Here is a 72,089-nt window from a genome sequence, read left to right as displayed (position 1 = left end):
AGAATGATGTGCTAGACAAGACCCAAACTATGAACATAGCATATGATCCTGTTAGTTTATTGCTACTGTTTTCTGCATGTCAATGTATCTGTTCCTATGACCATGAGATCATGCAACTCCCGGACACCAGAGGAATACCTTGTGTGCATCAAACATCAGAACGTAACTGGGTGACTATGAAGATGCTCTATAGGTATCTCCGAAGGTGTCTGTTGGGTTGGCATGGATCAAGACTGGGATTTGTCACTCCGTGTGACGGAGAGGTATCTCGGGGCCCACTCGGTAATACAACATCACAATAAGCCTTGCAAGCAATGTTACTAAGGAGTTATTCACGGGGTCTTATATTACGGAACGAGTAAAGAAACTTCTCGATAACGAGATTAAACTAGGTATAGAGATATCGACGATCGAATATCGGGCAAGTAACATACCGAAGGACAAAGGGAACAGCATACAGGATTATCTGAATCCTTGACTTAGAGGTTCAACCGATAAATATCTTCATGGAATATGTAGGAGCCAATATGGGCATCCAAATACCGCTATCGGTTATTGACCGGAGAGTGTCTCGGGTCATGTTTGCATAGTTATCGAACCCGCACGATCTGCACACTTAAGGTTCGGTGACGTTTCGATATTATTGAGTTACGTGTGTTGGTGACCGAAAGTTGGAGTCCTGGATGAGATCCGGAACATCACGAGGAGCTCTGGAATGGTCCGGAGGTAAAGATTGATATATAGGAAAGTTACATTTGGCTTCTGGAAAGTTTTCCGGCATTACCAGTAAAGTACCGGAAGTGACGAATGGGTTCCGGGGTTTTACCGGGAGGGGCCACCCACCCGGGAGAAAACCTAATAGGCCTAAAGGTGGTGCACTAGCCCTTAGTGGGCTTGTGCGGCCAGCCCAAGAGGGCCTATTTCGGCCAAGGAGCAAAACAAAAAGGGAAAAGGGGAAGGAGGAGCCCAAGTGGAATCCTACTTGGAGTAGGATTGGAGGTGGACTCCTCCACCTCCTCTCTACTTCGGCCGAACCTTTAGGGTTGAGGCTGCCTCCTCCCCTCCCTCCCTCCTATATATACTAGAGGATTTTGAGGGCAGCCCAAACCCTAATAAGCCACGTGCTGCCCTCTCTCTCTAGGTCGTTTTCTCCTCTAGATTAGTTCAGTAGAGCTTGGCAAAGCCCTGCTGGACTAGTTCACCACCACCACCACCATGTCGTCGTGCTTGAGAACTCATCTACCTCTTTGTCCCTCTTATTGGATCAAGAAGGCGGTGATCGTCATCGATCTGTACGTGTGCTGAACGTGGAGGTGCCGTCCGTTGGGCACTCGATCAGGATGGGTCGTGATGGGATCGCGAGCGGATCATGATGATATTGCGAGACGGGCTGCGATTTGGATCACGAAGATGTTCCACTACATCAACCACGTTATATACACTTCCGCTTAGCAATCTACAAGGGTATGTGGATCCAATCTCTCCTCTCGTAGATGGTCATCACCATGGATAGATCTTATGTGCGCGTAGGAAAAATTTTGTTTCCCATGCAACGTTCCCCAAAAGTGGCATCATGAGCTAGATCTATGCGTAGATGACATCTCGAGTATAAGACAAAGGAGTTTGTGGGCGTTGATATTCAGATTGCTTCCCTCCTTAGTATTTTCTTGATTCCGTGGTATTGTTGGATGAAGCGGCCCGGACCAACATTACTCGTACGCTTAAGAGAGACCGATTTCACCGACTAACATGCAACTTGTTGCATAAAGATGACTGGCGGGTGTCTGTTTCTCCTACTCTAGTTGTATCGCATTTGACAGAGGTGGTCCTTGGAGAATGTTAAATAGCAACTTGTATATCACCGTTGTGGTTTTGCGTAAGTAAGATGTGATCATGCTAGATACACGTAAAACATGCAACAACAAATAGAGGACGTCTAACTTATTTTTGAAGGGTATGTATGTGATATGATATGGCCAAAGACATGATATTATATATTTGATGTATGAGATGATCATGTTGTAATAGTTAAATATCTACTTGCATGTCGATGTTACGGCAACCGGCAGCAGCCATAGGGTTGTCTTTAATTTATTTTGGCGCTTGGTGATGCTTGCTTTATCGCTAGTTCGGTATCTTTAGTAGTAACAACATAGTTGGCGCGACAACCTTGATGGCAACACAATGATGGAGATCATGGTGTTGTGCCGGTGACGATGGAGATCATGCCGGTGCTTTGGAAAATGGAGATCAAAAGCACAAGATCATGGCCATATCATGTCACTTATGATTTGCGTGTGATGTTAATCCTTTTATGCACCTTATTTTGCTTAGGTCGACAGTAGCATTATAAGGTGATCCCTCACTAAAATTTCAAGATAAAATTGTGTTCTCCCCGAGTGTGCGCCGTTGCGAAAGTTCGTCGTTTCGAGACACCACGTGATGATCGGGTGTGATAGACTCTACGTTCACATACAACGGGTGCAAGACAGTTTTGCACACGCGGAACGCTCGGGTTAAACTTGAAGAGCCTAGCATGTACACACATGTCCTGGGAACACAAGAGACCGAAAGGTCAGACATGAGTCTTATAGTAGATATGATCAACATAGAGATGTTCGCCATTAAAGCCAACTCAACTCACGTGATGATCGGACTTGAGTTAGTGAATTTGGATCATGTGTCACTCGAATGATTAGAGGGATGTAAATTTGAGTGGGAGTTCTTAAGTACTCCCTCCTTTCCGGTTTATAGGGCTCATCTGAGAATTTTCAGATTTCCATTATATTAGGCTTATTTTGAGTCTAACTGAGTTAAAATGCTTTGAGTCCCACACCATATTTAATACATAGAGTTTAGAGAAAGAAGATGAGTGGCTATGCATACATGGTTTTCTACATCCACTATCCAAGTCCAATGAGAAGGAGGATGCTACATTTATTGCCTTGGAAATTGAATATGTGAGAAATATTTAATTGGGTAGTTAAAACTAGTGTCATCCACTCACAATTCACCTTGGTTGATGAGATTTCAGATTTAAGCCGTATAAACCGGAAAGGAGGGAGTAATATGATTAATTGAACTTATTATCTAGTCAATATGTCTTTGCAAATTATGTTGTAGCTTGCGCTGTAGCTCCATTGTTTTAAATATCTTCCTAAATAAAACTTAGTTGAAAGATGATAGTAGGAATTATGCGGTCTGGGTTTGTAAACTAAGGATTGTCCTCATTGCTGCACAGAAGGCTTATGTCCTTAATGCACCTCTCGGTGTGCTACCCCCAAAGCATCGGTTGTGGATGTTGCGAACATCTGACAGACACGTTATGATGACTACATGATAGTTCAGTGCGTCATGCTTTGCGGCTTAGAATTGAGGCTCCAAAACATTTTGAAATGTCACAGAACATATGAGATGTTCCAAGAGCTGAAATTGGGATTTCAGGCTCGTGCCCGCGTCGAGAGGTATGAGACCTACGACAAGTTCTTTGCCTACAAAGACGAACGAGAATAGCTCAATCGGTGAGCATGTGCTCAGATTGTCTAGGTACTACAATCGCTTGAATCAAGTGGGAGTTAATCTTCCAGATGAGATAGTGATGGTTCTCCAAAGTCACGGCCACCAAGCTACTGAAGCTTTGTGATGAACTATAGCATATCAGGGATGAACAAGATGATCCCTGAGCTATTCGCGGTGTTTGACACCGCGAAAGTAGAAATCAATTAGGAGCATCAAGGGTTGATGGTTAGTAAAACCACTAGTTTCGAGAAGGGCAAGGGCGAGAAGGGATACTTCATGAATGCCAAACCAGTTGCCGCTCTAGTCAACAAACCCAAGGTTGAACCCAAACCCGAGACTAAGTGCTTCTATTATGAGGGGCACGGTCACTGAAGAGGAACTACCCTCGATACTTGGTAGATAAGAAGGTTGGCAATGTCGACAGAAGTATATTGGATATACGATTTATTGATGTGTACCTTACTAGTACTCCTAGTAGCACTGGGGTATTAGATACCGGTTCAGTTGCTAAGTGTTAGTAACTCGAAATTAGAGCTACGGAATAAAAGGATACTAGCAAGGGTGAGGTGACAATGTGTGTTGGAAGTACTTCCAAGGTTGATGTGATCAAATATCACACACCCCCTCTACCATCGGGATTAGTGTTGCACCTAAATAATTGTTATTTGGTGTTTGTGTTGAGCATAGACATGATTATATCATGTTTATTGCTATATGATTATTCATTTAAAGAAAATAATGGTTACTATGTTTACTTGAATAATACCTTCAATGGTCATACACTTAATATGAATGGTTTGTTGAATCTCGATCGTAGTGATACGCATGTTCATAATATTGATGCCAAAAGATAAAAAGTAGTAATGATAGTACCACTTACTTGTGGAACAGCCGCTTGAGTCATATTGGTATAAAACGCATGAAGAAGCTTCATGCTGATGGATCTTTGGACTCACTCATTTTTGAATCGTTTGAGATATGCGAACCACGCCTATTGGTGTAAACGCATAAAGAAACTACATGCAAATGGATCGTTTAGACTCACTTGATTCTGAATCACTTGAGACATGCAAATCATGCCACATGGGCAAGATGACTGAAGGCCTCGTTTTCAGTGAGATGGAGCGAGCAAGTGACTTGTTGGAAATAATACATTTTGATGTATGCAGTCCAATGAGTGCTGAGACACGTAGTGGATATCATTATGTTCTTACTTCCCTGATGATTTGAGTAGATACATGTGTGTTTGCTTGATGAATCACAAAGTCTGAAATATTGAGAAGTTCAAAGAATTTCAGAGTGAAGTTGAAGAACGTCCTGACAAGAGGATAATATATCTACAACGTGATCATGGAGGGAAAAATACATCTGAGTTGCGAGTTTGGTATACATTTAATACAATGTGAAAAATTGTTTCACAACTCATGCTACCTCGAACACCGTAGTGTGATGGTGTGTCCGAACGTCATAGTCGCGCTGTGACAGCCCGGGACCGAAGCCCCAGAAGATTCTGCTTTATTTCCGTTTCCGTCGTGTGATTAGTTTTATTGGTTGCATCATCATGTAGTTTGCATCATGGCATCATGCATGGCATCGTGTCAACTGTGTTAATTGTCGGTGTTGCTTGTTGCTTCTTGTTGTTAGTGTTAGTGCCTTGTGAGTGGTGTTGTTTTGTTGGAGTGATGAGAGTGGGTGCAACAGAGCCACTTCAAAACCCTGTTGCACCGTGGACCTAAAACCCTTCTCTCCTCTCTATTCTATTTTTTCGTGGTTGCGTAAAAGAATTCAGTTTTAACCCCCTTTTAAAAATTCGTCTTCTTTTAAAATCCTTTTATTTAATGTGGAGGCAATCCCTTGGGTTCCCTTTATTTTTTTTCCTTTTGTTTATTTACAAAATTAGAGTCCCATTTTATTTATAAAAAAAAGGGTTTTGTTTTATTCTTTAAAAAGGTTTTATTTTATTCGTTAAAAGAGTCCCAATCTATTTTATAGTTGGGGTTTGTTTTAAAGGAGTAAAAAATATTTCTTTTATTGTTGTTTAAACCCTTTTCTTTTGTTTGAGTTTTCCTGCTTTAAAAAACCAAGCTTGAGAGGAGGACCCCAGGCCCAAGGCCCAGCCGGCCAAGGCCCAAGGCCTCCCCTCCCGTGCCCTAGCACCCTCTGCCCGATCCCCTCGTCCTCCCTGCCGCAGCCTTCCCCTCGCGCAGCCGCAGCCCCCTCGATCTACTTCTCTCCCTCTCGTTTCTTCCTCCTCCCAGCGCCTCCTTCTTCCTCGTGACCCCGCGCTACAAGCCCCGCCTCCTCGCTGCTCGCCGCGCCGCCACGTCGCCAGCCCCGCGCGCCAGCAGGAGACCAGCGATGTGCCACCTCCCTCTCCTCGCCGGTGCCCGTTCCCGCGCGGCCGGCCGCCATGGCCTCTCCCCATCGCCCGTGCCCCGCGTCCCCCGGTCGCCGCCTCCAGCCCCAGGAACCCGAGGGCCCCGCCGGCGCCGCCATGCCATGGCCCGCCTCGCCGTTCGCCCCGCCACCGACTTAGCCCCTGCTGCTGCTCGCCGGTGCCCGACCTCCTCCGTCCCTGTACTCGCCATGGTTGCCCGTTCCCTGCCGAGCCGCCCCTCCAAGCCCAGCCTCCTACTCTGCTGCACCGCTGGCCTTGCCGTTGTGCCTATCTGCCTCGTTGTGCCGTTGTTGTCCCGATTTGCTGCTGCTGCGTGATGTGTAGTTGCCGCATGCTCCTGCTAGCTAGCTTGTGCTGCTGTTGCCCGATGCTTGCTTGCCTCATGTTGTTGCTGCCATGTTGTCCTTGTTACCGATGCGTGCCTGTGCAGCCGTGTCGTGTCGCTGCTGCTTTGCTAGATGCTACCATCTAGCTGCTGTTGTTGCCGTGGCCGATTGATGTTGCCTACCTGGCTACTGCGTGCCATGGCTTGCTTAGTTGCTGTTGTTGGCTGCCGATAGTTGCTTAGGTGATGTTTGCCATGTTGTAGATGTTAGTTGTTGTGTTGCAGATTGTTGCTTGCTGTTGCTACCCGCTAGCTGTTGGTGCCATGCCATTGCGTAATGATGTTGTCGAGCTTGATGTGCTGTGGCCGAAGCTAGTTGTTGTAGTTGTTGTCGGCCGCTGCCTGCTAGATGCTGTTGTGTCACTTGCCGTCGCCGCGTAGACCATCCCCGCCGTCGTGGAATCAACAAGTTCACGAGTACCACGACGTCCTCGACGACCCCGACCATCTTCGGAAACGAGTTCGACTACCGACACCGAAGACCCATGAACCGACGACAAGAGTACGACTACCGTCGACGAGACCCGAGTACCACGACGACCACGACTTCCACGACGTCCGCGACGAACCGAATTGAACCGCTCCGATATGCATGCTTCGAAGGTATACCGATGGGACGTTGTCGTGTACCGAATGCAAATGTTGTATGAGATGTATCATATGTTTGCGCCGTATGTTTGCCCGTTGCACGTTGTCTCTCTTTCGTCGCGCCCTCGACACGTGGGAACCCGGTAGCGGGATCACCCCATCTTTATTCAGCGTTCCCGCACACACTTCCTATACGTTGGCACGATATCTCGATGAGTTATCGGGATAGGAACGTTGCCGTGGCATCGTTCCCGTTTTGCCGCCATGGTTCCTTTTCGCTCGCCGTGGCGACACCCGCTTCTTCTCTTCTTGCCCGTGTTGTTGTGAACTTGCATGCATGACGCATTCATGGCATGATATATTGTGTTGCATGTTTCTTGTGACGTAGCAACGATCTATGCTCCACGTGTTAACCGACTAGGATGACTTGTAGGATCACCGCTTCACCCCTTCGACTACATCCGTTCGACTACATCCGTTCGACTACTTCTCGGAGTTCTTCTTCTTCCAAGCAGGATCTCAGGCAAGATGACCATTTCCCCAGATACCATTACTATCATTGCCATGCTAGTTTTACCGCTTCTATCGTTTATGTCTCGCTGCCTACCACATATTAAATATCAGCCTCTCAACAATGGCATGATAACCTTCAACCTGTTCGACCTAGCAAACCACTGATTGGCTATGTTACTGCTTGCTTAACCCTGTTGTTAGAGTTGCTAGTTGCAGGTGTAGTTGCTTCCATGTGAAAACATGGGTTCCTTGTTATATCACAAAATTTTAAATGCTACTTAATTTAATGCACCTATATACTTGGTAAAAGGTGGAAGGCTCGGCCTTTCTAGCCTGGTGTTTTGTTCCACCTTTGCCCCCTTAGTTTTCGGCTACCGGTGTTATGTTCCATAAATGAGCGCTCCTAACACGATCGGGGTTGTTATGGGGACCCCCTTGATAATTCGTTTTAGTTTAAAGCTGGTCTGGCAAGGCCCAACTTTGGTACTACATTTGCTTAATAACCTGATAAAATTGCATAGGGACTTTTCGGACCCCGAGGATAATTAATCAACCCCCGGGCCAGTGCTCCTCATGAGTGTTGGCCCCACCTGAGCGATGTCCGGCGCCCCTCTGGGCACCCAGAGGTTTAGCGATCCCGAGGTCTAGCTCATCCGTCGTGTTGTGAGAACGAGGTATGCGGCTCCTATTGGGATCGTCGACACGTCGGGCGGCCTTGCTGGATTAGTTTTACCTTTGACGAGATATCTTGTGCATCGGGATTCTGGTGATGCTTTGGGTAATCTCAGAGTTGAGGTTTTCCACTAGGGAATTCGACGAGATCGCGAGCTTCATGATTGAGGATTTCTATGCGGCTTGTGGTAATTTGTGATGGACTAGTTGGATCACCCCTACAAGGTTAAATCTTTTTCGAAAAGCCGTGCCCGCGGTTATGTGGCAACGTGGAAGCTTTGTTTAACACTAGTTCTAGATAACTTGAAGTTAACTTAATTAAAATATGCCAACTGTGTGCGTAACCGTGACTGTCTCTTTCGTGAGTTCCTTCGCCGATCGAGGACACGATGGGGTTATGTCTGACGTAGGTAGGTGTTCAGGATCATTCATTTGATCATCATTAGTTCACGTCCGCTATGCGTAGATCTTCCCTCTCTTATTTCTTGTACTCGTAAGTTAGCCACCATATATATATGCTTAGCCGCTGCTACGACCTCACCACTTAACCATGCCTCACCTATTAAGCTTTGCTAGTCTTGATACCTTTGGAAATGAGATTGCTGAGTCCCCCGTGGCTCACAGATTACTACAACACCAGTTGCGGGTACATGTAAAGGTTACTCGACACGAGCGCGTTGACTGTTCTTTTGGAGTTGCTTCTTCTTCTTCTTCATCGATCTAGGATGGGTTCCAAGCCGGCAGCCTGGGATAGCAAGGATGGATGTCGTTCTTCTTTTCTCGTTTGTTTTCGTCCGTAGCCGGACCCTGCTCTTACTCTTCATAATCATGTATTGTACTGATGTGACTCTGATGTAGCTTGCGGCGAGTGTAAGCCGATTCTATATATATATATATATATCTTCTTTTCAGTACATGTACTTGTAACGATATCCATTCTTGCGACACGACGAGATACGCTTCTATCCCTGACGAAGCCCTCGTGCCAAATTGAGGATAGAGTCGCATCTTGGGCATGACAAGTTGGTATCAGAGCAGTACCGACCTTGGAGCCCCCTTGATTGATCGAACTTGGCCGAGTCGAGTCTAGTGAAAAACTACTTTGAGTCTAGTTATATATCGGAGAGTAGGATTCTTTTTTCTCCTCTTCTATGCTCTGGTGAGGAATCTTGACGTAATATTTTAATTCTACTCCTCTTCTCACTCAAAAAAAATTTAGGATCACGCGGATATTCTTGGGATCTATATGATGCCGATGTGACGGAGTTCTGTCTTGGTGCCTCCTATCTGCTCTAAGTCTCAGGGGAGTTGAGCTCCAGGGGATTCTTGAGCACATCGTTATCATTCAGGTTTCTTAGTATCTCAGAACGAAGGATGTTCGTAATTGCTTCAATACTAGTAGTGGCGAGATAACCCACATGTCCCCAGTACTGATGCAAATTGTTCGAGAGTACTGCCATACTTTGTATCGTCGTGATCACGAGGGTCTGTAGTAGATGAAGGTCCGAGATTCTGGTTATGTGTTGACGGATGTGATACAGGTGACGGGTTAGTATAGGAGTTGTGTGATTAGTACTCCTTGTATCCGTGTACCAGATTGCATGACCAGATATTTCGGTAATTCTTAGGTGGGAATTCAAGTAGTTGCTTATAGGACAATCTTCCAACAAATGCGTGATGTTAGGTTGGGGTTCGACATCTAGTGGATTCCTGTCCACGAAAATATCGGACGAAATCTTTCTCATGAGTTTGTTCTGGCTTGTTTCATAAGCCTCGCCCTTTGTTTTGTTGGAATATGGTAATTCAAGTTGCTTCGATGTCAAGTGGTGATTTCAGATCTTTCCAAGAGGTGTTCTCATATTTTTATGTGAGAATGCAAATTCTTTGCTCAATCAATTGTCTTATCAATTCTTGTCAACCGGAGTCGTCATGTTAATTCCTTTTTAACCGGTGTGCTTCGCTTCAGTGAATTCAATCCTCTCTAATTTTTGCAGATCATTCTCTCAATCTTTTCCGGAGTTGATCTCATCTGTCTCAAGTTGTCTTTGTTTTTCCCTCCCTCCCGCCCTTTTCTTCAGTGATTCAATTTTCGTCCAAGTGTCTTCTTTTAAGTGTTGTTGTCGCTATCTCTTCTTCCTTTTGTAGTCGGTGATTCATTGTGAAGATTCTCACGAGCTTCGTGTTCTTCTTTATTCAATCTTGTTATCTTTTCCGGTGAATTTAATTCAGTTGTTTGTGTTCAACACATCCTTTTCATCCTTGTTAATTCTTTCCCATGTTGGAGTTTCTTGTAAGCCTATCCTCTTGTTCATTTCTCTCTAGGCTATCCGGAGTGCTGAAGTTATCTCAGAAATTTTTGTTTTCAATTCTTTCATTTATTTCGGGGTGATAATCTCATCTAGTTTTCATTTGTACCGGTGCATTCAATCTTTTCTAACGGTGGTTTCTTTGAGTGGGCCCATAACCCACAGGTTCTTTCCCAGGATCTTTCCTGGCTCTTTTAATCTTTTCCGGAGATCTATAAATCTTGTCAACTATGACGTAAGTATGATTTTCATCAGTCATATCCCTTCTTCAAGATCTAGTTGAATTAACTCTCATATTTGGCTCAACCTTTCACTCTTCTTTATTCCGGAGTGTCTCAGTTATCCTTGGTGCTGTTTCTCGTCATCATTCTCAGCTTGCAAATTCGAAGGAGTGTTTCTCTCAGTCTTGCTCCATTCTTGTGAAGATTGTCATTTCAGCTTCGTGGCATTATCTTATTTGCTCCAATCATGAGTAATCCCTTTCGTGCTATCCGGTGCTTCTCTGAGTTGTTTTTATTTCTCGTCCTCCGAAGGCCATCATTTTAGAAGATTCTTCGTTCTCAGCTTTCAGCTTTCATCCTCAAATCTTCCTAATTGTTGCCTCTTCGTTCGTCTCTCGATTATCCGGTGCCTTGTTCAAATTTTCTCTCAGGTGGCTCATGATCTCTTCATACTCAGATGTTTCCATGCATTCTTGGAATTCCCATTTAGTTGTGAATTCTTACCGGTGCTTCCTTCAATTTTGCTTCAAGTGGTGTTTTTCCTCTTTGTCTCTCCAAGATTCATTTCTAGAAGAATAAGTTGTATGCTAGATCCGTTGCTTGTCATCAATTTAAATTGATGAAGGATGAGCATAACATAATTCTTATTATTGTCCTTCCTTCTTCCAAGAGATTTCAATTCTTCTTCCGGAGTGGCTCATGATATCAATTCCTTTTCTCTAGTGTTCTTATCTTTATTTTCCGGAGTTCCAAGTTCTTTTAAGTATCTCTTCTGAAGCTTCATCTATATTTTGGCAGGTCATAATCTTATTCTTTTCTACCTTGTTATCTTTGTATCATTCGTTTGCATACGGAGGTCCTTCATGGTGGTTCATCAAGATTTCAATTCATTCTCAAGTGTTCTTCAAGATTCTTGTTGGAGAACCTCAAGTATCCTTTCTCTGGCATTTCCAAGTGCAATTGTTCTTCCTTTATCCTTTGAGGTGGTATTATAGCATTCTTGTTAGTGTAGGAGTTTCGAAGAGATTTCCTTTCAGGAATGAGATAATTAAATCCATAAATTCTATAATCGTGAGATATTTCTACCCATGATTTCTTCATTGAGCTATCTTGGTTTGGATTTCACCTAAAGCTTTTCCTATGGATTATGCTATCATGGTGCTTGTCATTAATCCAACTTCTCAATGTACCCTCTTGGTGTAAGAATTGTTCATATCTTGTTTCTCCCAATCAATCCTTGTTTCTTTTAGTGGTTGGTTGTCACCTCATAAATGTGAGATGATTTCCTTAAGCCTACTACTATCTTGTTCTTTTCGTTGTTGTTTTTCCAACAACTTCGTCCAATTCTTCTTGCAAGGATGCTTGCCAAGTTCATTGGAGTTAGTAGTTGTCATTCTCTCTTCATTCTCTTCTTCCGCTTGAGCTAGTTCCTATTCTATTGTTCCGGAGGCATTGTGATGTTGCTCATTTGGGTCAATCTTGTTGTTCTATCAAGATAATGGTGTTCCCTTGCTCAATTTAGTTGTTTGTTATGAATATTGTCTAATTCTTCCTTCTTATCGAATTTTTCGTCCCATTTTCATACCGAAGTGCTGCCGAAATTTTTCGTGAATTCTTGCTTCCTTCTCATATCAGTCCTCATCTCTTTGCAACTTTCAAGGATCATTGGTGTCACTCGTTTGTCAAAGAAGCGACTAAGTTTTACCTATTGTTCTTTCTCATCCTATCCCCCTTTCATTCTTGGATCTCGGGGCGAGATCTTCTTGTAGTGTAGGAGAGTTGTGACAGCCCGGTGCCGACGTTCCAGAAGATCCCCTTTCCTTTCCATTCTCGTCGTGTGGCTTATTTTATTTGTCGTGTCATCATCGCATCATGCGCATCATCTGCATTGCATCGGCATCTCCGTTGCCGCCAGTTTTCAAAACTTGCATCCGTTATTAGTTGCCGCTTCTCTTCGCGTTCGTCGTTGTTCGTTCCGAGCCTGACCGCACACGCACGCGCCCGCGGCACCGTCGAAACCCTGTTTTAAAAGTGTGCGTTAAACTTTCTCTGATCGAGGTGAAACTTGGCATGCGGTCGTGATTAGTTATAGCCAGGCCGCCTGTCGAATTTCGTTGCAATCGGAGACCGTCTGGTACCCGAACGGTCGAGCGTAGCGGCACCGTAATCGGGCTACCGTCGGACGTCTGTCGGTGTTTTAAAATTCGTGCCGCACCGCCCGTTCTCCCTCTCGTCTCCGGATATCCCCTCTACACGGCCGCGTACCCATACCCGCGTTCGGAATTGTCCAAATCCGACCTTACGGTTGGATCCGGAACGCGATTTCGGCTAACCTAGCCCCCCATTTGTCTATAAATAGTCCCCATGTGCATTTTTAGGCAGCCCCCCTTCCACCTTGGGATCCGCGCCCGAAACCCTAGCCCCCCACTCTCTCTCTCTCCTCCCACCACCCACCAGCCGTCGCAGGCCCGCCGAGCCCAGATCGGGCCCGGGCAGGCCCATCCGCGCCGCCGCCTTGCCCAAGCGTTCTCTGGCCGAGCTCCTCCTGCTGCCGCAACCAGGAGCCATCTCCGCTGCTCCTCGTCGCGCCTCCTCGCCGGAGCGCCACCGGAGAGCCTCGCCGGAGTTCGCCGTCCCTGGCCTCGCTGGAGACCGTCGGCCAACTCCCGGCCTCGCCTCCCCGCGCTGCTCCCGGGGTTCTCGCGCGTCACGCCGCACCTTCGAGCTCGCCGCTGCCTTGGCCTCGCCCCTCCGACGATCGGACCTCACCGGAGGCCGAGCACCCGCCAGTTCCGTTGCTGCCTCGCCTCGATCCGGCCACAGGAGCGCTGCCGCCGAGCTCCCTCCTTGATCCCGATCTGGGTCGGGAGGAGCGGCTCGCTCGCCCGCCTCAGCGCCTCGCCTGTGCGCCCAGCAGCCGGCCCAGTCGCCCCGCTCGCCAGCGCCGCGGCCCACCAGCTCATCCCACCGCTTCGGCCCGGCCTCCCCTCCACCAGATCCGGCCCAGGAGCGAGGTGAGCCCCTGCCCTCTATTCCGCGCCGTGGCGCATTTTAGCAATATCTCGCCGCTGCCAGTTCGGCCCGTTATTAGATTAGGCCCGGTAGAATTATTTTAGGTTTATTCGGATTTGTTTAATTTCAGATTTAGGCTATATTTCAAATGCCCGTAGTTTATTAACCGTAGGTCGGATCGAGACAAGTTGTATATGGTTTTGGTGTAGAATTTCGCGTAGAAGACGATTATCCAACTTACATAATTATTTGAGGTCGTTTAGCATGCCGTATGCCTAGAAACACGTGCTGTCCTATTATGTTTCCGACCCGTATAATTTCTCGTGCGTGTCCGGTCTGCCCGTATACCGTAGATTAAATGTCCACGTTTTTCGGAATCATTTTTGCATGTATTTTAGAGCGGTCAATTGTATTTTTACGTGTAGGGATTTGCCGGTAATTTATTTTCCCGCGTATAAGTTATTTTTTCTCGCATTTATGTGCGGCATTATTTTGTGTTGCAAACCCCACATATTTTATATGTTTCCGGGGTAGAAATGTGCAATTAGTTTTAGCATTTGAGCAAGTTAGTTCGCGAGAGATTTTGCTAAGTTGCCCTTTTGTTTAATTCGTAGGATTTATTCCGTGCCTCGTTTGAATTAGTTGTCAACTAGGGAGTTCTTCTTAGATGTTTTGTTTAGCCCCTGGTATTTTTGGTTGCAATAGAAATGCATGTTTAGGTGTGATTTGCTTGCTCTCAAGTTGCTAGAAATGGTGCTGATTTTGAGGAGCTGAAATATTTCTAAGTCTGGAATCTGTTATATTTTGTTGTTGTCTTGTCTTGCTTGCATCTTGTGATCCGTAGCTCTTTTGAGGTTGGTCCAATGGAGATAGTTGTACCCCTTGTGTTTGTCTTGCATGCTGTAAATTATAATGCCATTTGGAGTCCTGTAGCTATAGGTTTTGCTGCTGTCAATATGGCTTCAGATCAAAAACTGCACTTTCATGAGGTGTTATTTTCACTAAGTCTGAAATAGTGTGTGGGAAGCCATTTTGTGACTTCTTTTCCTAGTGAAACTTGCTTAGAATCTCGTGTAGTTTCATTTTCTCTTGTTGGTTGTTTGTTTTGAAGTGCTCATAGCCGTCGTTGCACACATATTGCATTCATGCCATCATATCTTGCGATGCTTGTATCTTTTGAACCGTAGCTCCGTTGGAGATGTTCTTTATGTGTAGATTGCTTGAAATGATGCGTAGACTCACGTGAACCTATTTGTTTTGCTGTTTAACAACTAATTAAATGTGTTAGTTCAGATCTGGACAGAATTGTAAATTAACATGTGAGGTCGTTTTGGAGATGCTATATGTCATTTCCGACCTCATTTAAAATGCCTAGATAGGTAGTTTAATTACGCTTCACCTTTTGCCATGTGTAATCACATTTAATATTGCCGTGTATTTAATCTAGATAGAACTAAATAATTAACGTGGAGTTTCGTCAATATGCAACTCGTTGCATATTGAACTTCACTTAATGTGTAGTGACTGCTTGTGTGATTTGTCATGCCGTGACTTGCATGTATTCAGCTGCTCATGCATCATATGTGTTGATCATCTTGTGGTGAATTCCGTGTGTTGATTTGTGTTTCCGGTTTGCTTCGTCTCGATAGAGTTCCGCAGCGTGCCGGATTGTGAGGACCCGTTCGACTACGTCGGTTCGTCTGCTTCACGAGGCATTCTTCTTCCAAGCGGGATCTCAGGCAAGATGATCATTTCCCCAGATACCATTACTATCATTGCCATGCTAGTTTTATCGCTTCTATCGATTATGTCTCGTTGCCTACCACATGTTAAATTTCAGCCTCTCAACAATGCCATGAAACCTTCAACCTGTTCAACCTAGCAAACCACTGATTGGCTATGTTACCGCTTGCTTAACCCTGTGTTAGCGTTGCTAGTTGCAGGTGCAGATGCTTCCATGTGATAACATGGATTCCTTGTTATATCACCATATTAAATGCTATTTAATTTAATGCACCTATATACTTGGTAAAAGGTGGAAGGCTCAGCCTTTCTAGCCTGGTGTTTTGTTCCACCTTTGCCCCCTTAGTTTCGGCTACCGGTGTTATGTTCCATAAATGAGCGCTCCTAACACGATCGGGGTTGTTATGGGGACCCCCTTGATAATTCGTTTTAGATTAAAGCTGGTCTGGCAAGGCCCAACTTTGGTACTACATTTGCCTAATCACCTAATAAAATTGCATAGGGACTTCCCGGGCCCCGAGGATAATTTAATCAACCCCCGGGCCAGTGCTCCTCATGAATGTTGGCCCCACCTGAGCGATGTCCGACGCCCCTCTGGTCACCCGGAGGTTTAACGATCCCGACGTCTAGCTCATCCGCCGTGTCCCGAGAACGAGGTACGCGACTCCTATCGGGATCGTCGACACGTCGGGCGTCCTTGCTGGATTAGTTTTACCTTTGACGAGATATCTTGTGCATCGGGATTCCGCTGATGCTTTCGGTAATCTCAGAGTTGAGGTTTTCCACTAGGGAATCCGACGAGATCGCGAGCTTCGTGATTGAGGATTTCTATGCGTCTTGTGGTAATTTGTGATGGACTAGTTGGAGCACCCCTGCAGGGTTAAATCTTTCGGAAAGTCGTGCCCGCGGTTATGTGGCAACGTGGAAACTTTGTTTAACACTGGTTCTAGATAACTCGAAGTTAATTAATTAAAATATGCCAACTGTGTGCGTAACCGTGACTGTCCCTTTCGTGAGTTCTTTCTCCGATCGAGGACACGGTGGGGTTATGTCTGACGTAGGTAGGTGTTCAAGATCATTCATTTGATCATCAGTAGTTCACGTCTGTTATGCGTAGATCTTCCCCCTCTTATTTCTTGTACTCATAAGTTAGCCACCAAATATATGCTTAGCCGCTGTTGCAACCTCACCACTTAACCTTGCCTCACCCATTAAGCTTTGCTAGTCTTGATACCTTTGGAAATGAGATTGCTGAGTCCCCTGTGGCTCGCAGATTACTACAACACCAGTTGCAGGTTCAGGTAAAGGTTACTTCACGTGAGTGCGTTGATTGTTCATTTGGAGTTGCTTCTTCTTCTTCTTCTTCTTCATCGATCTAGGATGGGTTCCAGGCCGGCAGCCTGGGATAGCAAGGATGGACATCGTTCTTACTTTCTCGTTTGTTTTCGTCCGTAGTCGGACCCTGCTCTTACTCTTGATGATTATGTAACGTACTGATGTGGCTCTGATGTAGCTTGCGGCGAGTGTAAGCCAACTCTGTATATATATCTCTTCTTTTCAATACATGTACTTGTAACGATATCCATTCTTGCGACATGACGAGATGCGCTTCTATCCCTGACGAAGCCTTCGTGCCAAATTGAGGATAGGGTCGCATCTTGGGCGTGACAAGTTGGTATCATAGCAAGGACCGACCTTGGAGACCCCTTGATTGATCGAACTTGGCCGAGTCGACTCTAGTGAAAAACTATTTGAGTCTTAGTTATATATCGGAGTGTAGGATTATTTTTTCTCCTCTTCTATGCTCTGGTGAGGAATCTTGACGTAATAATTTAATTCTACTCCTCTTCTCACTCAAAAAAATTTTAGGATCACGCGGATATTCTTGGGATCTATATGATGCCGATGTGACGGAGTTCTGTCTTGGTGCCTCCTATCTGCTCTAAGTCTCAGGGGAGTTGAGCTCCAGGGGATTCTTGAGCACATCGTTATCATTCAGGTTTCTTAGTATCTCAGAACGAAGGATGTTCGCAATTGCTTCAATACTAGTAGTGGCGAGATAACCCTGATGTCCCCAGTACTGGTGCAGATTGTTCGGGAGTACTGCCATACTTTGTATTGTCGTGATCACGAGGGTCTGTTGTAGATGAAGGTCCGAGATTCTGGTTGTGTGTTGACGGATGTGATACAGGTGACGGGTTAGTATAGGAGTTGTGTGATATTACTCCTTGTATCCGTGTACTAGATTGCATGACCAGATATTTCGGGAATTCATAGGTGGGAATTCTAGTAGTTGCTTATAGGACAATCTTCTAACAAATGCATGATGTTAGGTTGGGGTTCGACATCTAATGTACTGATGTGACTCTGATGTAGCTTGTGGCGACTGTAAGCCAACTCTGTATATATATCTCTTCTTTTCAGTACATGTACTTGTAACGATATCCATTCTTGCGACATGACGAGATGCGCTTCTATCCCTGACGAAGCCTTCGTGCCAAATTGAGGATAGGGTCGCATCTTGGGCGTGACAGCCCGCCTCGCTGTTCGCCCCGTCGCCGGCTTAGCCCCTGTTGTTGCTCGCCGGTGCCAGCCGCCCCTCCAAGCCCGACCTCCTGTTCTGCTGCACCGCTGGCCTTGCCATTGTGCCTGCCTGCCTCGCTGTGTCGTTGTTGTCCCGATTTGCTGCTACTGCGTGATGTGCTATTGCTGCATGCTCCTGCTAGCTTGCTTGTGCTGTTGTTGCCCGATGCTTGCTTGCCTCTTGCTGCTGCTGCCATGTTGTCGTTGCTGCCGCTGCATGCCTGTGCAGCCGTGCCGTGTCGCTGCTGCTTTGGTAGCTGCTGCTGTTGCCGTGGCCGATTGTTGTTGCCTGCCTGGCTGTTGCATGCCATGGCTTGCTTAGTTGTTGTTGCTCTTGCTGTAGGTAGCTAGCTGCTATAGCTAGTGTTAGTTGCTGTTTCTGGCTGCCGATAGTTGCTTAGGTGTTGTTTGCCATGTTGTAGATGTTAGTTGTTGTGCTGCAGATTGTTGCTTGCTGTTGCTACCACTAGCTGTTGTTGCCATGCCATTGCCTAATGTTGTTGCCGAGCTTGTTCTATTGTGGCCGAAGCTAGTTGTTGTAGTTGTTGCCGGCCGCTGCCCGCTAGATGCTGTTGTGTCGCCTGCCGTCGCCGCGTAGACCATCCCCACCGCCGTGGAATCAACAAGTTCACGAGTACCACGGCGTCCTCGATGACCCCGACCATCTTCGGAAACGAGATCGACTACCGACGCCGAAGACCCGTTAACCGACGACAAGAGTACGACTACCATCGACGAGACCCGAGTACCACGACGACCACGACTTCCACGACGTCCGTGATGAACCGAACCAAACCGTTCCGATATGCACGCTTCGAAGGTATACCGATGGGACGTTGTCGTGTACCGAATGCAAATGTTGTATGAGATGTATCATATGTTTGCCCGTTGCATGTTGTCTCTCTTTCGTCGCGCCCTCGACACGTGGGAACCCGGTAGCGGGATCACCCCATCTTTGTTTAGCGTTCCCGCACACGCTTCCTATACGTTGGCACGATATCTCGACGAGTTATCGAGATAGGAACGCTGTCGTGGCATCGTTCCCGTTTTGCCGCCATGGTTCCTTTTCGCTCGCCGTGGCGACACCCGCTTCTTCTCGTCTTGCCCATGTTGTTGTGAACTTGCATGCATGACGCATTCATGGCATGATATATTGTGTTGCATGTTTCTTGTGACGTAGCTCCGATCTATGCTCCGCGTGTTAACTGACTAGGATGACTTGTAGGATCACCGCTTCACCCCTTGCCATGTTAACCACACTTAATATTGCATGTAAATAAATGGGAGTGAATTAAATAATTAATCATGGAGTTTCGTCAGTATGCAACTCGTTGCATATCGAGCTTCATTTAATGTGTAGTGTTTGCGTGAGGTGAATTGCCATGCCATCACTTGCATCATTGATCTGTCATGCATCATATTATGTTGTGCATCTTGTTGTGCATCGTGTGGTGAATATTTGTGTTGATGTTTGTTTCCGGTTTGCTCCGTCTCGATAGAGTTCCGCAAGCGTGTCGGAATGTGAGGACCCGTTCGACTACATCCGTTTGACTGCTTCTCGGAGTTGTTCTTCTTCCAAGCGGGATCTCAGGCAAGATGACCATTTCCCCATATACCATTACTATCATTGCCATGCTAGTTTTACCACTTCTATCGTTTATGTCTCGCTGCCTACCACATGTTAAATATCAACCTCTCAACAATGCCATGATAACCTTCAACCTTTCGACCGAGCAAACCACTCGTTGGCTATGTTACTGCTTGCTTAACGCTGTTGTTAGCGTTGCTAGTTGCAGGTGTAGTTGCTTCCATGTGAAAACATGGGTTCCTTGTTATATCACCATATTTTAAATGCTATTTAATTTAATGCACCTATATACTTGGTAAAAGGTGGAAGGCTCGGCCTTTCTAGCCTGGTGTTTTGTTCCACCTTTGCCCCCTTAGTTTTCGGCTACAACTGTTATGTTCCATAAATGAGCGCTCCTAACACGATCGGGGTTGTTATGGTGACCCCTCTTGATAATTCGTTTCAGTTTAAAGCTGGTCTGGCAAGGCCCAACTTTGGTACTACATTTGCTTAATAACCTAATAAAATTGCATAGGGACTTTCCGGACCCCGAGGATAATTAATCAACCCCCGGGTGAGTGCTCCTCATGAGTGTGGGCCCCACCTGAGCGATGTCCGGCGCCCCTCTGGTCACCCAGAGGTTTAGCGATCCCGACGTCTAGCTCATCCGTCGTGTCCTGAGAACGAGATACGCGGCTCCTATCGGGATCGTTGACACGTCGGGCGGCCTTGCTGGATTAGTTTTACCTTTCACGTTTAGGATCATTCATTTGATCATCATTAGTTCACGTCCGCTATGCGTAGATCTTCCCTCTCTTATTTCTTGTACTCGTAAGTTAGCCACCATATATATATGCTTAGCCGCTGCTGCGACCTCATCACTTAACCATGCCTCACCTATTAAGTTTTGCTAGTCTTGATACCTTTGGAAATGAGATTGTTGAGTCCCCCGTGGCTCGCAGATTACTAGAACACCAGTTGCAGGTACATGTAAAGGTTACTCGACGCGAGCGCGTTGATTGTTTTTTTGGAGTTGCTTCTTCTTCTTCATCGATCTAGGATGGGTTCGAGGCCGGCAGCCTGGGATAGCAAGGATGGACGTCGTTCTTCTTTTCTCGTTTGTTTTCGCCCGTAGCCGGACCCTGCTCTTACTCTTGATGATCATGTATTGTACTGATGTGACTCTGATGTAGCTTGTGGCGAGTGTAAGCCGATTATATATATATATATATATCTCTTCTTTTCAGTACATGTACTTGTAACGATATCCATTCTTGCGGCATGACGAGATGTGCTTCTATCCCTAACGAGGCCCTCATGCCAATTTGAGGATATGGTCGCATCTTGGGCGTAACACGCGCCCTATTGGATATGGTGCATACTATGATGTCTCTTATCGAATTACCACTATCATTTTTGGGTTAGGCATTAGAGACAACCGCATTCACTTTAAATAGGGCACCACATAATTTCGTTGAGATGACACCGTTTGAACTATGGTTTGAAGAAACCTAAGCTGTTGTTTCTTAAAAGTTTGCGGTTGAAGGCGCTAGAGGAAGGGGGGGGGGGTGAAGGCGCTCACCTTGGCCTTGCAAAACCGCAACATGAGATGTGATGTCGAGCACGCGTGTCCTTTACTTACTTAGCAATCCAAATAATTAAAAAAAAAAGTTTTAAGAAAAGTTATTAGTATTTGATATCTTATTAGGAAGGTGCTTTGTAGAATATTTCACCGCTTTATGCACTACGACCTTCAAGTTTGGTCCCCTTCGCATGGTATCTCCAGCCCACACGGTTTAAGTTCTCATACTTGCATTATTCGTGGATTTATTTCAGGATTTTCGGCGATACACTTTGAGTAGAAGGAGACCTTCCCGACGACGACGAGGCGCCTACGGTGACTTCGTAAATCTTAAGATGACATGCCGACTTAGTCTTTCGGAGGTATTCATAGGGGCACGATGTGCATGCGTGCGTTCATAAGAGTGAATGTATGCGCGTGTATATGAGTGCTTGCGTTAAAAAAAAAGTTTGGTCCCCTTAGAGGCAAAAGAAAAAAAGTTTGGTCCCTAAAAAAAAAAGACCTTCAAGTTTGGTACTATCGCGTCCGCTTCCTTGCTGCTTCTCACGGAGAATCTCCCCCCTTCCAAGCCTTCCCGTGAGAGGAAAGTTGCAAACGGATTTAGGTAGGGCTTCTTCTTCTTCGTGCTCCCTTTGCGCTGACGATTTCTCGCTTCGTTTGTTCATCTCTTGGGGCTTCCTGATCTGGAAGTCGCGTTCTCGTGGTGACTTTTTCTCGATCCTTTACATTTTTCTCGGTGTTTCTGTTGGGCTAGATGGTGGGAAATTTTGTTTTGGGTCTCGGCCTTTGCCCAAATTTGTGTTTGAGATGTTGCCATGCGTCTCGGGGAGACGCACTTTGGTGGGGAATTACTGGATTTTTTGGGGTTGATTTTCAGGCACACTGTTTGGAATACAATTAATTTTCCACGATTTTTGTACTGAATTAGTGGTTCCATCGGCAGGTCAGGCAATTGTCATAGGCCGTTCCCATTCTGATTATATTTTTCTTTGTGGAATTTCAGACTCCGTATGCCAAAGCTACCTGTTTTTTGAGGTTGTATGCAAACGCTACCTAGCTATTGAAACTATCCGCGGACATTATTGTCGTGGCTAAAAATCTGGACTAGAGGACATCTGAGGCGGATGGAGAGGAGGGAGGAAGAGACGGTCATGAGTGATTCAGACCCTCTCCTCGAGAGGAAGGATCAGTCAGGCTCATTGCCCCAGCTCTCGCCACCTCAGCCGGCAACCGTAACGGTGTTGGAGATTGAGGATGAGGAGACCGATGGTTCTTATGCCGCGTGCTGCCGCATTTGCCTTGAGGCCGAGTCGGAGATAGGTGACAATCTTATGTATCGGAGATGCTATTTTGTTGTGTTGAACTGTTGATTATCATCCTATGTATAGGGGATACAGTTTTTTGTGTGTCAATTTGATTGCTTTAGTTCAATTTGGTAATGATTTTGTCTATGTCTAGTTTGCTTCTTGTCTGACTGCAGCAAGTAGAAGAAAGTGTTGGTTACATGTACACAGTTGTTTGGCATCTTTCAACTAATCCAAAATCTCTTTGTGATCTTTGCTCTGTAATGGAACCCAATAGGCAAAGCTTAGGTTATAGGATGTGTGCCAGCAGATCAGGGTAGCATTGAAATTGAATTGTAGTGCTAGCAGTTCGTTTTTGTTTTGTTTTGTTTTGCAACACTTGCTTTAATTGAAGGTTTGTATCATAAATAGGACAAGAGAAGAAGGCCCATGTTCACATTGCGATGTCTGAAACCTAAAGCTAACACTAACTAACCAGTTCAAGTTCTAGCAGGAATAAGTATAATTTTTGCACGGTTTTGTTTTAGTAGACCTAATAGGGTAATTTGTCTCAACTGTTTAGTCTTCAGGATGTACATTAGGCTAACAGGCCAATATTGCCTTTTATAGCTTGGGTTGTAGTTAGTATTTAGAAAAGACATACTGGTTGGGTGCTGCAGTTTGTCCATTTCAGGTCAGCAATTTCTAAGCTTCCATATTTTACATGAATCTATTTTTATGCAGGTGATGAGCTAATATCACCTTGCATGTGCAAGGGAACTCAGCAGTTTGTTCACCGTTCGTGCCTAGACCATTGGAGGTCTGTGAAGGTACTGTCCCTTCTAGTGTTGCATTTTCCATATGAATTTCGGAAGGATTTGGTTCCTTTCTATCTTACAGTATACTAGTAACGCTTGCACGTGTAATGCCCTAATTATCAGGAAATATACTAATGAAACTTTAGGTTATAGTGTTGATTTAGTTGAAGAGTTTTGGTCATGGAGTCTGTTAAGTTAAGAGTATGTAGTCAGATTGGAGTGGCCTGGAAAGAAGTTCTCATCGTGTGCATTTGTCATGTCTTAGTTATTACCAACTGAGTTCTTCATATGGTGAATGAGCTACATATGCCCCCTCCATGTCAAAATACTTCGCATAATAGTTTTGTCTTAAAGTTATATTTTGTGAAATATGACCAAGTTTATAGGATAAGAATATCAACATTCACAGATCAAATCAATATCATTAGATCCATAATCGAATATATTTAATTGCATTTATTTGGTATTGAAGATCAGAGTAAGTGCATATAAAAACGAGACAACGATAACAAAAACAACATTAAGCATACAAGCACATGTATAGCTGTATACCAATAATTAGAACTGCTTATACATATCTGGAAGTGATATGAGATATGGAGTCCAAGTCCGAGGGTTAAATAACCAACAATCCAATCCAATAATCTTCTCGTTTTATCAATCCAAGTCAGAAGTGGCTTCGAATCAATCCATTTTAATTCATCCTTTTTCGATAGATGAGAAAGAAGAGAAATAAGGGAATCTGCGGCTCAGGCCTCTTCTATGTTCGCAAGACATCTCAGTACATGCCCACGGAATGAACAAAAAAATGTTGGTGCTTTGTCTCACAATCATTATTGGTATGTATGGCTTCATGTGCACATACACCTTGAATGGTAAAGAATGTAGACTCTGTTTCCTAAAAATCAAGAAGACAATGATCCCAAAAATGGAAGGTTCAGAGGGTGAATATACCCCCTCCGTCCCACAATACAACATGTCTTATATTTAAATAGCTTGCAAAAACGTCTTTTAGTGTGGGACGGAGGGAGTATATATTTAAATAACCCTTTTAGACGAAGTTGTGTTCTTGTAGAGAATTTGCTCACTGCAACTCAGAACAGTGTACAGTGAATCTCGGAGCACATAAATGATTTGTTCACATGTTCCCATTCGAAAAGTAGAAAAGAACACTGCATATCCCCAATCATGGAAAAAGGAAAATCACATGCTCTTTGCTGGAAATTATTGTGCAATGTAGACCGAAATTTCACATGAGCAATTGCATCAGCAAGGAAAGTAATAGCGAATAAGAGTGAGCTAAATGCGTATCTCGTATCACACCACCTATCATATTAGTATCCTGGTGCTCTGTTGTGGGTCACCAGCAAAGGCAAGGCAGATGGGGACGCCTGTCATCTTGCTGCTTACTCTGACTGCATCACCGCACAATGCAGGCAGCCAAGACTACGTGTGTGGTCATCATTGAGGAGCCGTCTGTGGTGCTCAGCGGAGGGTTTGTGGCTGTGTGCCTGTGGTCGATGAGCGCGTCGTCACAGTGCAGACGGAGCTGACCACAAAGTAGAGGGAGTCTGTGTGTCCGTTGGGCTGAAATGTTTTTTCCACAAGTTTCATTTGAGTGTAGGTACAAACAATAGGATTCAATTTCTCACAATCTTCTTCATATGTTCAGTTCAATGAAGTAGAACGAACAACTATTATAGGGGATTAAAAATGAAAACACCCTTATTGGGATGTTCATGGAAAAAAGGGCAGCCCGGTGCATGTAGCTCCCATTTGCGTAGGGTCCGGGGAAGGGTCCGACCACTTTGGGTCTATTGGGATGTTCATGGAAACACACACACACACAAAAAAAAACAGAAGTGCACAACAGTGTGGTTGTAAGCTGCATTTCAGACATTAAAATGTGCACCTTGTTGAAAATGTTTTATCTTAATCAAGCCAAAAATTCGGTGAAGTGGTATAGAAATAGCTATCTACACAGCACTACTTGCTCCATCTCCAATGGGACCAAATATATGCATGTCTTCAGAGGTACATCGGTATGCCTTCTCTCCGGTATGTGACTTGTTTGGCCCAGTACTTCGCTTATGAAAGCCATGCTCATTAATGTTATACTCACCAAATGATCTACTTTTTGTTCCCCCGTCAGACATCTTCATGGAAGAAAAACATAACACACATTTGCACATCTAACTTCACAGATGCACCAAAGACTAAAACAAAGCTCAATGAGCGGTAAACAAATTTCTTTCATTCAAAAAAGGTAGTCCACAACTAATGCAGGCGTGAAGATAGAATGATGACGTGTGTTTACCACATAGGAATCGTAGGTATCCTTCTGGAAAGCAACCCTAGTACTGATGCTGCCTTTGTCAGTGTCACCGACCAGCAAGGGTTGCAACTTATTCTTCAACTCCTCTAGCCCTGCCATGAGGGCTCGCTCGCGGTCAGCTGCAAATGTCCTGCATGGTTCACAGATTGAGAGAACCCTATGGACATATGGGCTGCCAGATTACATCAACGGCTACAAACAATATTTGCCTGCAAAAAATGGGTTTACCAAAAAGATGCTTGGGCAAACCTGATTTTTTTTCTTAAAAGAAAAGAGAGTTCCTCTCTACGATTTCATCGATTTGGAACTACAATTCTACAAACTACGAAAGCAGGAAAAATGAAGGAGTGCAACTGTGGAAGGCGCTGGGCATGTTAGGAAAGCAACTTGTATTCCCATGAGGCCATAGGCCGGTATATATACATGTACAGGTGGTGGACTATATGCAGGAAACCCCTTATATATTGGGATAAATACAAAAGGGTACATGACTTATATTATAACTCTAACACCCCCCTCAAACTCATGGTGGATGAACAACACTGAGTTTGGAGAGATAAAAGCCATGTTGTGCTCTAGTCTGGGCCTTCGTCAAGAAATCCGCCAACTGTAACTCGGAAGGCACATACTGAAGAGCAATAACCTGATCCTGCACAACATCGCGCACATAGAAAGCATGAACGCCAATATGCTTGGTGAGCTCATGCTTCACAGGGTCGCGCGCAATGCTAATAGCACCTGTACTCTCAGATAAGAGCAGAGTCGGTGTAGTGACAGAAACACCAAAATCCTGAAGTAACCACCGTAACCAAGTCACCTCTGCCGTCAAAAGAGCCATCGCTCGCAACTCAGCTTCTGCACTCGAACGGGAAACTGCAATCTGTTTCTTCGTTTTCCAGGCAATGAGAGAACCACCAAGAAAAACACAGTAAGCAGAAAGTGAACGGCGATCTGAAGGATCACTAGCCCACGTAGCATCCGAATAGGCCTGACGCTGTAAAGAACTGGAGCGAGGAAAGAATAGATGGTGAGAGATCGTGCCCCGAAGATATCGGAGAACACGGAGGAGATGACTATAGTGAACCGATGTGGGAGCAGAGACGAACTGACTCAGAATATGAACCGGATAAGAGATATCCGGACGAGTGACAGCTAGGTAAACAAGATTGCCAACAAGATGACGATAACGTGTCGGGTCAGGCAGGTGATCACCATCAGTAGCACAAAGGTGAACATTGAGCTCCATAGGAGTCTCAACAATGCGCTCATCAGTAAGAGCAGCACGAGCAAGAAGATCCTGGATATACTTTTCCTGGGATATAAAGAAGCCATCAGAGGTAGAAGAAACTTCAATCCCAAGAAAGTAGCGAAGAGGTCCAAGATCAGACATAAGGAACTGCTCATTAAGACGGGACTTAACAAAGGCAATATACTCGGGGTCATCCCCAGTGATGACCATGTCATCAACATAGAGAAGAAGAAGAGTCCGACCACGAGGAGAAAGGTGAATAAACAATGCTGGATCATGAACACTGGGTGAAAAACCAACGGCAATCACCACAGACGCAAAACGTTCAAACCAGGCGCGGGGGGCTTGCTTAAGGCCATAGAGAGAGCGACGAAGACGACATACCATGTCATCAGAAACAGAATACCCAGGTGGTGGGTGCATGTACACGTCCTCACGCAGGTCACCATTAAGAAAAGCATTCTTAACATCAAGCTGAGAGATAGACCAGTGGCGTGTAGAGGCCACGGCAAGAAGTGTACGAACAGTGGTCATATGAGCCACAGGAGCAAAAGTCTCGTCATAATCACGACCATGCTCCTGCTGAAAACCACGAGCCACAAGACGAGCTTTGTGACGCTCAAGAGAACCATCAGAGCGAGTCTTAACCTTGTAGACCCACTTACAAGTGATGGGACGGACTCCGGGAGGAAGGGAAACAAGATCCCACGTACCAGTGCGTTCAAGAGCAGCAATCTCCTCTGCCATCGCAAACTGCCATTCAGGATGAACAACAGCCTGATGATAAGTAGTCGGCTCAAGAACAGCAGCACCAGCGGTGAAAAATCCAAAGCGATCAACAGGCGGACGAGGACGAGAAGGCAAGCTATAGGTAGGCTGAGACGAGGATGACGACACATCCACAGAGGCATCCACAGAACGTGAACAACGAGTGTAACACTGAGGAAAAGATGGAACAATGGAAGGAGGAATCGCCAAGGTAGAATCGGGAAGTGGCGACGAAGAAGTCACCGGAGATGAAGGTGTAGAATCCGGTGACATGCTAGACGAGGAGACCGTGGAAGATGGTGGCGACAAATCGACTGGAGGTGGAGAAGCAGAGGGAGCGGAACGAATAGGCAAAGGCTCGACGGGTGTGATAGGTGTGTCAAGAAAAGTGAGGAAAGAGATATCCTCCACTAAAAAGGTCGAGGAAGATGGGCGTGGGTAGAAGGGACGAGACTCATCGAAAGTCACATCCCGAGAGATACGCATCTGACGACCGATAGGATCCCAACAACGATAGCCCTTATGCTCATCACTATAGCCTAAGAAGACACACTCAACAGACTGAGCGGTCAGTTTGGTGCATTCGCGGGGGGCAAGAAGAACATAGCAAACACAACCAAACAAGCGAAGCATCGAATATCGGGAGAACGGTCAAAAAGACGCTCGAAAGGAACACCACCTTGTAGAGCAGCGGAAGGCTGGAAATTGATAAGATAGGTGGAGGTGGAGACGGCCTCAGCCCAAAAATGAGGCGGGAGAGAGGCAGCAATCATCAAAGCACGAGCCGTCTCAAGAAGATGACGATGCTTGCGCTCAGCCACACCATTCTGAGCGTGAGCACCAGGACAAGAGAATTGAGAGAGAGTCCCTTGCTCAGCAAGAACACCACGCAACATCTTAGAGATATACTCGCCAGCGGAGCCAGCACGGAACGCACGAATGGGAGAAGAGAACTGAGTATGAACCATGGCAGCAAAACGCTTATAAATGGACAACACCTCACTACGAGAAGTCATGAAATAAAGCCATGTGTAACGAGAGAAGTCATCTATGAAAATAATATAGTATTTATGACCCCCTTTCGAAGCGAAGTGAGCCGGACCCCATACATCGGAATGAACTAAATCAAAAGGACGCTTAGACACCGACTCACTATGTGGGTATGGTAACTGAATCTGCTTGCCAAGACGACAACCCTGACACTCTAAAGAGGCATCTCCTGAGACAGACCCCAGAAGACCTCGACGAACTAACGACGACAAACGAGAACCACACAGATGACCAAGTCGATGATGCCACTGCTGGAAGGAACCAGTAGCCGAGGCGACCAGAGCGGATGAACTGGCGATAGAGTGGGCAGCGGAAGGAACATGAAGCCAGTCCAACTCCCATAGACCCTCGGAATCACGGCGACAAGGACCAGCCTCAACCAGAGTGTGCGTGCGACGGTCCTGGACAGAACAAGAGTCAAGGTCAAGGATGACACGACAACCAGAATCAGCAAGTTGACCAGCGGAAAACAGATTCATGGTAAGTCGAGGAACATGAGCAGCATCAGGAACAGAATAAGGAGTGGTAAGAGTGCCTCTACTAACGACAGGAAGGGGAGTACCATCAGCGGTGAGGACATGAACATGAGAATCAAGTGATCGAAGAGAGGACAGAGTGGAAGAATTAGAAGTCATATGAAAAGAAGCTCCAGAGTCCAGAACCCATGGGGATGTACCTGACTGTGTAGAAGGTGGTTGCTCAATGCGGGAAGCCTCAGTCACAGAACCAGCAGTACCCGTCGAGGAAGAACCTGAAGCAGCGAGCAGACGCTTAAGTCTCAGAATATCCTGCTCAGTCAAAGTGATGGCTGAAGCTGTCGAGGTAGTTGACGAAGTTGCTGTAGATGATGATCGCGCCTTGCGCAAGTGTTTCTTCTTCGTGTAGCAGTTGGACTCAATATGACCATCATTGTTGCAGTAGCCACAATGTGGACGGGGGCGACCTGAGCCTCTAGAAGGAGTGGGCAAGAGCGACGGAGCACTCGAGCGAGAAGGGGTCGGTGCAGGAGGTGACGTAGAAAGAGCCCGAGCAGCGAGCACCGAGGGAACCTCCAGCAAACCAGCACCACGTAAGCGAGTCTCCTCAGCACGAATCTCAGAAAGCGCCTCCATGAGAGAAATACGGCCACGAGCAAACAACTGAGCACGACGAGGCTCAAACTCCTTACGGAGCCTAGACAGGAACTCTTAGACGCGTTGAAACTCCAAATCGTCCTGGACAGCCTGGCAACAGGGGCAACTACGACAACCTGCACTGCGGAGAAAATCAAGCTGACGCCAGATAGCAGAACTCTGTGCATAGAAGTCATCAACAGTAGAGTCACCCTGCTGAAGAACATGCTCCCGACGAACCACAGAGAGGTATAAGGCATCACCGGAGGGCTCATAGCGCTGACGAAGGCGAGTCCACATCTCAAAGACAGTAGGAAGGCCCAGAAACTCTGAGGCAAACTGAGGCAGAACACTGGCAGTGAGAACAGCTGCAGCACGGGCATCATCATCAAGCCACTGGGTGTAAACAGACAGAGCACCATGATACACCTGAAGAGCCTCCTCATAAGTTAAAACCTTCTCATCATAAGCACGAATAGCAGCTTCATCAGCAACCTTAGCCGCATCCTTCGTAGCTTGAGGAGCATCCACGGGAAGAACCGGTGGAGTCGGAGGGCTGGGAGCCATAGGAGGAACCGGACGTGGCGGACAACAGACCTCGCCAGAGAGAACTCCCTAGAGACGGATGCCACGCATGTGAATGCGCATGAAGCCAGTGAACTCGGTGTAGTTGGTACCATTGAAGATCACCGAACAGCGAGGGACAGCAACATAGCCAGATGCAGTAGAATTTTTTTTTCTCTTTTTTTTTGGAGGAAATCAGTCAACGGGAGGGAACCGCATCGACAGCAGAGGGTGAGACTCGATCTGGAGGCCGCGTCGGTGGTGGAGACCGCGTCGGCTGGATCAGATCAGGGTCGCGGTCAACACGCCAGGGTCCCTGGGACAGCACGACACGGTCGCGGTCAACGGACGACACGGCAGGGTCGCGGGGCGACTGGATCGGTCCTGGCGGCGCGTTGCAGATCGAGGAGGGGCGACGGTGACTGGATCGGTCCTGGCGGGCGCGGACGACTGGAACAAGTCGATCTTGATGGAGCCGCTGCTGCAACAGGACGCTGGTGAAGTCGATCTTGATGGAGCCGCCGCTGCAACTGGACGTGCGGGATTGGGAGAAGCCAAGACCAATCTGGAGCGACGCGACTGGAATGAGTCGATCTCGATGGAGCCGCGCCAAGACCTACCAGATGCGATCTGGCGAGAGGAGATGGAGCCGCCTCGACCCGGGATTGGAGCGACGCGTCGGGAGATTGTAGAGACGCGGCTGGAGCTCCTCCACGTGCGAGACGAGGCAAGCGGGACGAGGGCCGACACCAGAGGTGGGAAAGCTAGATCGGGAAAAGCACGAGTTGCGCGTGCAAAAAGAACCTAGGCTCTAATACCATGTTAGGAAAGCAACTTGTATTCCCATGAGGCCATAGGCCGGTATATATACATGTACAGGTGGTGGACTATATGCAGGAAACCCCTTATATATTGGGATAAATACAAAAGGGTACATGACTTATATTATAACTCTAACAGGGCAAACCTGATTATACTTGCCAATCGAAAACACAACAAATCAATACACAAATAATGAGGAAAAAATACAACGGTAATCATCTATCTTGTCTCTTGAATGCCCGATTCTCTAATCTATTTCGATTTCGAACCAAATTAGGCAGCTGGTAAAATGCGTTTTGGCCTGCGGGATCACCTCGACCCACTTGTCGACGGGATTGCTCAACCAGCACATCAGGGAATAGGAGGGTGGTAGTGAGGTCTGGCCTAGAGAACGAGGAGAATAGCTGTGATGTTCAGGTGCCCGTGAGCTCATCGGGAGGGTGGAGAGGGGTGGGTCTGGTGGAGGATGTGAAAGGGCACAACGGGGTGGTGCCACCAGACATCAAAGGTGGTAGGGGAGGAGGGGGCAGTGAGGTTGAGGGCAACACGCTCTAGTCTGTCGAAGAGCACGTTCAACGGTGCACATGAATGTCACGATGAGTCGTGGCAGTGCTCGGTGCGCTTTAGCAACAGTGTGTAAGGAGCACGGCGAACTTTGTACTCAAGGCGACATATGGGCTCACCTCGGACGGCGATCAGCAAGTGATGTGTTGGCATTTGTGGTGTGAGGGCAGAAAGGAGTGCGAAGGGAATTGAGAAAATTATGGGATTTGTTGCGGGAGAAAATTATGGACGGTTTTTAGGGATCTTGCTCGTTAGGCCGACATCATTTGACAGCGGAGATGTGAAATTAGAACCAATGACAGTGGTGGGTAGTTAGGACGTTAAACATGTTGAGGTGCTCACCATTGAGATGATATGAATTGTTGGATTAACGTAGATATCTTGTCATTCTTGATACATTTTCCCATTATGCTTGGATGTTCCCTTTAATTCGTAATTCTGAGGTTTTTCCCATTATCACTCTTTTTCACGCCTTTCTTGCCACCCAATTTCAAAGATCAATTGTGAGTTTTCAAACAGATAATGACAAGGAGTTCGATAACAACGCCTCCCGTTATTTCTTTGCACATACGACATTCATCTTCGTGTTTCATGCATGTATACTTCTCAAGTATACTTCTCAACAAAATGGTCGCGCCAAGCGTATTCTTCAAACGTTGAATAACAGTGTACGTGCCATGCCATTTCATGCTCATCTCCCTCAAAGTTTTGGGCTGAAGCTCTTAGCACCGCCACCTATCTTCTCAACCTTCGTCCTTATCGCCCACATCAAAATTTTACCTCATCAACTTCTTTTCCCTAGTATCGTCTTTGAATTTTTTGGTGCTTGTGCTATCCTAACACTTTGGCTACTGCTCCCCATGAACTCGCGCTGTGTTCCGTCACATGTGTCATATTTGGATATACTCCTCATCACCGCGGTTACCGATGTTATGATCATGCTTCTAGTCATGTGCCATCATGCCATGTCATCTTCGACGAGCGTGTTTTTCCTTTCAGGGACATGATTCGTAAATTCCACCCACAATTGCACCCATGCAGCACAACACCATCTTGGTACTCGTGCCGCCTACTACTTGTTGTCACTGTCGCGGCCCTGCCATGCCTGCCCTACCCTCTGGTAGCTTGCCACGACCATGTCTTCAGCTTTTAAGTTACATCGTTGTCGATGGATGCCATAAGAGAGGTTTTGCCTGTCGGGTCGGCCATTTCGGATATCATTGCAGCAAACTCACTTTCCCCAGTAGTAGATTCCCCTGCCGCGCCGCGTCCATTGGTTTGCTGCTTCGCCCGACTCGGTTGCCATGGCACGAATCGACCCTGGCTCGGCCAGCAGCGCCTTTGCACCAACCACGGCGACCTCCGGCTCTGCTGTCAAGCTCGTTGCCTCGTCACCTTTGCCATCTTCACCCCCCGTGCTGATTGCACCTACCCATGCTCTGGGGCTATGGTCCTCCGACGTGTTCGTGCACACCATTGCCATGCGTGCTCGTCGTGGGGTTATTTAGGTGAACCGCCGCCAATACCCATGTTGCCTCTTATCTCCCTGCCTCTGCTACCCTTCTCTTTGCCCGTGCTGCACTCCGTGACCATGCATGGTGTGGTGCGATGCAGGAGTTCAATGCGTTGGATGCTAACCTTACATACTCTTGTGCCTCGTCCCTGTGATGCCAACATCGCCACCGACAAGTGGGTATCTCGGTACAAGCTTAATAGATGGCTCTTTGGATTGCTACAAAGCTCGTAGGGTTGTACGTAGCTTCACACAACATGCCGATGTGGACTTTGGTGAGACCTTCAGTCCCATGGTTAAGCCCGTGACTGTTCGCCTTGCTGCGTCTCGCCATTGGCTGGTAAACCAGCTTGACGTGTCCAATGCCTTCCTGAATTGGACACAAGCTTAAACCTAAGGCCTCGGCTGTCTCTGCTGTCGTGACAATGTCTCTGCTGTCTACTTGTCAGCCAACCCAATTCATCATCGCTGCACAAGCATATTGAGTTGGATATTCATTTGTCCGCGAAAAGGTGTCCCTTGGACAATTTTGCATTGTTCATGTTCCAACCGCTCACAATTAGCCGACATCATGACCAAGGGACTTCTGAGTTCTGATTTTTTCATTCAAAGCTTTTGAATGGAGTCTTGGCATCCACTCTGGTGATGCTTCGACTGCTGGGTGTGGGTGTGGGTGTGTGTGTGTGTGGGGGGGGGGGGGGGCGTAAGAATATTAGGGTATAGCATGCGATGGTTTCCTTCCTAACTATAACTCTCCTGGTCTATCTTTTCTTTTAATATGGGATATGAACTTGGAGGACACGTGTAGGCCGGTTTGTACTGTATATATATGTCCCAAACATACATGAATATGATTCGCTACATATTCTCTAAATGTTCCTAATCTACAACCAGCATTATGCTATATGTGTAAAACAACCATATTGAGACAACAATTGGATATTGAGACAGTTATCTTAATAATATTAGGGGCTTAGCTCAGTTTATTATAGCCTAGGGAACTTATATATAGTCATGTAATCAACACTTTTGAGATTAAGCAAAGATCAATCTATTTTGATCGGCTCCAACTAGGAGCCGGTGCCCTAACCCTAGCCGCCTCTCCCATCGCGATGCCGCCCCCATCCGTGCGAGACGGCGCCCCTGCGCCGGCGACCACGGGCGATTCCCTCCTTCCCCTACAACCTCCGGCCAAGACCCGGTAGAACCCTAGTTTCTACCAGTTTGGTATCATCAGGTAGCTTAGGTGCGATCATGTCTTCTCCGCTGCCCACCTCAACCCTTTCGCTGTCGACCACCGCTGCCGACCACCACCACCGCCCCGCTGGCCCCCACGGCCGACACCCCTTCTCTGCCGGTGCCGGTCACCTCCGCCGCGCCGGTTCCCACCGTCTTCACACCAGAGGAAGTCACCGGAGCGATCCGCGATCTCGCCACCGCGGTCCAGGGCATCCGTCTCTACTTGGCCGGGCCCTACGGGCCGCCGGCGGCCGCTGCCACCGGGCCGCTGCTCCTGCCATGGCAACCGCCGCACCCGGCGGCCTCCGTGGCGCTCGCCTGGCCGCTGCAGCCCTAGCTGCAGCTGCAGCCGCCTCCCGCCTCCAACCCGCCCTGGCCGCAGTGGTACTCGCCGACCCTCGCGGCCTTCGCCGCGCCCGTTTCCCCCTTACAACGGCTGCTGCAGCTGCAGGCGCCCGCGCCGTTCCACTCCGGGCCGGCTACGACCGTGCCGGTGGGAGTCCCGATTCACCAGGTCCGGTTCCCGCCTTCGCCGTCACCGCTTCCGGCCTGGTTGGCCGGGTCGTCACCGCAGCCGGTCTATACGATGGCCTCAGAACAGCCGGCGCCCACCCTGCAGTACGGCGGGCCCTCCAGCTCCGTGGGTCCCTACACCGGCCTCGACGGGCAGCCGTTTCACGAGGGACCCCGTGCGTCCACCGACCCGGCGTCGCTCCCCATGCTGCTCCACACCGCCAACCCGTACGGCCACGACGGTCATACTCAGACACCGCCGCGCTTCGCCAAGCTTGACTTCGCCACCTTCGACGGCACCGAGGACCCCCTCAACTGGCTTAATCAGTGTGAGCAGTTCTTTCGGGGGCAACGCACGCTCGCGTCGGACCGCACCTCGCTCGCCTCATATCACCTCCGAGGTGCCGCGCAGACGTGGTACTACGCCCTCGAGCAGGACGAGGACAGCATGCCCCCATGGGAGCGCTTTCGCGAGCTTTGTCTCCTTTGCTTCGGGCCGCCGATACGCGGGAGCCGGCTGGCGGAGCTAGGCCGACTCCCCTTCACCTCCACGGTGCAGGACTTCGCCGACCACTTCCAGGCCCTGGCGTGCCACGCGCCCGGCGTGACGGCCCGTCAGCGGGCTGAGCTCTTCGTCAGCGGTTTGCCAGATCATATCCGTGTGGACGTCGAGCTTCGGGGACCGTAGAACATCCAGATGGCCATGTACTATGCCCGCGCGTTCGAGCAGCGGACGGTGGCTATGCAGCAGGCGTTCCCGCCCCAGGCACCTCGCCCACCCCCTCAGCTTGCTATATCTGCATCCAGCCGGCCTGCCCAGCCGGCGACAGGGACGCCCGCCACAGCAGCAACTCTACCGTTCTGTCGGCTAACCCCGGCCGAACAAAACGAGCGTCGTCGCCAGGGGTTATGTTTCAACTGCGATGAGCCCTACGTGCCAGGCCACGTCTGCCGCGCCTCTTCTACCTGGAGGCGGACGAGTATGTCGCGGAGGATACAACTCCCTTCGAGCTTGCCGAGGCGGCAGCCCCGGCGTCGGCCACCGCTCTCGTGGTCTCCCTGCACGCCCTTGCCGGCATACGAGCGGAAACAACGATGCTGTTGCCAGTGACGGTTAATAGGGAGCGCCTCTTAGCTCTCCTAACACGGGCTCTACACACAACTTCCTGCCCGTGTCTACTATGCGTCGCCTGGCCCTCCAGCCGACGGGCGGCGAGCAACTCCGAGTTACCGTGGCTAATGGTGACCGTCTTCGCTGCCACGGAATTGCGCAGCAGGTTCCCATCCTCATCGGCGACGAGTCCTTCGCCATCACGTGCGTCGGCATCGACTTGGGCAACTACGACTTCATCCTTTTTTTTTTCTTCGAGAAAACGCAAAAAGCCTTTGCGTTTCATTGCATTGAAAGGGGGGGGGGGGTATACATCCTCCTAAGAGGCTAGCACATCGGTGTTACATATTGATCAATGGACGTCCCAGGAAGGAGGCAGGGTGATCCTAATCCCTTTAGCCCCGGCCTTAGCCCAACTTCTGGACTCGTCCTTGATCTTGTCAGCGAGCTCAACTAGCGATGGGGTTACATGGTCAAATACACACGCATTTCTATGCTTCCAGATCATCCAAGGCACCAGGAGTGCTACCGAGGCCAGCGTTTTGCGGAGTGGGTGTGGCGTGGCATCTCTAGCCCGCAACCACCAGTCCTGGAGTGTGGCGTCCTGGTCTGGCACCGGAGTCGGTAGGCGCAGCCAGGACATGACCTCATGCCAGGTCTGCCTCGCGAATGGGCATGTGAGCAGCAGGTGCCGTATCGTTTCCGGCTCTTGATCGCAGAGGAGGCACCGAGGGTGGTGTGTGAGGCCATGGCGGGCGAGACGCTCTGCAGTCCAGCAACGGTCCTGATTGGCGAGCCAATGAAAGAACTTGACCTTCGGCGGCGCCCAACCCTTCCAAATCAGCTTCCACGAGCGGCAGGTGATGGATCCGTGGAAGGTGGCCCGGTAACATGACCTTGCTGTGTAGTTGCCGTTGGCCGTTCACTTCCAGGTTAGCTTGTCCGGCTCTGTGGAAAGGGTGGTGTGGGACACAAGCAACCATAGTTGGAGGTACTGCCCAATCTCCTGTAGGCCAAGGGTGCCGTGGATATCCCGCGCCCATGCATTGCCGTCAATGCCCTCCGCCACCGTTCGCGATTTCCTGCGATTTTTGGGGATGCACATGTACAGCGAGGGCGCGTGCTCGCGGATGGATTGACCGCGAAGCCAGCGGTCCTCCCGGAAAATATGTCGTTCCATCCCCGAGCAGCATGGTAGTAGAGGCGTGGAAGAGGTCGCGCTCCTCGGGGGTGAACTGCAGGTCCAGACCATGCCAAGCACGGTCAGTGTCCGTCCGCGAGAGCCATAGCCATCTGAGCCTGAGAGTGAGCCCCGTGCGCTCAAGGTCGCGGACTCCCAGTCCACCATACTCGATCGGCCGGCAAACCCGGCGCTAGTTCACGTGATAGTGCCCTCCGTGGGCGGCCTCGCGGCCGGCCCAGAGGAATCCGCGCTGAATCTTCTCGAGCTGCTTCAGGGTTTTCTTCGGGGGCGTGAGGGCGAGCATTTGGTGGATGGGGATGGCACTGAGCACGGACTTGACGAGCTCCAGTCGCCCTGCCTTGTTCATGAGCCACGCCTTCTACGACTTCATCCTCGGCGTCGACTTCTTGCGGACGTTCGGACCCATCCTTTGGGACTTCAACGCATTGACCATGACTTTCTGGCGTCAAGGGCGCATGGTGCAGTGGAAGGGCAAGGGTGGCACTTCTCCAGCAGTTCCCTCTCAACTGTCGATCGCCATAGCAGACTCCGAGCTGCCCTGTTGGCTCATCTCCTACAGCGGCATGACGACCTTCTACCGGTGCTCCTTGTTCACAAGCCCGAGGGCTCATGGCGTTTCTGCCTCGATTACCGTGCTCTCACTGCCAGGACGACGAGGGTCAATTTTCCTATATCGATTGTGCAGGAGCTCCGGGAAGAGCCGCCAGGGCCACGCTTATTCCCTATGCTCGATTTGCGTTCTGGTTCCCATCACGACCACTTCGAGTTTCTGGTGATGCCTTTCGGTCTCTCCAATGCGCCGGCGACATTCCAGGCCTTGATGCATGACGTACTTCGGACCAGCTCAACCCTCCGAAGGCACCTTGGGAGCAGCTCAAGGAGTTCCGCCAATATTTTCTAGATGTCCAGCTCGAGGACGAGCTGTTTGCACAGGCGGGGAGAGATGTTATGACCAGAGGCCTAGTTAGCCAAACTGGCCCAGTTATCTTAATAATATTAGGGGCTTAGCCCAGTTTATTATAGCCTAGGGAACTTATATATAGTCATGTAATCAGCACTTTTGAGATTAAGCAAAGATCAATCTATTTTGATCGGCTCCAACTAGGAGCCGGTGCCCTAACCCTAGCCGCCTCTCCCATTGCGCCGCCGCCCTCATCCGTGCGAGACGGCGCCCCTGCACCGGCGACCACGGGCGATTCCCTCCTTCCCCTACAACCTCCGGCCAAGACCCGGTAGAACCCTAGTTTCTACCATAAACGAAGTAAGTGTACTGTATATTAGAGGGGAAAATTGCAGGCCAGAGTTTCTTTTTATCTGGCGGTAGTAATGTGATCAGAACCTGCCACCTAGCCTCATTAATCTTGTTTCAAATGGCAGCTTCTGAGATTTCAAAGATGCTATAAGCTTTAGACTTGTATTGGCGACGTGATATCCATTAGGAGTCAAGCTCCGCTTAATTAGGAGGGTTAGGTTTCCAAAAATAAAAAATAAAAAAAATTAGGAGGGTTAGGTTTAGACACTTGGCAGCCAAATTGTGCAGCTGGAAGGCTTAGCACATCACTGTTGGAACATTTTATTAGAATCTCTAGGTTCAACTTGTGCTTTATTGAGCTTTATTTATGATTCCCCTTGTATTAAGGATTTCCTAAGTCCTAACTAGATGCCTATGCCTTCTACTTTTTCCGTTGATATATTCATTATGATTTGGAAATGAAGTTAAATGCCGCTTCCCTTTTTTTCTGCCTTGTAGGAAGGATTTGCATTCTCACACTGCACAACATGCAAAGCTCAGTTCCATCTTCGAGTGGAATCTCTGGAAGATAACTCATGGCGCAAAATAAAGTTCCGGCTCTTCGTGGCAAGAGATGTTATACTTGGTTTTCTTGCTGTTCAAATTGTAAGCTCTAACATTTGAAAACATTTCTTTTTTGATGCTTTTTCTTCGTAAAATGAAATCCAACATCTTGTTTTTAGAGATGCTCTTATTTAGTACTGTTGCACAACTTCCAGATTTCAACAATTGGAAGTACTTATGCATTATAAGTTTGTATAATGTAATTCAGAAAATCCACCCTGAGGCATCCAAAGTTACATTTCCCTACTTGAGTTAAACAATGGAAACACCAATCTATTGAATCTGGAGAGGTAGTTGCATTATTCAAAATTTGCATATTTCGATCTTGAGTAAATTTGACGGAACTGCAGGTTTAATGTACAAATGATCACATAATACAAATTGATACTATAGGTTTAATATACAAACTAACACAACAACAACAACAAAGCCTTTAGTCCCAAACAAGTTGGGGTAGGCTAGAGGTGAAACCCATAAGATCTCGCTACCAACTCATGCTTCTGGCACATGGATAGCAAGCTTCCACGCATCCCTGTCCATGGCTAGTTCTTTGGTGATGCTCCAATCCTTTAGATCTCTTTTTACGGACTCTTTCCATGTCAAGTTCGGTCTACTCCGGCCTCTCTTGACATTATCAGCATGTTTTAACCGTCCGCTATGCACCGGGGCTTCTGGAGGCCTGCGCTGAATATGCCCAAACCATCTCGGACGATGTTAGACAAGCTTCTCTTCAATTGGCGCTACCTCAACTCTATCTCGTATATCATCGTTCCGGATTCGGTCCTTCCTTGTGTGGTCGCATATCCATCTCAACATGAGCATCTCCGCCACACCTTGCTGTTAATATACAAACTAACACAAAATACAAATTATTTTCCTGAACGGAATGACTCTTACCATTTACATCACTCTCCAAGCAATACTAATGCACTTTTTATTTTGAGTATACAGATAATGATGTACTATTAGAATATTAGGGCATTTTTTTCAATCCAAATTCAGTCAGGGAAAATAATTATTTGCATATATTTTCATTTTGTGCAGACTATTGCTATCATCAGTGCAATTGCATACTTTCTAGACAGGGACGGAAGTTTCCGGAATAGTTTCAGTGATGGTTGGGATCGTATCTTGTCAAAGCATCCAATACCGTTCTACTACTGCATAGGTATTGGAATAACACCTTCTGTTATAATGGTGCATATGTACCATTTATATTAGTGAGCAAAACTTTTGGTTGTTACAGCAACATAAAACTGCTGTTACTGAATTACCTAACGTGTCATGTGTTGATGTTCAAGGGGTTGTGGTTTTCTTTGTGCTGCTTGGATTTTTCGGGTTGATTGTGCACTGCTCGTCCTTGAACGACAACCAAGATCCGTGCCTAGCTGGGTGCCGGAACTGCTGCTATGGTTGGGGCATCCTGGACTGTCTCCCTGCTTCTTTGGAGGCTTGCTTTGCCCTGGTGGTGCTCTTCATCGTCGTGTTCGCTATCCTTGGGATTGCATATGGTTTCCTTGCGGCAACTATGGCCGTCCAGAGGATCTGGCAGAGGCATTATCACATCCTGACCAAAAGAGAACTCACAAAGGCAAGAGGCGCCCTCACATTGGTTGAGCTATTTCCCCAGGGCAGTATTATTCTTTCAGATTATGAATTCGGTTTGATACTTTTTCTCATGCAGGAATACGTAGTGGAAGATCTGCACGGCAGCTACTCGGCCCCGAAGCTTGAGCCCGAGCACGAGGAGCGACTAAAAATGCTGAAGCTACTATAGATGGCCCATCCGCATCAAAACACTGTAAATCCCGCCTGTATTGCTGTGTGCCGAAACAGGTGTGTACGCCTTGTCGGTAATGTTGTTGAGTTAGATATTCTATGAAACATAGTGCTGACACCATTCGAAACTTATGGCTTTCTGAATCGAAATCCTGCAGTCCCCTAATTTTTTTTAACACATGAATAAATTTGCTGCATGCATCTGATTCTGATGTAGCACCTCAGTCCCAAAATATAAATATAAGACGTTTTTGTAATTTTAAACTGCAAAAACGTCTTATATTTTAGGAAGGAGGTAGTAGTTTTGTTATTCCACCACTTTGATGTGTGCATACATCACTTTTATGCTCCATGCATGCTTCATGTAACAGAATTGACTAGCTTAGCAGTTAGCCTCCGCCGATAGATATCTGATAGCCGTGGTCGATATTAAGTCGGGGTGCCGGTGTCGAGGTAACCGCCATGGAGTCCGGAGTCGCCCCGAGAGGCTCCCACAGCAAGCCACGGATGGCAAGAGCCTCTCTTCGCCCTCGACGAGCCTAGGAAGGCGGGTACTCCACCATCCTTTATAGGAGTATAATAAGGTTGAACTCTGATTCCTCTTTGAATAAGGGAAGATGCTCTTCCAATGAGTTTTGGATCCCTTTATGTTTACTTTCATTATTCTGGCTGAAAAATGAATGAGATGATGATCTATATATAAGTAGTAGGGCATAACCATCATTGCGATGATCATAAATCTTTCACATAATGGTATTAGTTAATTAGAGGAGGAACACAATTGTATGAGCTAGGTCCTTAGAATGTTCAACTCAAAGAAGCAATTCAAATGTAATCAAGTAGATAAATTAGAGCAAGTGGTGTCGGGACCTTGATCCTAGGTCACACATATATAGCATGTAACACATCATATCACTTTGCGACTTCACACACGGTATCTTATGGCTGAAGCCATTTCTGGGTCGCTAGCATCCAGTATATGATTATGTCGCTAGTATCTTTGCGACTTCACTTTACGTTTGCGTCTTTTGGCTCATGTATATGATTATGTCGCTAGCATCCAAATGAGAGAGGACCTGGGTCGACATGACTAGTTATAAAACAAAGTGACACAAATGTACGCGGGCATACATAGATAACCCAACAATGCACGCGTTGATCATGAGCGTGTGTAACTGTGGGGACCCGGACCTACGAGTCGTGATCACCGACAGAACATGCTTAGTGATCCCAAAGATCAATGCTCACTGAACACACAAAAACTGAATAACAAGAGTCTTACGTTCATACATACCGTTTGATACAAATAACGACCATTGCGGTCAAGTCTTACATATATAGGGCCTCACCAAACTGGACCAATAGCGAAATATTGGTTGAAAGTGTGAACCCATGCCATCAGCCTTAACCTACATGCATTCTGACTGGGTAGCGTCCTAGTTCGTAGGAACATCACCACGGTACTCTTCACCATCTCCTGCTCTCTTACTCCGTCAACGAAGTAACCAGTGGCAAGCTAATGAGTACTTTGAATGTACTTGCAAACAACCCATGATGTGGATTATGTAATTGAGTGCAAGATGAAGTATAAAGCGACATTTGCGGAAATTAGGTTTTATTAATGCATGAACATGATCAAGTATTTAGATGGTCATGCATCAATAAGTAACTAGTAACAATAAGAACAAGTTACAAATATCAACATAAATAACCTGAGGACTGAACACCTCATGTTCATCCTCCATGTGAAGTCACCAAACTTGATCAAGTAATCACTTTCTCATGTAACACCTTTATACACACGCACATTTGGTTTATGCGGAAACGACTGGACGTAGTCTAAGCAGGATTACCCAACTGTCCTTGATCGTGGACACGACTATTCGAATAGTTTGGCACTCTGCAGAGGTTGTACGCTGTACCTATGAGACCCGGGAAACTTCTGTGTCATCCACGACTCACGATATATAACATACCCGAGGTAAGTACCCGATCAATGTCTTTCCCCTGATGACACTAGACAAAGAGTCCACTCGATTGGTACCCAGCCCACATGATGTACATCTTACGAGCACCAACTCTAGACCGTATCATCCATGCAGGGACCAACGGTGTGCCCGGAACACGTAAAAACGACATAGTCGTCCTACCTGGCACGACCCTGTCACGAGAGTGACCATATCACTCCCGCCACTAGTAATGCGGGCTCCTTGCTAGCACGACCAGAGGAATCAACACAACCCCATCCCACAAAGGGGTATCGTGGTCGCACATGGAAGGTTGAGATGGTCAGCAAATCTTAAATCAAATTCCATTTTCGAAACCACTGACACAAAACCTTTCCAGTACACCACTTTTTTCTCAAGTGGCCATTCAACTCAACACCATCACCTTCGGGCATTAGTGGCACCCGACGGGGTTTTCGTAAAAATCTTTGATATCACCTTAGAGTTACCATCACCATGCATATGCTCATCCTATGCGTAGCACTACTATCTACTTGTCAACTTTATATTGGCGTGACCCTCATAGATGGTAAGGTCATGCTCAAATGCAAGTGCTCCAAAGGAGCCATCGGTAACACCATACCGAGGGTGTACCGATTAATCATGATCATATGCATCGGAATAAAGTATCAACATGACATGCATAAATATTTCTCACACATGGTCAAAGGGCTGCTTGCCTTGCTATAGTAGGTCTCCGGGGTCTTCGAGGTCTTCCGGTCCAACTCCGAGTACTCCGTCTATTCCGTCAACTATCGTCGGAAACAATCACAGTAAGCCACACAGCAAGCAGAAACAAAAGTGCTCTATAGATAGGAGTTTTATTTTTCTTGGACCTCTCTGGTCATAAGAAAAATACCCGAAGCTTGCTCTAGGAGTTTTGGATCATCAGAGATTTTTGAATGGAGGAAAGGAGGAATATGTGATCCTATAAAAGTCTACAGAAAACATTCTGCTAAAAATGAGTGGAGGCACTCATTTAACACAACATGAATTTAGAAACATTTAGGAAGTGGTTTCACTGGATTTGGAGTTGGTATGAATTTCCTATGGATTTTCTAACATGAAACAAATAGAAAAAGGGGCTATTTATTTGATGCAACAGAAATGTAGCAGATAAAAATGTTGACTAAGGCTATAAAATTAGATCAAGATTTTATAAGGCTTTGGAAATTGGAATCATTCCATTTGGAGTTGATTTGATTGCTGCAATAATTTACAAAGGTGGGGTTTAAAATAATCAGATCCATGTTTGCATTAGATCTCTACAAAAAATATCCTTGGAAAAATGTGCAAGGCACATATTCAGATATATCTTGATTTTAGAAACCTACATAAATTTAAATCATTAGATTTGGAGTGGAAATGAAACAAATATGGATTTTTGAAGTATATGATAAAAGGGAAAAAATAACAAAGTTATACGAGAGGGGGGGAAACTATATTGTGCGCAGGGCGCACCGCAGCTTTGGGCCGACCCAGCTTGGCCTAGCTCGCGGTGGTGCGGGTGACGCAGAAAGCTCCTTCAAGCTTTATGTCTCTTGTGCGGGGAGACGACCAGGAGCGCTCCCGTCTCCACTTAGGGCTGGGCCCGGGCGCTGTGCCACTTACAGGCAGGCCCCGCTGGTCAGGTTCTCCTCCTACCCCCCGCTCGCACATGCGAGAGGCAGCGGAGGCCGACCCGCTAGAGCTGGCGCCTGCTCCGACCACCTCCGGCAAAGCCCTGTCCACCGACGCGCTCAGGAACGTGCGCCACATCCGTCTGGGGTGCTAGCTCCGCCGGGGAAGCATCGGGGGAGAGGGGCCCCGGCTGAGGCGGGGGCCTTAGGAGCTCGGGCTCGACAGGGGCACTCCGACCGTCGGGAGGATGGAGAGAGGAGAGGGAGGAGTGTGCGGAGGGTATGGGGTGCCCCAGGAGGTGCAAGAAGGAGAGGAGGAAGCCCGGGAGAGCTCGGGTTCGAGCGAGACCACTGTGGCACCCCGCGGCCATTGAAGAGAAAGAGAGCTCAAGAGGGAGATTGGGGAGGTCCGGGAGGTTGCTAGGAGGGGAGGGAAGCAGGAAGGAGGTAGCAGGGCTCGAGGGAGGCCTAAATGGAGGGGGGGGCGCAGAGGAGAGACCTGGGAGCGCCTCGCGTGCTCTGAGCACGAAGAGAGCACGCGTGCCCGAGGGGGCTTGGCGGCTTCTAGGCATCGGGGAGGGCTTGGACGGTCAAAGGGGAGTGCCCTGGCGCTCTGGGACAAACTGCCACGACTAAATATGGCCGACAGGGTGAAGACAAGGTGAAGAGCACCATTATTGCACGCGAGGGAGGTGGTCACGACCCTACTATGTGTCTATGGCCAGACCAAGGTGTCAAGCATGCAAGGCATGTGTGGGAGAGAGCACTGGTGAAGTATGAACTTGAATGGAGCAGATTAGGCAGGGTTTCAGCTCTGCTTAAGTTTGCAACAACAAACTTGGGGCTAGCAAAGAGTGTTTGCACTGAGAGGAAATTGAGACGAGACCTTGTCTAGCAGTCTTGTTTATGGAAGGACTACAAGACTGCTAATTTTCAGCTTAGGGGAATGAGATTAGCTAGCAGTTGTAGTTCAAGACTACAATTCTGCCAGAAATCAAGTTTCTGATGGGCTGCTCATATTTCGCACATGAGCATGCCATATTTTGGTTTGGAATGATGCATTAGCATGCTAGAGGCTCTCTGGAAAGAGGTGGGGGCATGTGCTTAAGCAGAAGTATAGCAAGAGGGGTAAAATAGTGCTGCCAAGGTAAAAATGAGAGGTAGATACATGGGGTCACCCTCCAATAATTGACTAGTGGCCATGGCAAGGTTACTGGAGGTAAAAGGGGAATAGAGAGAGTTGAGGTAAAGTTTTAAGCTCAAGGAGATTAGTGGAAGGGCCAAAGTAGCAATTTTGGTAATTAGACAGAAGGTGTTTGATGGATGTTAGGGCTAGCAAATGGACTCCATTTGCTATGAAACTTAACAGGATCATATGACAGGTAAAAATAGGCTTGGACATCAAATTTGGGATTTGCTGGAGAAGGTTTCCAATGTAGACTTGAAAAACCCATGAAATCGGCAGAAATGGCTTTGTGCATATAAAACCATGCAAATCAATTTCCACAAATCCACAACTTAGTGTGGTGGTCTTATTTGAGCATTAGAGCATGCCCAAAAAGTTTGGGATCAATTGGAGAAACTTTATAATGTAAAGTTTCCCAAAGTTAGAAATCAACAGAGAAGATTTTGAGGGGTTTGGGACAAGTTCTTCTATTCTCCTTGATGCACCACTTGGTGTGGATGCATTATTGGAGAATCAGAACATGTTCACCAAATTTGAGCACAATTGGAGACATTTGGCAAAGTAAAGTTGCTCAAATTTGGATTTGGACACACAGGGTTTTGGGATAATTAGGTGAATCAAATCAACTTGGATTGAGATGAAACTTGGCAAGATAATCACATATATCATGTGTGACATGCTAGAATTTTACTGGGATTTATTGAGAATATTTCTTATAGAAATATTGCAAAATCTTGGAATAGGCACGAAGGGTTTTGAAAGATTTTTCCTAATATTTTGAACATGACCATGTGTTGAAACTCATATATGTGGAACATATATGTCCACTGAGTCTCCCTTAAGTATCTCAAATATTTTGAAAGCAATGAAAATAACTTTCCTTCATAAGGGAACATTTCTGGCCTCACAGAAAGGTATTTAAATAAAATAGTAAAATAACTTTTAAAATAATTATATTGTGGTTTTGGAAAACCATTTTAATAATGGTATTTAAATAAAATATTTGGTGCAAAATAACCTCCCTAATTTGAGGACTTGTAGTACAAATCCCAACTCAGGGGTTTTGAAATCTTAAATCAAGGACATGCTTTTTTGGTCAAAATAATGCTTGGTAAAAATAGTTTCTGGTCCTATACACATGGCATGGTCATTAGGCAAGGGTTTGGGTCAAGGAGGTGAGCGTGGAGAGTAGCAGGAACATTGTGATTCAACACAAGCAACGAACAAGCAAGCAACAATCACATCAAGCATCACAACATTTTTAATTGGTCCTAATTTTCGAATTAAGTTAATCTAGTCAGGAGAGTCAGACATAGGCTGTGAAAGTAATTGAGTTGTAGCAATCTAGAAGGACCAATAAACACCGCGTGACATTTCCCCGTAGGAATAGACAAAAGAGCACAAAAGGATACAGTGTGTCAATCAATATGTTCGGAGCAATAACGAGCTAACAAGGCTGAGTGGGAGCACAAAGAGGCATTTCCTACAAAAAGGCTATCATAGGCATACAACTAGGTGTCAAACCCCACACATAGAAATACGTATCGCACGTACACATCACATGCAAGTACCTGTTGGTACAACATGACATCACAACATAACTCTACAACTCAAGTATAGATAAGGCCCGAAAGAGCAATACATAACATGCTATTACATACATGGATCTCATAATCTAACGTCAAAGTCATACATTCAACGAGCGGAAGTATAACATGTCTCAGTAGAGACATTTAGAAAAAAGGCTAATGAAGCATGTCTATTTACAAGACACTCCATAGGAGCCATACCTCCGTCTCGGATTCCCAAGCTACTCGGTCAACATCGATCTTATCATAGAAACCACTACGAGACTGAAGTATCCTCTATAAAAACATAAATTAAACAACCGTGAGTACAAAGGTACTTAGCAAGACTTATAACAGAACTGTCAACATATGTGTCACTATCAACAAAGGGGGCTTGTGGGCTTCAATGCAGCAAGCCAACTTTGATCAGTGGCTATCGAGTAGTTCAGTGAGATGAGAAAGTGCACACATTCCACTAGCTAGTCACCATAACAATACATCATTATGAATCCTCTCTCATCCCCCTACGAAGACGGCTGTCCATAGCACTCACACTTATCTTGCGCATTCTAGGGTATCCACTTCAAGTTGTCTATGAACTATTTAAATCCCCAAGTAGTTCATATCTGCACACACGACTATTCGAATAGATCATTTACCATGCAGGGGTGTACTTCTTCACACATGTGTCCACCACTTAGCGCATGTACACGACATGTACTCGACATACTTCAAGCAAAAGCCGATGTGGGTGTAGACCATGCCCCGTCTTAGGGTATATTTCTCCCTAAGTGGTTTTGGTGATTGATGACAATGCTTGTGCGGACTAATCGTGTGCATTGAGCATTTCATACAATTCATGACTAGGCAAAAGACGATTCGGTGCCCCTCGGAGTCTTTCAATGATGGTTGCTTTCTACGTTTCTCTTTGGTGGATTTGAGTCATAGGGAAGCCATACTATTAAGAGGGTGTCCGTTTCAGAAAGGTTTGGGTGGAATCAACACATACACAATTCTATTGCACCACCTTTCCCTTGCTTCAATGGAGCTCCAGCTTGTTTCTCCCTGTCTGTGCAAAAGGACCAGTGGTAGTACCGCACGCACATCAGTAGTACCGCTCTCTGGGCGGTAGTATTTTTTACTACCGCTCCCTCGGACTTTTTGCGCATCCACAGCCTCAACGGTGGTAGGCACAATAGTACTTTTTTACTACCGTGGTTGGTGAACCTACCATGCGATAGTACCGCCCAGCAGCGGTAGTACCGCTCCTGGCAGCGGTAGTACCGCTCTGCTCGGGCAGTGAGTGGGGGGTAACGGTTGGATTCTTCCCCCCACTATATAAAAGGGTCTTCTTCCTCAAGAAGGTTACCTCCTACCTCCCCAAGCTCCATTGTTGCTCCAAAGCTCATTTCCGCCCGATCTCTCTCCCTAGCCAATCAAACTTGTTGTTTTCCTAGAGATTGGTTGAGAAGGCCTTGATCTACACTTCCACAAAGAGATATTTGATTCCCCCCACTAATCCCTTGCGTATCTTGTTACTCTTGGGTGTTTGAGCACCCTAGATGGCTGAGGTCACCTCGGAGCCACATTCCATTGTGGTGAAGCTTCGTGGTCTTGTTGGGAGCCTCCAAGATTTATGTGGAGATTGCCCCAACCTTGTTTGTAAAGGTCCGGTAGCCGTCTTCAAGGGCACCAATAGTGGAATCACAACATCTCGCATTGTGGGAGGGCGTGAGGAGAATACGGTGGCCATAGTGGCTTCTTGGGGAGCATTGTGCCTCCACACCGCTCCAACTGAGACATACTTCGTGTCAATGGGAAGGAACTTCAGTAACACATCCTCGTCTCCATCGGTTCCACTTGTGGTTATCTCTTACCTTTACTTTGCACTTATTATTGTTGTGGTGTATTCCTTGCTTGCGCTAGTTGTCATTGTTGTTAGCATCATATAGGTTGCTCACCTAGCTGTTCATCTAGAGAACCTTTTGTTGCTAACCCTAATTTGGTAAGAAGAGCTAAAAATTGGTACTTACCTATTCACCCCCCTCTAGTCAACCATATCGATCCTTTCACCCCGTTAACCACAAGAGACTACTCTAGGTTTATCGCCTATCCGAGGCTGAACCCGCAAAGAAAGTCTGACCGAAGTTTCCATCACGACCCCAAACGATGTGTGCTGGGTTCCCGAATCCACCATCTCGGTGCCACTTGCTACACCGAGCCAGTGTGCCTAGTCTGTCATAAGCCCACCTATACCGAGTGCCACTTGGTAGACTACTAGCATGACCTACAAACACCAGAAACTAGTTGCAACTCCTGGACAGATATCAGGGTGATTACTAAGCCGAGCGGCGTCATATTTCAGGTACCAATGTGTGGTAGTAGCTAGTCTTGGATAATATACACATAACTCGGTTCTTAAGAACTGTCTTAGCGAGACAACCAACCATGTACTCCTACATAGCCTGTCATCGCTACCTTTATCAAATCGGTTTCACACACTAAACTCTCAACATGAAAACATAAGGATACCATTCCAATTCATTCGCAGATGAATCATACGTGACACAACTCTAAGCAATAGCAAGCATGACATGGATGAATGTTTAAAACATGGCTTAAGCAACTTCTAATCATGCTAGGATTATGGTTTAGCTATTTACTTTGACAATGACAGGTCATGCAGAGGAATGAATTCAACTACCGAGACATGTAGCAGTTGAAATGTTGTTGTCCTAATGCAATAACATAGAGCAAGAGCGATAGAGGGGGGTTGTATCTTAATGCTCAAGGGGGTTTTCTTGCCTGGAAGATAGACAAAGGATTACGCTCCTCCGATGGACACACGAGCGTATCCTCGGGGACAAAACCTATCACGGAGAACATCATTGAAGGGTGACAAATCAATACACAACAAATGCAAAAATATGATGTATGAGTATGACATGACAATATGTTGTGATTTGGGCTAAATCAATTAATAACACAATTGAATGAAGCTCATTCGAACCAAGGGTTCAAATACAAGCTCCATATATAGCATTTAAAATGCCATTTAAATGAATTGTTCTAAACATCTTATTTAAGTTGTCCAAACATGCATGAAAACGATACAGATGGAAAGATTGGATTTTTTTGATCATTTTTCATATATATCTTATTTCATTATGATCTATGCTTGAATTTATATGAATTTTAGAAACGTAGTCAATTTTCATAAATCATTTAGACTTATTTTAAATCTGGAAAAAGGTAATATGATGCAAGCACTACGTCATGCTTGCGTCAGCAAGTCAACATAGTCAACCATTCTTGGTGGGACCCACTACTCAGTGACTCAACCAGTTAATTAAATTGATTTGCACCAATCCTAAAATTAGCAGGGCTCGGGGCCCACATGTTAGTGACCTAGGGGTCAATTTGATTAGTGCTAACTAGTTTTTAGGCTGGAGTTAAGCCATTGGGGACCACAGGCATGGCGATGGGCGTCGAAAATGCTTCTGTGACGTCCAAACAGGCGACCGAGGCCATCTACGCGAAGCTGGTGGTCTCGCGCATCGACTTGAGCAAGTGGCCTCCTCGGAGGCGACCTAAATCAACGGCGGTGTTCGTTTTTGCAGCGACCGGAGCTCGGTGATGGCGGGAACAATGCTAGGACGAGCGACCTGACCAACCGATGTCTCCTACATGGTCTAGGCGTGCACACGGACTCATTAGACACAATAGTGTGACCAAACGGTCACTGGAGTGATGCCGACGTCGAGCCCGAGCGGCAGTGAGCTTTGAGTTCGATGGCGAGGGTGATTATAGGATGAGAACAACGCTGGGAGTAAAGGGATTCGAGGCAGGGGATCACTTCAGCTGCAGCAGAAGCGATGGCGAGGCCGGGGAAGCTTTGTGCGCGAAAAATCGATGGTTGGGATCACCGACACCTGATGTTGAGGACGGGGTTGGTGACGACGATGCATGAGCTCACACATTGCTCTGTTAGGTGGAGAGGATGATGATTATGCTGCAACTCCTTTGGACAAGGTGGGAGGTCGAAGGGTGTGATGTGGCTATGACAACTACGGCGGCGCTGCCATGGTAGGCTCGGCTGAAGTGGAGGACGAGCAAGGAGATAACGAGCGAAAGAGTGGAGGGGCCGGCCTGATTCGGACGCCTCTCACAGGGTTATCTACAACACCGTGCTGGTGGTGGGAGGGGCAAGTAGTGTTGGGGAACGTCGCATGGGAAACAAAAAATTTCCTACGCACACGAAGACCTATCATGGTGATGTCCATCTACGAGAGGATATTTGGATCTACGTACCCTTGTAGATCGCATAGCACGAAGCGTTAAGAAACGCTGTTGATGTAGTGGAACGTCTTCACGTCCCTCGAACCGCCCCACGAACCGCCCCACGAACCGTCCCGCGATCCGTCCCACGATTCGTCTCGCGATCCATCCCACGATCCGTCCCGCGATCCATCCCACGAACCGTCTCGCGATCTGTTGCACGAACCGTCTTGCGATCCATCTCACGATCCGTTCCGATCTAGTGCCGAACGGACGGCACCTCCGCGTTCAGCACACGTACAGCTCGATGGCGATCTCCAGCTTCTTGATCCAGCAAGAGGGGCAGAGAGGTAGAAGAGTTCTCCGGCAGTGTGACGGCGCTCCGGCGGTGGTGACGATCTAATCCTGCATGGCTCCGCCCGAGCTCCACAGAAATACGATCTAGAGGAAAAACTGTGTGGTATAGGGTCGAGCAGCACGTGGCAAAGTTGTGTCTCAAAAACACTCAATACCTCTAGTATATATAGGAGGGAGAGAGGGGAGTAGGCAGCATCAAACCCTCAAGGTTTGGCCGAAATTGGAGGTGGAGGAGTCCTACTCCAATCCTACTTGGAGTAGGATTCCACCATCCCACTTGAAAACTCTTTCCACCTTGTGTTTTTTCCTTCTCAAACCTTATGGGCCTTAGTGGGAACTTATTCCAGCCCACTAGGGGCTGGTTTATCTCTTCCCATAGCCCATGAGACCCCTTGGGGCGTGACACCCTCCCGATGGTCCCCGGCACCCCTCCCGGCACTCCCGGTACTCTACCGATGAGCCCGAAACTTTTCCGGTGACCAAAACATGACTTCCTATATATCAATCTTTACCTCCGGACCATTCCGGAGCTCCTCGTGATGTCCTGGATCTCATCTGGGACTCCGAACAACTTTGGGTTACCAAGACCTATAACTCAACTATACCGAAACATCACCGAACCTTAAGTGTGCAGACCCTGTGGGTTCGAGAACTATGTAGAGATGACCCGAGACACTCCTCGGTCAATATCCAATAGCGGGACCTGGATGCCCATATTGGATCCTACATATTCTCCGAAGATCTTATCGGTTGAACCTCAGTGTTAAGGATTCATATAATCCCGTATGTCATTTCCTTTGTCCTTCGGTATGTTACTTGCCCGAGATTTGATCGTCGGTATCCGCATACCTATTTCAATCTCGTTATCGGCAAGTCTCTTTACTCGTTCCGTAATACAAGATCCCGTGACTTACACTTAGTCACATTGCTTGCAAGGCTTGTGTGTGATGTTGTATTACCGAGTGGGCCCCGAGACACCTCTCCGTCACACGGAGTGACAAATCCCAGTCTTGATCCATACTAACTCAACGGACACCTTCGGAGATACCTGTAGAGCACCTTTATATTCACCCAGTTACGTTGCGACGTTTGATGCACCCAAGGTATTCTTCCGGTGCCAGTGAGTTATATGATCTCATGGCCATAGGAACAAATACTTGACACGCAGAAAACAATAGCAATAAAACGACACGATCAATATGTTACGTTCATAGTTTGGGTCTTGTCCATCACATGATTCTACTAATGATGTGATCCCGTTATCAAGCAACAACACTTGCCTATGGTCAGGAAACCTTAACCATCTTTGATCAACGAGCTAGTCAACTAGAGGCTTACAAGGGACAATGTTTTGTCTATGTATCCACACATGTATTTGAGTTTCCAATCAATACAATTCTAGCATGGATAATAAACGATTATTATGAACAAGGAAATATAATAATAACTAATTTATTATTGCCTCTAGGGCATATTTCCAACAGTCTCCCACTTGCACCAGAGTCAATAATCTAGTTCACATCACCATGTGATTTTAACGAATCCAACACCCATATAGTTCTAGGGTCTGGTCATATCTTGCTCGTGAGAGAGGTTTTAGTCAACGGTTTCTAAATCCTTCAGATCCTTGCGTGCTTTACAAATCTTTATGTCATCTTATAGACGCTGCTACTACGTACTATTTGGAAATACTCCAAATATCTACTCTACTATACGAATCCGTTTTACTACTCATAGTTATTTGGATTAGTGTCAAAGCTTGCATCAACGTAACCCTTTACGATGAACTCTTTAACCACCTCCATAATCGAGAAAAATTCCTTAGTCCATTAGTTACTAAGGATAACTTTGACCGCTGTTGAGTGATTCAATCTTGGATCACTCTCTGTACCTCTTAACAGACTTGTAGCAAGGCAAACATCAGGTGCGGTACATAGCATGGCATACTTTAGAGTCTATGGCTAAGGTATAGAAGACGACCTTTGCCTATTCTCTTTATTCTGCCGGGGTCGGGTTTTGAGTCTTACTCAAATTCACACCTTACAACACAACCAAGAACTCCTTCTTTGCTGATCTATTTTGAACTCCTTCAAAAACTTGTCAAGGCATGCATCTTGTTGAAACTTCTATCAAGCGTTTTGATCTATCTCCATAGATCTTGATGCTCAACGTTCAAGTAGCGCAATCCATCTATTCCTTTGAAAAAACTCCTTTCAAACAACCTTTTATGCTTTACAAAAATTCTACATTACTTGTGATCCACAATATGGCAACCACATATACTTATCAGAAATTCTATAGTGCTCCCACCCACTTCTTTGGAAATACAAGTTTCTCACAAACCTTGCACAAACCCAAAATCTTTGATCATCTCATCAAAGTGTATATTCCAACTCCGAGATGCTTGCACCAGTCCATTGAAGGATCGCTGGAGCTTGCATACTTGTTAGTACCCTTAGGATTAACAAAACCTCCTGGTTGTATCACACACAACCTTTCCTCAAGGAAACCGTCGAGGAAACAACGTTTTGACCTCCTATGTGCAATATTTCACAAATAATGCAGCAACTACTAACATAATTCCAATAGACTTTTAGCATCACTACGAGTGAGAAAGTCACATCATAGTCAACTCTTTGATCTTGTCGAAAACATCTTTGCGACAAGTCGAGCCTTTCTTAATAGCGACTTATCACCATCATCGTCTGTCTTCCTTTTAAAGATCCATCTTTACTTAATAGTCTTACTACCATCAAGTAGTTCTTCCAAAGTCTACACTTTGTTTTCATACATGGATCCTCTCTCGGATTTCATGGCCTCCAGCCATCTGTCGGAATACGGGCCCACCATCACTTCTTCATAGCTCGTAGGTTCATTGTTGTTCAACAACATGACCTCCAAAACAGGGTTACCGTACCACTTTGCAGCAGTACGCGACCTTGTCGACCCACGAGGTTTGTAGTAACTTGATCCGAAGCTCAATGATCACCATCATCAGTTTCCACTTCAATTGTTGTAGGCGCCACATGAATATCTTCATGTGCCCTGCTACACACTGGTTGAAGTGACGGTTCACAAACATCATCAAGTTCCACTACCCTCCCACTCAATTCTTTCGAGAGAAACCTTTCCTGCAGAAAGGACCTCTTTCTAGAAACAAACACTTCGCTTCCGTATCTGAGATAGGAGATGCACCCAACTGTTTTGGATATCCTATGAAGATGCATTTATCCGTTTTGGGTTCGAGCTTATCAGAGTGAAACTTTTTCACATAAGCATCGCAGCCCCAAACTTTTAAGAAACGACAGCTTAGGTTTCTCCAAAGCATAGTCTATACTGTGTCATCTCAACAGAAATACGCGGTGCCCTATTTAAAGTGAATGTGATTGTCTCTAATGTATAACCCATAAACGATAGTGGTAATTCGATAAGAGACACCATAGTATGCACCATATCAAATAGGGCGTGGCTATGACGTTCAGACACATCATCACACTATGGTGTTCCACGTGGCATGAAGTGCGAAACAATTTTCACTTTGTCCTAACTGCGTACCAAAAACTTGTAACTCAGGTATTCATCTCTATGATCATATCGTAGACAGTTTATCCTCTTGTCACGACGATCTTCACTCTGAAATTGCTTTGAACTTTTCAATATTTCAGACTTGTGATTCATCGAGTAAATACTCCTGTATCTACTCAAATCGTCAGTGAAGTAAGAACATAATGATATCCACTGCGTGCCTTAGCACTCATTGGACTGCACACATCAAAAATGCATTACTCCCAACAAGTTGCTCTATTGTTTCATGTGGCATGTTTTGCATGTCTCAAGTGATTCAAGATCAAGTGAGTCCAAACGATCCATCTCTATGGAGTTTCTTCATGCATTTATACCAACATGTATGGTTTGCATGTCTCAAACGTTTCAAAAATGAGTGAGTACAAAGATCCATCAGCATGGAGCTTCTTCATGCATTTTATACCAACATGACTCAAGTGGCAGTGCCACAACTAAGTGGTACTATCATTATTACTTTGTATCTTTTGGCACCAATATTATGAACATGTGTAACACTACGATCAAGATTCAGTAAACCATTGAGGGTAATTATTCAAACAAATAGAATAACTATTATTCTCTTTAAATGAATAATCGTATTGCAATAAACACGATCCAATCATGTTCATGCTCAACGCAAACACCAAATAACAATTATTCAGGTTTTACCACCAATCCCGATGATAGAGGGAGCGTGCGATGTTTGATCACATCAACCTTGGAAATACTTCCAACACGTATCGTCACCTTGCCTTTAGCTAGTCTCCGTTTATACCGTAGCTTTCATTTTGAGTTACTAATCACTTAGCAACCAAACCGGTATCCAATACCATCGTGCTACTAGGAGTACTAGTAAAGTACACATCAATATCATGTATATCAAATATACTTCTATCGGCTTTGCCAGCCTTCTTATCTACCAAGTATCTAGGGTAGCTCCGCCTCAGTGACCGTTCCTTTCATAACAGAAGCACTTAGTCTTAGTTTTGGGTTCAACTTTGGGTTTCTTCATTAGAGTAGAAACTGGTTTGCCGTTTCATGAAGTATCCCTTCTAGCCCTTGCCTTTCTTGAAACTTAGTGGTTTTACTAACCATCAACTATTGATGCTCCTTCTTGATTTCTACTTTCGCAGTGTCAAACATCGTGAATCGCTCAAGGATCATTGTATCTATCCTTGATATGTTATAGTTCATCACGAAGCTCTCACAGCTTGGTGGCAGTGACTTTGGAGAACCATCACTATCTCATGTGGAAGATTAACTCCCACTTGATTCAAGCGATTGTCATACTCAGACAATCTGAGCACACGCTCAACGATTGAGCTTTTCTCCTTTACTTCGTGGACAAAGAATCTTGTCGGAGGTCTCATACCTCTTAACAAGGGCACGAGCATGAAATCATAATTTCATCTCTTTAGAACATCTCTTATGTCCTGTGACGTTTTCAAAACGTCTTCGGCGCCTTGCTTCTAAGCCATTAAGTATTTTGCACTGAACTATCGCGTAGTCATCAGAAACGTGTATGTCGGATGTTCACAACATCCACAGACGATGCTCGAGGTGCAGCACACCGAGTGGTGCATTAAGGACATAAGTCTTCTATGCAGCAACGAGGACAATCCTCAGTTTTACAGACTCAGTCCGCAAAGTTTGCTACTATCAACTTTCAACTAAATTTTTTCTAGGAACATATAAAAAACAGTAGAGCTATAGCGCAATCTACATCGTAATTCGCAAAGACCATTAGACTATGTTCATGATAATTAGTTCAATTAATCATATTACTTAAGAACTCCCACTCAAAAAGTACATCTCTCTAGTCATTTGAGTGGTACATGATCCAAATCCACTATCTCAAGTCCGATCATCACGTGAGTGGAGAATAGTTTCAGTGGTAAGCATCTCTATGCTAATCATATCAACTATACGATTCATGCTCGACCTTTCGGTCTCTTGTGTTCCGAGGCCATGTCTGCACATGCTAGGCTCGTCAAGTTTAACCCGAGTGTTCCGCGTGTGCAACTATTTTGCACCTGTTGTATGTGAACATTGAGTCTATCACACCCGATCATCACGTGGTGTCTCGAAACGACGAACTGTAGCAACGGTGCATAGTTGGGGAGAACACAATTTCGTCTTGAAATTTTAGCGAGAGATCACCTCATAATGCTCCCGTCGTTCTAAGCAGAATAAGGTGCATAAAAGGATTAACATCACATGCAACTCATAAGTGACATGATATGGCCATCATCATGTGCTTCTTGATCTCCATCACCAAAGTACCGGCATGATCTTCTTGTCACCGGCGCCACACCATGATCTCCATCAACGTGTCGCCATCGGGGTTATCGTGCTACTTATGCTATTACTATTAAAGCTACTTCCTAGCAATATAGTAAACACATCTGCAAACACAAACGTTAGTTTAAAGACAACCCTATGGCTCCTGCCGGTTGCCGTACCATCGACGTGCAAGTCGATATTAACTATTACAACATGATCATCTCATACATCCAATATATCACATCACGTCGTTGGCCATATCACATCACAAGCATACCCTGCAAAAACAAGTTAGACGTCCTCTAATTGTTGTTGCATGTTTTACGTGGTTGCCATGGGTATCTAGTAGGATCGCATCTTACTTATGCAAACACCACAACGGAGATGTATGAATTGCTATTTAACCTCTCTCCAAGGACCTCCTCGGTCAAATCTGATTCAACTATAGTTGGAGAAACCGACACTCGCCAGTCATCTTTGAGCAACGGGGTTGCTCGTAGCGATGAAACCAGTCTCTCGTAAGCGTACGAGTAATGTCGGACCGAGCCGCTTCGATCCAACAATACCACGGAATCAAGAAAAGACTAAGGAGGGCAGCAAATCGTACATCACCGCCCACAAAAACTTTTGTGTTCTACTCGAGATAACATCTACGCATGAACCTAGCTCTGATACCACTGTTGGGGAGCGTCGCATGGGAAACAAAAAATTTCCTACGCACACGAAGACCTATCATGGTGATGTCCATCTACGAGTGGAGATTTGGATCTACGTACCCTTGTAGATCGCACAGCAGGAAGCGTTAAGAAACGCGGTTGATGTAGTGGAACGTCTTCACGTCCCTTGAACCGCCCCACGAACCGTCCCGCGATCCATCCCACGATCCGTCCTACGAACCGTCTCGCGATCCGTTGCACGAACCGTCTTGCGATCCATCTCACGATCCGTTCCGATCTAGTGCCGAACGGACGGCACCTCCGCGTTCAGCACACGTACAGCTCGGTGAAGATCTCCACCTTCTTGATCCAGCAAGAGGGGCGGAGAGGTAGAAGAGTTATCCGGCAGCGTGACGGCGCTCAGGCGGTGGTGACGATCTAATCCTGCAGGGCTCCGCCCGAGCTCCGCAGAAATACGATCTAGAGGAAAAACTGTGTGGTATAGGGTCGAGCATCACGTGGCAAAGTTGTGTCTCAAGAACACTCAATACCTCTAGTATATACAGAAGGGAGGGAGGGGAGGAGGCAGCCTCAAACCCTCAAGGTTTGACCGAAATTGGAGGTGGAGGAGTCCTACTCCAATCCTACTTGGAGTAGGATTCCACCATCCCACTTGGAAACTCTTTCCACCTTGTGTTTTTTCCTTCTCAAACCTTATGGGCCTTAGTGGGAACTTATTTCAGCCCACTAGGGTCTGGTTTATCTCTTCCCATAGCCCATGAGACCCCTTGGGGCGTGACACCCCTCCTGATGGTCCCCGGCACCCCTCCCGGCACTCCCGGTACACTACCGATGAGCCCAAAACTTTTCCGGTGACCAAAACAGGACTTCCTATATATCAATCTTTACCTCCGGACCATTCCAGAGCTCCTCGTGATGTCCTGGATCTCATCTGGGACTCCGAACAACTTTGGGTTACCAACACCTATAACTCAACTATACCGAAAAATCACCGAACCTTAAGTGTGCAGACCCTGCAGGTTCGAGAACTATGTAGAGATGACCCGAGACACTCCTCGGTCAATATCCAATAGCGGGACCTGGATGCCCATATTGGATCCTACATATTCTCCGAAGATCTTATCTGTTGAACCTCAGTGTCAAGGATTCATATAATCCCGTATGTCATTACCTTTGTCCTTCGGTATGTTACTTGCCCGAGATTTGATCGTCGGTATCCGCATACCTATTTCAATCTCGTTACCGGCAAGTCTCTTTACTCGTTCCGTAATACAAGATCCCGTGACTTACACTTAGTCACATTGCTTGCAAGGCTTCTGTGTGATGTTGTATTACCGAGTGGGCCCCGAGACACCTCTCCGTCACACGGAGTGACAAATCCCAGTCTTGATCCATACTAACTCAACGGACACCTTCGGAGATACCTGTAGAGCACCTTTATAGTTACCCAGTTACGTTGCGACGTTTAATGCACACAAGGTATTCCTCCGGTGCCAGTGAGTTATATGATCTCATGGTCATAGGAACAAATACTTGACATGCAGAAAACAATAGCAATAAAACGACACGATAAATATGCTACGTTCATAGTTTGGGTCTTGTCCATCACATGATTCTCCTAATGATGTGATCTCGTTATCAAGCAACAACACATGCCTATGGTCAGGAAACCTTAACCATCTTTGATCAACGAGCTAGTCAACTAGAGGCTTACTAGGGACAGTGTTTTGTCTATGTATCCACACATGTATTTGAGTTTCCAATCAATACAATTTTAGCATGGATAATAAAAGATTATTATGAACAAGGAAATATAATAACAACTAATTTATTATTGCCTCTAGGGCATATTTCCAACAAGTAGGTGGCATAGCACTCCCATGCGCGCGTCATGCGCTCCTTCGCCTCTACCTTCTCGCATAGGTAGGGGATGAGTGGTCGTTGGGCTAGTCGGACTTGGACGACCTCATGAGCTAGGTAAGACCCATTTTGTACTCATTGTTTCTATTTTATATTTTCTACATCTGGTTTTGATTTAGTTTAAACACTAAACCATTTTCTAAAATTCTAAAAAAATTTGTGGGCACTAGATACATTATTACACTAGCCCTCACCAAGTTTCGAAATATTGGAGCTACGGAATTATTTATATGATTTTTTAACGCCAATTCAAATACAAATATGTGTTAATCCAATGACCAAAATACATCCAAATAATATGAAACAAATTTTGTCGGTTGTTTCACATTATTTAAAAAATGTGGACATTTTTAAGGTTATTTTGGGTTCAATGATGTTCATATTATTTCAACCTAGTTTATTAATGAGTTGCGAGGGTTTATTAAATCCACCTTTAGAAATTCAAATATATTTAAACATGATGCAACACAAGTAGCTAGCACTAGGGCATTACCATAACTAGGGTTGTGACAAGTGGCTAGATAAATTGAAATCCTCTTGAAATAAAAAATTTAAGACTCTCCCGAGGAACATGTTTAGCTTACATATCACCTAAAGACAAAATATGAGATGGATGGATAAACATGTTTCAATCAAAGCCACAAATTTATAAAATATAAAATTTCTAAAAATAAGAGGAGTATGCTTTGCTATTTTCCCGGTTGAAATAAAGATGGTTCAGTGCACAAAGTTGTGATTTGTCCACTAATGAATTAAGTTGAAAGGTGTGGAAGCCTTCATGATCATCGTAAAAATGGAGATGCGCTATTATTTATCATAGTCATTTGTCTCTACTCATTTTCAAAATCAGTGATGGACTCATGCCTGTATGAATATCTGCACCTCATAAATCTAAGTTGACCGTGTTCTTTACAAGTTGCGGTAGTTGCTCGGGGACGAACAAGACTTAAGTATGGGGGAGTTGGAGTCCAAAATGTATGTCATTATTGATGGTCATTTTGTGCGTGCACAATAGGCTTTGTGAAATTTTACTGTGTTTGTCCACTGCTTTTTATCAGTTTTCCCTTGGTTACACCTTTTGGAATAAATGGAACACTAAGGAAGAAACTATAGGAATTTACGGTGATTATCACTTGCCATAAAAACAACAAAACATTGAGAGAAAACTAGGGCTTGCACAACCTTCCACAGTCCAAGATGGCCAACCGTATGAGCGCAAGCGCTCGTACCCATGGCCGTACCAGGTACTACCTCTTCCCTATGGTCGACTACTTCTGCCCGGTGGAATTAGATCGGAGATCAGGCGCATTTGAACACGAGGGAATCATCCAGAAGACAAAACCCTAGACTTGGGAAGGTATCCGGATGGGAAATTTGCAAAGAGGGGACCACCATTTTTACCACCACGTGTAAGGGGACGTTGACATTATCCATCTCCACCAGCCACCACATCAACATCCATTTTCATCTTGTTGCAATACCAAACCCTTTGTGGATCACTATGTGTATTACTCTTTCATATCATCCATGTTTATCATCACCGCTTGCATGATATGTTCTTGTATCTATGTACGAGTAAACGCCCTAGTTCTCGGGGATATGGATGAACCTTGGTATGTGTAGGTGATGATACGATAATAAGGATATGACATTCTCTATTGAATGATTAGTTTAATAAACTTCGTGGATGTTGCGAAGGGGCCCCACTCAGCATCCATATGAGAGAGAACCTGGGTTGACATGACTGGTTATAAAAAAGTGACACAAACGTACATGGGCAGACATAGGTAAACAATAATGCATGTGTTGATCATCAACATGTGTAACCGAGTTGTAGCAATCTGCAAGGACTACTAAACACCACGTGACATTTCCCCATAGGAACAGACAGAAGAGCAGAGAAGGATACATGTGAGAGAAGGATACATGTCTGTCAATCAATGTTCGGAGCAATAGCGAACTACCAAGGCTCAGTGGAGCACAAAGAGGCATTTCCTGCAAAGAAGGCTATCATAGGCATACAACTAGGTGTCGAACCCCACACATAGAAATACATATCACACGTACAGATAACATGCAAGTACATGTTGGTACAACATGACATCACAATATAACTCTACAACTCAAGTATAGGTAAGGCCCGGAAGAGCAATACATAACATGATATTACACACATGGATCTCTTGATCCAACATCAAAGTCATACAAGCAACGAGCGGAAGCATAACATGTATGAGTACAGACATCTAGAAAAGAAAAAGGCTGACGAAGCATGTCTATTTACAAGACACTCCATAGGAGCCATGGATCCGTCTCGGATTCCCAAGCTACCCGGTCAACATCAATCTTATCGTAGAAACCACTACAAGACTGAAGTCTCCTCTATAAAAACACAAATTAAACAACCGTGAGTACAAAGGTACTCAACAATACTTACAACACAACTATCAACATATGTGTCACTATCAAGAAAGGGGGGTGTGGGGTTTAATGCATTGAGGCAACTTTGACTCAGTGGCTATCCAGTAGTTCAGTAAGATGAGAAAGCGCACACGAGTCCACTAGCTAGTCACCATAACAATACATTATTATGGATCCTCTATTGTCTCCCTACAAAGAAGGTCATCCATATCACTCACACTTAGCTTGCACATTTTAGGGTATCCACTTCAAGTTCTCTATGAACCATATATATCTCCAAGTAGTTCATATCCATAGACACGACTATTCGAATAGACCATTTACACTGCAGGGGTGTATTTCTTCACACATGTGCCCACCACTTAGTGCCTGTATGTGACATGTACTCTACAGACTTCAAGCAAAAGCCGTTGTGGGTGTAGACCACGCGCGTTAACCACAAGAGACTCTAGTCCATGTTTCGCATATCCGAGGCTAAACCTGCAAAGGAAGTCTCACCGAAGTTTCCATCATGACCCCAAACGATGTGTGCAGGGTTCCCAAATCCACCATCTCGGTGCCACTTGCTACACTGGGCGAGTGTTCCCAGTCTGTCATAAGCCCACCTATACCGGGTGCCACTTGGTAGACTACTAGCACGACCTACAAACACCAGAAACTAGTTGCAACTCCTAGACAGATATCAGGGTGATTACGAAGTCGAGCAGGGTCATATTTCGGGGCCCAATGTGTGGTAGTAGCTAGTCTTGGATAATATACATAGAACTCAGTTCTTAAGAACGGTCTCAACAAGACAACCCACCATGTACTCGTACATGACCTGTCATCGCTACCTTTACTAAATCGGGTTCACACACTAAACTCTCAACATCAAAACACGAGGACACCAATCCATTCATTCCCAGATGAATCATACGGGACACACCTCTAAGCAATAGAAAGCATGACATGGATGAATGTTTACAACATGGCTTAAGCAACTTCTAATCATGCTAGGATTATGGTTCAGATATTTATTTTGACAATGACAGGTCATGGAGAGCAATGGGTTCAACTACCGAGATAGGTAGTAGTTAAAATTTTGTTGTCCTAATGCAATAACATAGAGCAAGAGCGATAGAGGGGAATTGTATCATAATGCTCAAGGGGGTTTTCTTGCCTGGCAAATAGACAAAGGATTACATTCCTTCGATGGACACTCGAGTGTATCCTCGGGGACAGAACCTATCACGAAGAACATCGTCGAAGGGGGACAAATCAATACACAACAAATGCAACAATATGATGCATGAGTATGACATGATAATATGTTGTGATTTGGGCTCGTGCAATTAATAGCAAGAGTGAATGAAACTCATTCGAACCAAGGGTTGAAATGCAAGCTCCATATATATCATTTAAAATTCCATTTAAATGAATTGACCCAAACATCTTCTTTAAGTTGTCCAAACATGCATGAAAATGGTATAGATGGAAATATTGGATTTTTCTGATCACTTTTCATATATAACTTATTTCATTATGAGCTAATGGTTGAATTTCTATGAATTTTAGAATTTTAGTTAATTTTCATAAATCATTTAGACTTATTTTAAATCCGGAAAAGGTAATATGATGCCAGCACTGCATCATGCTTGCGTCAGCAAGTTAACATAGTCAAACCTTCCTGGTGGGACCCACTATTCAGTAACTCAGCCAGTTAATTAAATTAATTTGCAACAATCCTAAAATTAGCTAGGCTCGGGGCCCACATGTCAGTGACCTAGGGGTCAATTTGATTAGTGCAAACCAGCTGTTAGGCCGGAGTTAAGCCACCGGGGACGGCAGACATTGCGGAGGGCATCCGAAATACTCCTCCGATGACTAAAAGGGCGTCCGAGGCCATCTATGCTAAGCTGGCGGTCTCGCGCATCGAGTGGAGCAAGTGGCCTCCCCAGAGGCGACTTAAATCGATGGCGGTGTTCGTTTTTGGAGCGACTAGAGCTCGGCGGCAACAATGCTATGACGAGTGGCCTGACCAAACGATGGTTCCTACATGGTTTAGGCGTGCACACAGAGTCATTAGACACAATAGTGTGACCAAACGGTCACCGGAGTGATGCCGACTTTGAGCCCGAGCGGCGGTGAGCTTGGACTTCGATGATGAGGGTGATTAGAGGACGAGAACAACGCTGAGAGTAGAGGGATTCGAGAAAGGTGCTCTCTTTAGTTGCAGCAGAATCAATGGCGAGGCCGGGGAAGCTTTGTGCGCGACAAATCGATGGTTGGGATCACCGGCACCCGATGTCGAGGTCGAGGTTGGTGATGACGATGCATGACCTCCCACATTGCTCTCTTAGGTGGAGAGGACGATGATTATGCGGCAGCTCCTCTGGACACGATGGGAGGTCGAAGAGCGCGATGTGGCTACGACAACTACGGCGACGCAGCCTTGGCAGGCTCGGCTGAAGTGGAGGGCGAGCAAGGAAACGACGAGCGAAAGAGTGGAGGGGCCGGCCTGATTCATACGCCTCTCGCTGGGTCATCTGCAGCAACGTGCTGGTGGTGGGAGGGGCAAGTAGGTGGCATGGCACTCCTGTGCGCGCGTCATGCGCTCCTTCGGCTCTGCCTTCTCGTATAGGTAGGGGATGAGTGGTCGTTGGGCCAATCAGACTGGGACGACTCGAGGAGCTAGGTAAGACCCATTTTTTTAATTTTTTGTTTCTGTTTTCTGTTTTCTGCATCTGGTTTTTATTTTGTTTAAACACTAAACCATTTTATAAAATTCTAAAACTTTTTGTGGGCACGAGATACATTATTACACAAGCCCTCACCAAGTTTCAATTTTTTTGGAGCTATGAAATTATTTATAGGATTTTATAACTCCAATTCAAATATAAATATGTGTTAATCCAATGACCAAAATGCGTCCAAATAATATGAAACCAATTTTGTTGGTTGTTTCACATTACTTAAAAAATGTAAGTGGCTAGATAAATTAAAATCCTCTTGAAATAAATTTAAACATGATGCAACACAAGTAGCTAGCACTAGGGTATTACCATAACTAGGGTTGTGACAAGTGGCTAGATAAATTGAAATCCTCTTGAAATAAAGTTTTTAAGAATCTCATGAGGAACATGTTTAGCTTACATATCACGTGAAGACAAAATATGAGATGGACGGATAAACATGTTTCAATCAAAGCGACAAATTTATAAAATATAAGTTTTCGAAAAATAAGAGGAGTATGCCTTGCTATTTGCCGAGTTGAAATAAAGATGGTTCAATGCACAAAGTTGTGATTTGTCCACTAATCAATTAAGTAGCAAGGTGGGGAAGCCTTCATGATCATCGTAAAGATGGAGATGCCCTATTATTTTTCATAGTCATTTATCTCTACTCATTTTCAAAATAAATGATGGACTCATATCTCAATGAATATACGCACCTCATAAATCTCAGTTGACCATGTCCTTTATAAATTGCTGTAGTTGCTCGGGGACGAGCAAGACTTAAGTATGTGGGAGTTGGAGTCCGAAATGTATGTTATTCTTGATGGTTATTTTGTTCCCGCATAATAGGCTTTGTGAAATTTTAAGCTGTTTGTGCACTGCTTTTTATCAGTTTTACCGTGGATACACCTTTTGGAATAAATGAATACTAAGTAAGAAACTATATGAATTTACGGTGATTATCACTTGCCATAAAAATAACAAAACATTGAGGGAAAACTAGGGCTTGCACAGCCTTCCAGAGTCCAAGATGGCCAACCGTATGTGCACAAGCGCTCTACCCATGGTCGTACCAAGTACTACCTCTTCATTATGGTCGACTACTTCCGCCCCATGGAAGGGAGATCACGCGCAATTGAACACGAGGGACTCATCTAGAAGACAAAACCCTAGAATTCGGAAGGTATCCGGATGGGGAATTTGCAAAGAGGAGACCACCACGTGTAAGGGGACGTTGACATTATCCATTTGTAGCGAGCAAGATGCGACACTTCCCTTATTTGGGGGCGAGGCCTCAAAAGGGAAAAGGGTCGCATCTAAGCGTATCGCAAGTAGGATAACAATGCCATTTTATAAATAGAGAGATGATTATGAGATTCGGCTTGCACTCGCCACATGTAAATTACAATTCACAAAAGCATTCATTATTCATACATAAAACATGGTCTGACTACGGACAAGATAAACGGCAAAATCATGCTATCCCATCTTGCTAGTCCCACGATCACGACCATGCGCCTCTAGTCCTCGGGATACGTCACATACAGCCTGCCACTGTCTTCGTCGAACTCCCACCTCAGCTGGCTGTCCTCGGGAACATCTGCACCAGGGGTACCTGTACCTGTGGGGGTTTGTAGTAAACTGTGAGCCACGAGGACTCAACAATGTCATGACCTTGGTATCGAGTCTAACTAAGTTAAATAGGCGAGGTAGGTTAAGTGTTTGAGCTTGCAGCATCCTAAGCATATATGGTGGCTATCTTAGGAAGAACAAAAATTAAATATGGTGGTCTACACAAGACGGTCGAAGACTAGATTGATCACTAAGTGATCCTGAACACCTACTTACGTCATTCATAACCTCACCGTGTTCTGGATCAAAGAAGGAGCTCTGAAGAAACAGTCACGGTTACACACACAACTGGCAAGTTTTATTTGGATTACTTTAAGTTATCTAGAACCAGATGTTGACAAAATATCCATGTTTGCCACATAACCGCGAGCACGACTTTCTGAAAGATTAAACCCTGCAGTGGTGCTCAAACTAGTCCATCACAAATTACCACAGGCCGCATAGTAATCCTCTACCACGAAACTCGTGATCTTGTTGGATTCCTTAGTGGAAAAACCTCAACTCTGAGAAGACCTAAAGTCTCACTGGAATCCCAATGCGCAAGATATATGCTAAGGTAAGACAAGTCCGACAAGGCCTCCCGACGTGTCGACGATCCCGATAAGAGCCGCGTATCTCGCTCTCAGGACATGACGGATAAGCTACGCGTACGGTGGCCTGATAGAAATCACTCAAGTTGCCCTGAGTTGGCCCCGCATAGTGCTCTAGCTTGGACCAACACTCATGAGGAGCACTGGCCCGGGGGTTGATTAGATTCCTCGGGGTAGCTATTCTCTATGCTTTTTATTATTAACTTATTAGTAAATTAACACCAAAGTTGGGTCTTGCTAGACACACCTTATCACTAAACGATTTATCAAGGGGGTCCCCATAACAACCCCGAACGTGTTAGGAGCGCTCAGTTATGGAATAAAACACCGGTAGCCAAAATTAAGGAGGCAACAACGGAAAAAATCACCCGAAAAATGGCTAGGCCTTCAGTTATTTACCAAGTATATAGGTGCATTAACTAAATAACAGATAATATGATGATATCAAATTGCCCAAGTTATCACATGGACCAACTAGCACCTGCAACTAGCAACGCTAACAACTAGTGGTTGAGCAAGCCTAACTTAGCCAAACAATATTTGCTAGGAGGGGAGGTGTTTGAGGTTTCATGGCAATGTTTGATGGCCTATATATCATGTGGTAGGCAGCGGAGATGTAACGAAAGAAACGTAACACTAAGCAAAACAAAGCTAGAAACGGTGTCATGGTCATGATCATCTTGCGTGTGATTTCTTCAGAGTGGAACTGGTCCTGATCTTCCTGCACGAACTCACTGGACTCTTCGAACTCGTTTTCGGTCCCAGTAGCTACCCAAAAGAAACAAGCAAGAAATAAATACCAGGAAGAAGATGATGCCACAAACGTAATGATGCATGCATGCACTACCTCTAACCATGCACGTGAACCACCCTACACAGATAAAACTATTGCCACCTCACCACAAGGAGACTTTCTACAGAAATGCTCAAAATCAGATACCAATACCACCGTTGGATTCCTTGGGATTTCTACCCCAAATCCATATATTATACCGCCATGTTTGCATGCAGGAAAACTCCACAAACAAGAAAATAAACTGCACATAGTTTCCAATTCAACTTATAAGTCAAATCTTGCCTAAAGTGGAAACTTTCCAAATCTGTCTATCTCACCATTTGGAATTTACCTAAAGAGGAAAAACACTCAAAACAACATCACACAAAATAAAATGCATGGGCTCAATGGTCATTGAACCATGGCCCCTAGTGAGTGTATGCAAGTGGGCCATGCCCACATACACACACACACACTCACTCACACTCACATGCACACACACACATGCAGACATGGTGTGCACACACACACACATGTGTACCCACAGACAGGGCACACACACATGGACATTGTGCACCCACACACACACATACACACACACACCGCGCTCAGTTATGCACCCACACACTGATTCATCCCAAACGTATCTATAATTTCTGTTTGTTCCATGCTCTTTTGGGTGACATTGTTATACGTTTTGCTACATTTCATACCCTTCTTCACATATTTGGACTAACCTACTAACTCAGTCCACCCAGTGCGAGTTTCTGTCTGCTGATGTCTTTTTTGCAGGGACTTTTACCCCAATTTACAAAGCCCCAAAAATCCCGAGAAAAATATATAAAAAATGAGCGTGACGGAAGCTTCACGAGGCACCAAGGTGGGCCAGAGGGGAGCCAGGCCCTGCCCAGGCGGCCTCCCTGCACGGCCCCCTCCTGGTCGCCCCACCAGGTCGCCTCGGTGGGTCCCACCTCCTCTGGTGCCCTCCTTCAACCTATATTTACCTCTCCAATAGAAAACCCTTACGGAAGATCCAGATTCGCGAATTTCTCCATCGTTCCGCCGCCGCAGTGCTTCCGAGATGAGGAGCGCCAAAACACCTCTTCCGGGCACCCTGCCGGAGGGAGGATTGACCTCCGAGAGCTTCTCCACCACCATGGACGCTTCCCGGACGTGCCGTGAGTATCCCTCCTTGGACCATGAGTCCCTGACCAGTAGCTATGTGATGTCTTCTCTCCAATCTTGTGCTTCAATGCTTAGCCCTTGTGAGCTTCCCTACATGATCAAGGCATCTATGTAATTTACGTGTTGTTGCTATGCTTGGTTTGCTGGGATCCGATGGATTATGAGATTATGTTCAGATTGTGATGAGTTATATATTTGGTTCTCCTTTTATATTATGTTCTTGAGTAATTCATGCATGTTCTCCGTTGCTTTTTATTGCTTTGGCCGAGTAGTAGATTGTAACTCCAAGAGGGAGGGTTATGAGTGATTGTGGGTGCATGCCCCCTGATGTCTATCTTGAGTGACAGAAACATGAGACTAGGGGATGTGCTGTTGCCATGAAGGAGAAAACAACGGTGCTTGTGACGACGGTTGCAAGGATTGTTTACCTTACGCAAAGTTCGTTAATGCAGTTGTCCGTTGCTTTGAGTTTACACTTTGGGTGGGGCTCGCAACTTAATACCAGCGAGATGTTCTGGATAGATATCTCAAGGTGGATGATTAGAGAGTAGATGCTCATGGATAAACTGTCTACTTGTCTTGGCATAGTGCCCATTACTTTTGAGCCTCTAACTTTCTAGTAGCATGATTAGCATTGCGGTGCGTTTATAATTCTGTCAATTGCCAAGCTGTAATTTATTTACCCAACATAGTTGTTTATCGTCTTTTGGGAGACATACATCACTAGTGAACATCATGGGACTCTGGTCCATATTACCACCATTATTTACACCTCCACCATTTACTGTTTTTATTTACTTTTCCGTTGCAATCACTAGCACTATTCCCGCTTGTGTTTTGATCCTTTGCAAACTACAAGCCCAGAGAGATTGACAACCTCTCTGAACTCGTTGGGAGAAAAGTTATTTGTTGTGTGTTCAGGTCCACGTCTTCTGTTCGCGCCAGAGCAGCGGACACCTACTTGTTGATCTTCGGAGTCCTCCTGGTTCGATAAACCTTACAGTCCCCGTGTAAGGGAAATCTTCTGATGACTACATCTCCACCTTCCACTTGGGGTAATCAACGAGGGGCGAGAAGTATATCCATCAACTCGTCATCAAGAAAATTTCTGGCGCCGTTGCCGGGGACTCTAGTCCTCAAGATAGGGGAGTTGCATGCTATCTTTTACCTTTGCTTTTTAGTCTTGTTAGTTTGCTTTCTAGTTTTTGCTTTAGAGTCTTATACCAAAAACCACAAAAAAATTAGTTGCTTTGTTCTTGCTTGTTGCTGCTGCTATGGGTTCCACCGAGAACACCAAGTTGTGTGACTTCAGTAGTCACAACAACAATGACTTTATCTACACTCCTATTGCTTCCCCCGCCATTGAGGCGACCTCTTATGAGATTAAACCTGCTTTACTGAACCTTGTTATGAAAGATCAATTCCCCGGTGCTGGGGATGCTGCTCCTTTGCACTTGAATAATTTTGTTGAGCTTTGTGATATGCAAAATTACAAAGAAGTAGATGGTGATATTGTTAAACTTAGTTTTTTTCATTTCTCCTTGAGAGGAGGAGCTAAAGTGTGGCTTCAATCTTTGCCTAGGAATATCATAGATTCTTGGGATAAGTGCAAAGATGCTTTTATTGGGAAGTATTACCCGCCTGCTAAGATTATCCAGTTAAGAAGTAACATTATGAATTTTAGGCAACTGGATAATGAACATGTTTCCCAAGCTTGGGAACGTATGAAATCTCTTGTTAAGAATTGCCCTACACATGGTTTGACTACTTGGATGGTTATCCAAACTTTCTATGCAGGATTGAACTTTACCTCGCGGAATCTGCTGGACTCGGCCGCGGGAGGAACCTTTATTTCAACTACACTTGGTGTTGCCATGAAACTATTGAAAGAGATGATGACAAATTATTCTCAATGGCACACCAAGAGAGCTCCAAGAGGTAGGAAGGTAAACTCTATTGAGGAGATCTCCTCTCTTAATGATAAGGTTGACATGATCATGACTTTACTTACTAAGCAAGCTCTTATTGATCCTCATGATGTTCCTTTAAGTTCTTTGGTTGCTCAAGAAAGCGAGCAAGCTGATGTTAATTTTATCTCTAGGAACAACTATAATAATAATGCTTATAGGAGTAATTTTGGTAGCAATCCTAGACCATTCCCATCCAACAACTATGGGAACAACAACACTTATCCTAGCACCAAAAACTCCATTTCTTAATTAGAGAGCATGCTTAAAGACTTTATCACTTCTCAAAAAGCCTTCAACAAGAGTGTAGAAGAGAAATTAGAAAAATTAGATAGTCTCTCTTTGAAGGTAGACAACATAGCTCATGATGTAGAGATGCTTAAAATTAGAACCCCCCCTTGAGGAAAGGAAAACCACACCCATGAATGCTGTCCAAGTCCAAATTGATGAGAACACTAGAATGCTAGCCAAACTTAAGG

General features: G+C 45.8%; 1 protein-coding gene across 2 annotated transcripts; it reads left to right on the top strand.

Moving 5' to 3' along the window:
- Positions 1–21,583: 21,583 nt before the first annotated feature.
- On the top strand, positions 21,584–41,084 carry LOC123408768. Of its 2 annotated transcripts, none has more exons than XM_045101813.1 (7): positions 21,584–21,693; positions 22,093–22,409; positions 23,117–23,202; positions 38,985–39,131; positions 40,134–40,257; positions 40,391–40,680; positions 40,774–41,084. In XM_045101813.1, the coding sequence occupies exons 2-7, from the start codon at positions 22,214–22,216 to the stop codon at positions 40,864–40,866; spliced, it is 936 nt and encodes a 311-aa protein (XP_044957748.1). In that variant the 5' UTR covers positions 21,584–21,693; positions 22,093–22,213; the 3' UTR covers positions 40,867–41,084. The 2 variants fall into 2 exon arrangements, with proteins under 2 accessions (XP_044957748.1, XP_044957749.1); XM_045101814.1 differs by having other exon boundaries at positions 21,692–21,792.
- Positions 41,085–72,089: the final 31,005 nt, after the last annotated feature.

Source organism: Hordeum vulgare, chromosome 7H (genome assembly GCF_904849725.1).
Source record: "Hordeum vulgare subsp. vulgare chromosome 7H, MorexV3_pseudomolecules_assembly, whole genome shotgun sequence".
NCBI lineage: Eukaryota > Viridiplantae > Streptophyta > Magnoliopsida > Poales > Poaceae > Hordeum > Hordeum vulgare.
The sequence above is the reverse complement of the archived record's forward strand: the minus strand, read 5'-3'. Positions and strand labels throughout refer to the sequence as shown.

Excerpts from the sequence above, each read along its gene's own strand:
- LOC123408768 (XM_045101813.1), top strand. The coding sequence starts at position 22,214 with ATGGAGAGGAGGGAGGAAGAGACGGTCATGAGTGATTCAGACCCTCTC. Across the intron at positions 23,203-38,984 it reads ACCATTGGAGGTCTGTGAAG|GAAGGATTTGCATTCTCACA; the intron begins GTACTGTCCCTT and ends TCTGCCTTGTAG. Across the intron at positions 40,681-40,773 it reads CCAAAAGAGAACTCACAAAG|GAATACGTAGTGGAAGATCT; the intron begins GCAAGAGGCGCC and ends TTTCTCATGCAG.